The sequence below is a fragment of the Nyctibius grandis genome, chromosome 6 (assembly GCF_013368605.1).
Source record: "Nyctibius grandis isolate bNycGra1 chromosome 6, bNycGra1.pri, whole genome shotgun sequence".
In the NCBI taxonomy this organism is placed as follows: domain Eukaryota; kingdom Metazoa; phylum Chordata; class Aves; order Nyctibiiformes; family Nyctibiidae; genus Nyctibius; species Nyctibius grandis.
In genome coordinates, this window is record NC_090663.1 from 41653264 (window position 1) to 41721110 (window position 67847).

The window sequence follows — 67847 nt, forward strand, 5'->3', positions numbered from 1 at the left end:
TTGTGAAATCCAGCCCTGCTTAGTACCACTGGAGATATAAAGCACAAGAATCCATGAAGGTGACACAACACAGGAAACCTTTAAGTGTATAATGGCGATAAGGATTTTTTTATCAAAAAAATTTCCACAGAAGGATAAGCTTGTTAGTATTTGGGGACACAACGTATGGCCTAGCCTTTTAAGACATCCTTGTTTCTCAACTGAGAAACCAAGCACTTTAAACGTGAAGCTGCAAACTTCAGCAGATCTGCTAATAACAGTACATTGAACTTGTGCGAAAGTTTAATACTCTGGCCTTTCTTCGCCTACTGTAGATGATATACGCTGTGCTGGAGGATAACATTTTTTATATTGTCACAATCATCAAAACTACAACTGACAAGAAGAAACTAGAGGGTGGGCTAAATAAAAAGGGTATGCATCATCCTGGCTTTGAAAGGAATATTACTTATGCATGTAATAGAATACCCATATTGAAAGTTAAATGCTAGAAAATAACAGAAAAGTAATATACAGTGTCCTGGCTGTGAGCAAGGATGACAGAATGATAAAGCACTTAGGGACCAACCCATAAGGTTATTTAGGTGTCAAGCTGCCTATATTCATTCATTTCAATGGAAAGTAAGATACTAGATAGGATTTAAACGACTAGAAGCCAGTGTGGATACAGGACTTTTTTATTTTCTTTTTTTTTTTTCTTTTTCTTTTGATCATGCCTTTTTTAATGGAGCCTAAATGTGCAGATGATGTTTTCCACTAATCATGCTTAGCAGTAGAAGCATTATGTTTCAAAATGTAGGCTCAGTACTAAAGATGCAAATGTATACATAGCATAAGCAGCTTATAATGGTCAAAAGAGGGAAGGATAGGGACAGAAAAAAGACAGAACTATAGCAGCCAATAAACCTGTGTAATAATTTTCAAAGCAAAACTATCTTTATAAGCTGTTTTAGATAAAAAGGTCTTGTTTGCACAGCAAATTCTGTAGGCATTTGTGTGACGTACAAAATCAATATAAACAAATTGATTTGTATCCTGTTCCAAAATATAGAAGGAAGGAAGAGCACAACTGCATAGCTAAAGATGTCTTTCCTATCCTATCTGTGATACACAAAAAGTGTAGGTAAGGTAAGGTAGGTTTATCCTTTTGACAGAGAGCAACATCTGTTTTAGAAACACTTCTGTTATCTTATTAAATTTCTTGGTATAAAAATCTTCTCGTGACTTAAAAAATCAGAAATGCCAATGCTATTGCTGGCATTTGAAAAGCCCTTTTGTAAAGTACATGCATGCTGCAACCCTGAAACAGTTAAAAAAAAGGAAGCCTTAGAATGTTCTATTAAACATATCCTGACACAAACAGAGATGCTGGTGACAGAAAGAAAAGTTAAGCAACCCACCTCAGTCTTGACCTCAAGTCAATGACAATACTGACACTCCAAATCTGTTCTGGCAAAGTGCATTCTGTAGCTGCATGAAGAAGCTATGGGACACAGTGATTTATAATTCTTGCTCTGAACAAATGAAAGCCCAACATTTTTACACTTGAGTAAAATTGGGCCTGGACAATAGGGAACCAAAAACTCATTTGGATACATGTGGTGTTTTAAAACGCATCACCAGGATCTTCAAATCGATCCAGTACCTAATGGCAGGCAGCCCTGAGATCTCAGCACAGAGACATATGATGACCGGCTATTGTGCATGTTTAAAATCTCAGTGGTTGCATTATTGTACAGGTTCTTGTTTTGTTAAAGGAGGGCTGAGTGGGACCTGCAAGCAGGGAATGACAGTAATCCAGACAAGGTGTCACAGAAGCATGAATTAACGTTTCAGTATCTCTATGCCACAATGGTCTCAAACTTGTTATATTTCTAGGTTGATAATAGGAGTTTTGTTCCCCCTGAATGCACATGATCCCCAAAGAAAAGCCTTCAATTAAAGTTTACCTCTACATTTTGCACAGATGAAGACCAAGCAGTATTTATGTGTGGTACAGTGAAGAAATAAACCTTCAGACACAGTGCTAACAGCATTATTAAGCACAGTGGTCTTACCTTTTTTCTTGTTTAAAGCAATTTTGGGGCAGTCAGAACTACACTTCATAAGAAATGGGGATCAGATGCTCCTATTGAGTCTGCAGCAAAATAATGTAAGTCTTCTTTCCAATAGCTGTGCAAGCTTTTGACTTTTATTCTTCTCATCTTCCCCTGGATCTTATTATCCCCTTTTGTCTATGATGCTTAATCAGGGACACAGCAGTTTAAACTGCTATATGACCTAAGAGATGACTTCTTTATCACCTCTGCACTTTTATAACATAAGTAAGTGACAGATAAATTATATAAGAAAGCCTAGACTGTGACCTGAGTTAATAATTTTTGTGGGCTAAGTCCTGGCATTGTAAGTCTTGCACAGTGCTTGTTCAGGCAAAACCCACACAAGAGTAAGAGCTTTACCAGAGTCAAGCCCAAATAAAAGTAGAGTAAGGACCTCAAGATTGGGCCCTTCTTGACCTTCTACTTAGAATTTCTCGCAAGCATATTGGGCCGCATTTTCAAAAGCATTCAGAAGAATGAAAGTCCTTTCTATGTTATTTTATAAAATAACACTACATCTCTGTACCTACATTATTGGGGTATTTTCCAACAATTTCCTGAATAAATCCAATATGCCACATAATAGCACTTCAAGTTTACCAATAAAATAAGCAAAAACTTCAGCTTCACAAATTACTTTGGTTAGAAGAGACAGGGTTAATACTGAAAGACTTCTAATGCATCTTATCATTTTATAAAGGCTATGCTTTGCCAATAAGCTTGGTTGTGCTTACAGTTTCAAAAAACCCCCATATATTCAGAGCTACAGTCAGCAGTCAACAGGCTTCACTGACAAAGCTAAAAATGAACACATAGTTTTTATTTCTCTTCATAAGAATATCCCAGGAAAAAGGGCTGAGGGTGCTCTCTCCCAGGACAGCCTCAGCCCCAGTGTCCAGGCATGAAATCCATCAAATTGAGTCATTGGGAGCAGCTCTCTGGATCACCATTCAGACTAAGGGGAGTCGGTGTATTGGGGTGCGGGACACGCTATGGGATGCAGGGAAGAACATTTTGGAAAGCAGCTTTGCAGGAAAAGACTTAGTTTTAATGGGCAACAAGCTGAACATCAGCCAACAATGCGCCCTTGCAGCAAAGGCAGCTAACAGTACATGGTGGGCTCCAGCATTAGGAGAAGTGCTGCCAGCAGGTCAAGGGAGGTGATCCTTCCCTTTTACTCAGCCCTGGGGAGGCCACCTCTGGAGTAATGTGTCCAGTTCTGGGCTCCTCAGCACAAAAGACACATGGACATACTGGAGAGTGTCCAGCGAAGGGCCACAAATATCATTAAGGGACTGGAGCATCTCTCCTAAGAGGAAAGGCTGAGAGAACTGTGACTCTTCAGCCTGGAGAAGAGAAGGATCAGGGGGGATCTCATCAACGTATATAAATACCTGAAGAGAGGATGTAAAGAGGACAGAGGCAGGCCCTTTTCAGTGGTGCTCAGAGACAGGACGAGAGGCAATGGGCATAAACTGAAACACAGAATGTTCCCTCTGAACAGCAGAAAACACTTTTTCACACAGCGTGACTGTGCACTGGCACAGTTTGAGCACAGAGATGTTGTGGAGTTTCCATCATTGGGGATACTAAAAGCCATCTGGACATGGTCCTCGGCTACAGGCTCTAGGTGGCCCTGCTTGAGCAAGGGAGTTGGACCAGATGACTTCCAGAGGTCCCTCCCAACCTCAACCATTCTGTGACTTTCTGAACTGCAGTGGGGCTTCAGCCTCCAGAGTTTCTGTGTCCAGGTCCTCGCAAATGGAGAGACTGGGATCCAGGAGCAGCTACTGGGCCAATTGAGCACCTGAACCTTGCTACTGGAGGGATCCACACTGCTTATACACATATATATATGTGTTGGGGTTTATTTTCCCCCCTAACAGACCTCTATCCTGCTCAGTTAGAGAGGGGAGCAGGATGAAGCCGTTGGTGCTGTCTGTGTTCATGTGAGTGCTCTGCATATCTGCCTGTGGCCTGAGTCGCCAGTCATGTATACACACAGGTATGTGGTGTATCCAGCTGCTCTGTGTGCTTGTGCATTGTGGGAAGACGTTTTCAGACTCACTACTTGTTGGACTTGGGGGGACTGCAGTAGCTTCACCTACCCTGGGCTGTCAGATCCAGCATGATATATTTTCCTCTAACAGAACCAGTTAAGATAAACTCAGAACTGTTAATTTTGTAGCTTCCCTTTATCTTTTGTATCTTTGACTTAAGTCAGCTTTTTTTTCCATTCTACTTTATCTCTTCTGCAAAGTCATAAAGCTGGCAAGATGTAACAACAGCTCTGCTCAGCTCAATAAATATGGATCCCAATGTATAAAAAACCAAGTGCTAGTTATTATTTGTTATTACCAGTTACATGCTTCATCAAGAACTTCTGTTATCAATGCACAAAAGCCCTGAGAATCCTGGCAGTAGCCTCTGACCAGTTTCATTCCCCAGTATGCATAATGTAAATACTGTTGCTGCTATGTTCTAGGAGTGCTAGTCATTCTTAGGGGCATACGTTATGTTTGTACACATTGTACAGGGCACTAATTCTATCGTCACCAGAAAGCAGCTGTTTTCTTATCAGCAACTTGGAAAGTCAGCTTCATTGAAATCAACAATGCACAGGATAATTTTGCCTACTAGTATTTGTCAACACTTTTCCTCCACTGAAAAGCTCTTTTGTCTGTCTCCTGAATGTCCAGAATTCAGCAATCACCCCCAACCCAAAACAGAAGGCTTTTCTTAAACATCGTAATAATTTAAAAATAAATTTATCTTTCTTTTTTACCTACTGTCTTTAAAAGCCTTTTGGTATATTTGAGTCATATTTTCAAACTTCCCTCTCCTATTAGAAAGATCAAAATTTCTATTTTTGTTTAGCTGAAAGCTGAGATTCTTTCTGGATGACATGATTCACAAAGTGAGCTTTTAAGAGAAACAACAAATACTGCAAGGCTCACAATGCAATAATGATGGATGGTGACACAGCGTAGGCTTTAAATTAGGTAAATATATATATATAGTTGCAGAACCAGGGCCGCAGTCACTACAGTTCGGTTCATCCATGTACAGAAGGAATGTAAAGGAAACTGAAAACAGACAGTAAACTTACTAGCAGGCACAATAACCTTCTAATTGAAAACAAAGGACTACAGGGAAAAAAATACATTTAAGTTAAGGAAGGACTAGTGGGAGATGTGAGGGTCGGTGGCCGTCTTGGGAATAGCGACCACGAAATGTTAGAGTTTTCGATAGTGGGGGAAGTAAGGAGGGGCAAGAGTAGAACTTCTGCCTTAGATTTCCGGCAGACAGACTTTAGCCTGTTTAAGAGGCTGGTGGACCGAGTCCCTTGGGAGTCGGTCCTGAAGGGCAAAGGAGTCCAGGAAGGCTGGACATGCTTCAAAAGGGAATTGCTAAATATTCAGGAACAGGCTGTCCAGGTGTGTAGGAAGACAAGCCGTCGGGGAAAAAGACTAGCCTGGTTAAACAGGGAACTTAGGCTAGAACTTAAGAAAAAAAAGAGAGCCTACTTGCTCTGGAAGAAGGGTCGGGTAACTTGGGAGGTCTATAGGGATGTTGCCAGGTCATGTAGGGAGAAGATTAGAAGGGCCAAAGCTCAATTAGAGCTTGATTTGGCTGCTACAATCAAAGATAACAAAAAAAGCTTTTACAAATACATCAACAGCAAAAGGAGGGTCAAGGAGACCCTCCACCACTTGCTGAATGAGGAGGGTAGTGTAGTGTCAGGGGATGAGGAAAAGGCAGAGGTGCTCAATGCCTTCTTTGCCTCGGTCTTTAATGTCAAGACCGGTTGTCCTCAGGAGACTCGGCCCCCAGAGCCTGAAGTTAGGGACGGGGGGCTGTGTGAACCTCCCATGATCCAGGAGGAGACGGTTAGTGACCTGCTGTGCCAGTTGGACAACCACAAGTCTATGGGCCCGGATGGGATTCACCCCAGAGTAATGAAGGAACTGGCAAATGCACTTGCCAAACCACTCTCTATTATCTACCATCAGTTCTGGTTAACTGGAGAAGTTCCAGCTGACTGGAAATTAGCAAATGTAACGCCCATCTACAAGAAGGGTCAGAAGGACGATCCAGGGAACTATAGGCCTGTCAGCCTGACCTCGGTGCCAGGCAAGGTGATGGAACAGATCATCCTGAGTGCCATTACACGGCACATGCAGAACAATCAGGGCATCGGGGCCAGCCAACATGGATTCATGAAAGGCAGGTCCTGCTCGACCAACCTGGTCTCCTTCTATGACCAAGTGACCTGCTTAGTAGATGAGGGCAGGGCTGTGGATGTAGTCTATCTAGACTTCAGTAAGGCATTCGACACTGTCTCCCACAGCATCCTCCTAGACAAACTAGCTGCCTGGGGCTTGGATGGGTGGACTCTTCGATGGGTTAAAAACTGTCTGGATGGCCGAGCCCAGAGAGTGGTGGTGAATGGGGCAAAGTCCAACTGGCGGCCGGTCACTAGCAGTGTTCCCCAGGGCTCAGTTCTGGGGCTGGTGCTGTTCAATATCTTTATAGCTGATTTAGATGTAGGGATTGAGTGCACCCTCAGCAAATTTGCAGATGACACCAAGCTGGGTGGGAGTGTCGATCTGCTGGAGGGTAGGAAGGCCCTACAGAGGGATCTGGACAGGTTAGATAGATGGGCCGAGAGCAACGGCGTGAGGTTCAACAAGAACAAGTGCCGGGTCTTTCACTTTGGCCACAACAACCCCATGCAGCGCTACAGGCTGGGGGAAGAGTGGTTAGAAAGCGGCCCGGCGGAAAGAGACCTGGGGGTGCTGATCGACAGCCGGCTAAACATGAGCCAGTAGTGTGCCCAGGTGGCCAAGAAGGCCAATGGCATCCTGGCCTCTATTAGGAATAGTGTAGCCAGCCGGTCTAGGGAAGTGATCGTCCCTCTGTACTCGGCACTGGTGAGGCCGCACCTTGAGTACTGTGTCCAGTTCTGGGCCCCGCACTTCAAGAAAGATGTTGAGGTGTTGAAGTGAGTCCAGAGGAGGGCGACCAAGCTGGTGAAGGGTCTGGAGGGTCTGACCTACGAGGAACGGCTGAGGGAGCTGGGGTTGTTTAGCCTGGAGAAGAGGAGGCTCAGAGGTGACCTTATTGCAGTCTACAACTACCTGAAGGGAGGTTGTAGTGGAGTGGGAGTTGGCCTCTTCTCCCAGGCATCTAGCGATAGGACAAGAGGACATAGCCTCAAGCTGTGCCAGGGGAGGTTCAGGTTGGACATTAGGAAGAATTTCTTCTCAGAAAGGGTTATTAGACATTGGAATGGGCTGCCCAGGGAGGTGGTGGAGTCACCATCTCTGGATGTGTTTAAGAAAAGACTGGACATAGCACTTAGTGCCATGGTCTAGTTGACATGGTGGTGTCAGGGCAACGGTTGGACTCGATGGTCCCAGAGGTCTCTTCCAACCTGGTTGATTCTGTGATTCTGTGATTCTGTGATTCTGTGAAGTTAAATCAGGAGCAGATTTAGGAAATACATGTTCTTCCTGTAAAAAAAAATTTTGAATTTATGTTCGTCCTGAAACAAAAGGTTTGCATTTCTGTTGGCCAATATAAACCTAATAAAATGCTACTCTCCAAATATCCACTTAAAAACTTTGTAAATTCAATCTAGAAAAGACTAATCCATGTATGTATCTAAAAGCTATATGAAGAAACGCCTTGCTAAAAAAAGAAACTTGGATAAACCATATCGGGAAATCCTTTCCTGATCTTCAGTGCAATGTACCAATATTTATATCCAGGTCAATTGCTCAGAGATAAAGGGTTAATAATCAGTTCCTGTGTAATCAAATGACGTCTAATTACTCATTTTGTGGACAAAGTAGGGATTATTTCAGAACAAATACATTTTAAGGATTCAGACTTAACTCAAGTAAATAATGCAGGTTTCTACTTGGCTTTCCAAAGGAAGTTACTGGTTACGTGACTGAATTTTTATGTGAAAGTAAGCAAAAATGCTACAGGAAACAGTTGCATGATATTCTGGTTTTGGCCATCTGTATGAGTTATTTTACTGGGCAACACATAGAAGCCATTAGCTAATCTACACAGATGTTAATACCAGAATAATTTCAGACTATATAACATTCTGGATGGAAATGCCGTTGTAGTAACTGCTGTGCTGTAAGCTGACATTTTGAAACAACAGGTTCTTCCTTATATCACTGGTCTTGAATGAAGCTGGAGAAGACAGTGCGGGATATGAACAAGACCTCGTAAGTCAAAAACATATTTCACAGATGTTGCAATTAGTGGCAGCTTTAAAGCTTGTTGGCTGGTGGGAATCTCAGCAGAAAAACTTCTAGAAGGCTTGTGTGCAACTGCGCATGTATCTGTGTTTGCATACAAGTAACTCAATGGAGACCTCACTCAGGGCTACTGGGCAGGCTCAGGAGTGTCCTAAAACTGTGCATTCACACTTTATCATATATAAAGAGATAAACATGGAAATTTGCCACGTATTTTAACAAGCTGTTACATGTTAGGAACTTCACTGGTCATCTCCATACTTTCAGTCTGTAGCAACTCAGACAACAAAAAAATGATGTTCAGAGTTGTAACAAAAAGTGTTGTAACAAAAAGAGTTGTCGAAGTTTTGCAGAGTTTTTAAGGGTGACTGGCCATTTTTTTCTGTTTTCCAGTACTTAATAAGTAAATATTCTTGTTTTATTAGTTTTACCCTGATAACGAATAACCTATATTGTTCTTAAACATCTGTTGCATTATGTTGCCACTGCATGTCCCTGTTGAAACAGAACGACGAAGAAAGGTTTTAGCAAGATTTACAATGTTCTGGTGGGGTTGGGCCCCAGTATCCCCAAGGTGAGAGCCACCTCTGTTTGCAAAAGACTTCTGACATTTTTGGGATTTGTTCGCTTTTAATACGGAGAGCAAAAAGAAATAGAAAATATAGGACAAATTCTCCTGAATTGCAGCATACATTTTAATAACAGCCAATAGCTATTTCTTAGCTGGTCACCTAAAAAACCAAAACATAAGCATTGGAAACTCTGAGATATGTAACAGATCTAGTCCAAAAATAATTAAATGTCCCTAATAATTATTGTCCACTTGACAATTACAGCAGGGGTACAATGTATAAAAGGAATGGAGGGATAATTGAGACAATTTGACAGAAAGTGCTCAGGATGAGAGTGCTGGGTCAGACAGACTAAACCATCACTGTTATAAAGCACCACGCAGCAAAACCTTCTAAATATAAACATTGCGCATTGCCCTAGAGTAAAACAGTATGGACAGCTTGAAAGACAACAAATTAACCAGACAACTGGGCAGACAGGTAGCCTCGCATGAGGTCATGCAAACATTGAATCTGCCTGACATGAGCTATTTCATTAATTCACAAGGCAAATGAGAAAAAGAGTATCTCGGCTCCATATAATATAGTATCTGTATTTTAACACTTCACATTTTATGTCTACAACAGGAAGACGTAATATTGAAGTGATCAAATCATACAGGCAGACTATCCATTGCATGCACAGTGAATCTTAAAAGGGAAATTGCAACTGATCCTGCTGGTCGTCTCCACCTCCGCAGTGTCTTCTTCCAGCCCTGAAGTGCAGACCTCATGCTGCTGCAGGTCTCCAGGAGAGAGCTGCCAGCTCTCACCAACTCCACTGGGCTGGTGTACTTACTATGCCTAGGCCACATCTCTGAGCCTCCTCTGGGCACTTTCCAAAGTATCAGTGTTGTGAGAAAAGAGAGAAAAAACAAGGAACTCACAGATGGAGCTATCCACATTCTTCTTCTCTGTGAACCAGTCTTGACATCAGTGCTTTGAGCTCTGATACAAGCAGAGTACACACACTTCAGAAACACAATTCTAATAAAATATTTATAATTCCTAGCTGCAATCAGGCTTCTCTCACTGACTGAAATTAACTCTTCCCACCTGAGGTGACTGTGCTCGTTTTGGCACCGCACTCCATCCCTAACACTTCAGGCACAAGTTCCAGAGGTGATGGGGTCTGTTGGTTCTCCTGAGCTACCTCTAAATACCTCATGTGACTCTTGCGAGCTTTGCAATCTGCCACAACCTCAAGTATTTTCTTCTTAAGGTGTAGATACAGTATGAATTCTTATGAGCATAAAATAATAAAAAAGAAGGACTATGAATTAATCAACATTTCTTTATTGCAAGCCAGTGTAAAACATTTATCTAGTGCAGTAATTTCTGATCAGTACAGCTCTGCTGTAAATTTGCTACAAATTACATACTACATTGCCACCTAGTGAATAAATTCTGAAATTCAACTAAAATAAAATTGAATGTACAGCAGTATTTTTATGATACAGGTATCACAGAATCACAGAATCACAGAATGTTAGGGATATCCTTAAAAATTTACATCTCTGGCTCCCTTGCGATAGTTACGTAGTACGTAAGCAGATGTTCACTGACCATCTTAATCCTTGTGCATGTATATGTTACCCTGCCTAATCAAAATGCACATCTGCATAATTATGAGCGTATTTGCAATATATCCACTTTGATGGACGTAAGTTTTACACTGTAAAAGATATGTATGCTGGAACAATGTCAAGGAAGAAACATTATGTGGTGCTGTCTGTCATGACTGTCATCAAACCACCTCTGTCTAGGTGACATTAAATCTGATTTATTCAGAATGATGAGGCAGTCCAAATTCTGCTTAAATGAAAACATAGCAGTCATCAGACTGTGCTGGTTCACTTGGACTCTGCCACCAACAAGCTGGCCTACCAGAAGATTTGCCATGGTTTTTAAGATAGAGTGCAGGGATAAAAGATCTTTGGTGGAACTACTGGACTGACAAATTGTGAGTGATATCTTGACAACCACCGTATGAGCTTTTATGTCATGCTCAAGGCAGTTTAAGGACTGACATGGGACACAGCAATGCCAGACAATAGTAGACAAGATGAAAATGTGCTGATCAGAGATTATGAAGGCATAAAGCAGAGCTGTACTTTTGAACATACTCAGTCACCCTGACTGTCAACAGAGTTGTTTCAGATGACATCCTCCTCACCACCACTCTCCACCAACCAGGCAATGCCATAACCTGAGAAGTTTAAGGACCAGTTTGTCATTATCTTTTCCTGCAGGAAACATTTGGTTCCTAAGAAAAAGATGACAAAATGAATTATATGACAGGGATTGCCTGTTTGGAAAATTCTGGACCAGTACATCAAGAGACTGTTGGTGTATTTTGTGAGTGTGTCTATATAGAAGGATACATCCATACAAAAATACAATTCCTAATAAACATGAAACAAGTGTAAATTATTCATAGTATATATGTCAGCCCAGATTTTTTTTCTAATATTGTTGAGTTTGTAATTAGGATTTCTCATTTCTGGAGTAGTAACAAGCAAAGTATGCTTCACTGTCAGCTGGAAATGGAAGAAGTTCCTTGCAATGATGTCCTTCATTTTAAGTGGATACACACAGGCATAAGGGTGCAATTAAATGGTAAACTATAATTTATAATTTTTGGCTTCAAACTCTGCTTGCTTGCATGCATATATATATTTACAATCTTTATTGCCCTCTAGAACAGTAGTGGACAACAGAGCCAAATGCAGCTGATCCAGCTATGTACCTAATTACTAAGTCATTTGCTGATCAAGTGTCATTCTCAGTGGTATACTTCCTCAGTTGAGTTCATTCTTGTTAGTATAAAATAATCAGAATGCACTCAAATGCATACAGTGCATGGAACCAGATGCTACTTATGTTTCACAAGTTAAACAATGAAAAATGCTGCTTGGAAGTCCACACACATAGCTTACAATGTCGCATGGAGAGGAAGTTCCATGTCCCACCTAGTTTTCAAGGTAATTATGTCTTTTAGATATATTTTTCAGCTTCTGGGTATTATGTTTATTGCATGGATTGATTCATAATCTGTTTTTCTCCTCAACTGAAACCTGTTTTATGAGTGAGACATTGAAATAACATGCCTTTTCATCTGCTAGTTCTTATAGACTGCAGACAGAATCATAATTTCATACTGTCTGTAGACTAGCAGGAGTCTGTATTTGCTACTTCAAAGCCAAATATGTGCAAAGTTAATGAATGTAAATTCTTTAAACACAAGCAGAGGCATTGCTTATAACTAATGCTTGTATAGTTCTAGGAGTAAATACTAGTCAAAGATGACACTTTTGTTGGAATACCTTTTAATGAACAAAAAATAAACTGCAGGAAAAAAACCTGTCAACTTTCAAAATTACAGACTTACTAATTTCACATTATCTGATCTATTTAATATCTGATTAATATTCTAGGTTTTATTTCAAAGTGCTGAACAGACACAGTCTCTACGTATTTTTAAATACTTAAGTAGAAATAGGAGACCATACGACAGACCATACGACAGACCATACGACAACATCGCAGTACACACATCACTAGGGGGAAATTATAGAAAAAATGGAATGATAAAAATAGTAACAGCTTAACTTGGAATATATACATTACAAGAAAGAAAATTGAAACTGTTGAGGTGATAAATATCATAAATTGAATTGATACCAGCCATTGTTCAAAGGAGGTGAATCCTTTGCCAGAGTAAGCACCTGAAAGAACAGCCCATTGCTATCGTACATTGATGAAGCCATTTTTAACAAAGCATTGGATGGTATTTTTGGTATTAGAAAACAATGCAGTCCCTGATTCTGTACACCTTTTTTTTTTTCCAAAGTAAAAACAATTCATACATCAGATAGGAAATTATACGCTATTAGAATGCATGTTTGATGGAGCAAACTCTGATAAGAATAATGAATAAAACATAATACACAATTTTAGAAATCACTTTAGAGAAAAGTGATGGCACTGTTTCAACCATAGCTCAGATGACAGCAACCATTTTTGTTCCCAGAATGGTTTTACTAATTAAAGTAGCTCCCAGGTGGTACATTGCTTAGCCATGATCATATTTTCAATTGAAGGATTACTGAAATTAACAAATGTTAGAAATGATTTCTAAACAAATAATAAGATGTATTTTCTCTCAAAGTCTGTAAGTAGTTTCATCTTAAATACTATTTGCTGGGATAGGCCTTTTGGACAAAATTTCATTAAATAATGTATCTCTTATGGATTAAGTCAAAACTTCAAATTCACTGTTCAAGGGAAATTCTTACAATTTGAGAAAGAAATTAACAAAATAAATGATATGGAAAAATCAGCCATATTTTGTTCAATTTGTTATAACATAGGGCAAGAGCAACTCCTGAGGATTCCCTGCTCCTCCTCCCTGTTGCCATATTCTCAGTAACATGTGGTTTGATGAAAATACATTAAATGGGTACGTTTTCAAAAACATTTTAGTTGTCATGTAGGTTTTTTTCTGAAGAAACTATGTTTCATCAGTTAATTATGCCCTTTTATCATTATTATTATTATTTCAACAGCAATGCATGCAACTCTTTAACGGTGTACAAAAGTTTGTTAGACACATTTTTAGCACTGAGATCATATTGTTTAATATCGACATAGGAAAGAAAGATATGCACAATAGAAAAGAAAAAATATTTCAAAGCAATATTTCAAGCAGCAATACACCATCTATTTGTCTTAAAATGGATTTCGCTAAAACAAGCTAATGGAGTAATTCCTGTAGAATAAGAGACACCCCTATATTTGTATTGCTCTTGATTCTGAACTTGAATCTCTAGCTGAAATACAGTCAGCTAGAGTCAGGTACCGTATGGTTATCCATACTATAGCTCAACAGAAATCCCCCAAGCTACACAGCTGTCCTTCATATATATGAATGCAAAGAACACATGGTAGAATATATACTCATGCCGGCTCATGTTGAGTTTCTTGTCAACCATCACCCCCAAGTCCTTCTCCTCAGGGCTGCTCTCAATCCATTCTTCGCCCAGCCTGTATTTGTGCTTGGGATTGCCCCGACCCATGTGCAGGACCTTGCACTTGGCCTTGTTGAACTTCATGCGGTTCGCACAGGCCCAGCTCTCAAGCCTGTCAAGGTCCCTCTGGATGGCATCCCTTCCCTCCAGCGTGTCGACCACACCACACAGCTTGGTGTCGTCGGCAAACTTACTAAGGGCGCACTCAATCCCACTGTCCATGTCGCCGACAAAGATGTTAAACAGGCCTGGTACCAATACCGACCCCTGAGGAACGCCACTCGTCACTGGTGTCCACTTGGACATCGAGCCATTGACCGTAACTCTTTGAGTGCAACCATCCAGCCAATTCTTTATCCACCGAATGGTCCATCTGTCAAGTCCATGTCTCTCCAATTTAGAGGCAATGATGTCATGTGGGACAGTGTCGAATGCTTTGCACAAGTCCAGGTAGATGACATCAGTTGTTCTTCCCCTATCCACCAGTGCTGTAACCCCATTGTAGAAGGCCACCAAATTTGTCAGGCATGATTTGCCCTTAGTGAAGCCATGTTGGCTGTCACCAACCACCTCCTTGATTTCCATGTGCTTCAGTATAGTTTCCAGGAATATCTGCTCCATGATCTTGCCAGGCACAGAGGTGAGACTGACTGGCCTGTAGTTCCCCGGGTCTTCCTTTTTTTCCTTCTTGAAGATGGGGGTTATTTTTCCCCTTTTCCAGTCAGTAGGAACTTCAACAGACTGCCACAGCTTCTCAAAAAAGATGGATAGCGGCTTAGCAACTTCATCCGCCCGTTCCCTCAGGACCTGTGGATGCACCTCATCAGGTCCCATGGACTTGTGTACCTTCAGGTTCCTTAGATGGTCTCAAACCTGATCTCCTACAGTGGACGGTTCTTCATCCTTCCAGTCCCTGCCTCTGCCTTCTGCGACTTGGGTGGTGAGGCTAGAGCACTTGGCGGTGAAGACTGAGGCAAAAAAAAGTTGTTGAGTACCTCAGCTTTCTCCATATCTTGTGTAACCAGGTCTCCCGTTTCCTTCCGGAGAGGGCCCACATTTTCCCTAGTCTTCCTTTTATCACTGACATACCTATAGAAGCTTTTCTTGTCATCCTTGACATCCCTGGCCAGATTTAATTCTATCAGGGCTTTAGCTTTCCTAACCTGGTCCCTGGCTGCTTGGGCAATTTCCCTGTATTCCTCCCAGGCTACTTGCTCTTCCTTCTACCCTCTGTAGGCTTCCTTCTTGTGCCTGAGTTTATCCAGGAGCTCCTTGTTCATCCATGCAGGCCTCCTGGCATTTTTGCCTCCCTTCCTCTTTGTCGGGATGCATCACTCCTGAGCTTGGAGGAGGTGGTCCTTGAATATTAACCAGCTTTCTTTGGCCCCTCTTCCCTCCAGGCCTTTATCCCAAGGGACTCTCCCAAGCACATCCCTGAAGAGTTCAAAGTCTGCTCTCCTGAAATCCAGGGTGGTGAGCTGGCTGCATGCCCTCCTTGCTGCCCTATGGATCTTGAACTCCACCATTTCACTGTCGCTGCAGCCAAGGGTGCCTTTGAGCTTCACGTCCCACACCAGCCCCTCCTTGTTGGTGAGAACAAGGTCCAGCATGGCACCTCTCCTCGTCGGCTCCTCTATAACTTGGAGAAGGAAGTTGTCATCCATGCATTCCAGGAACCTCCTGGATTGCTTGTGCCCAGCTGTGTTGTCCTTCCAACAGATATTGGGGTGGTTCAAGTCCCCCATGAGGACCAGGGCCTGTGAACGTGAGGCTACATCTATCTGTCTGTAGAGGGCCTCATCCGCTCGGTCTTCCTGGTCAGGTGGCCTGTAGCAGACACCCACTATAATGTCTCCCGTCCCTGCTCACCCTTTAATCCTGACTCATAAGCTCTCTGTTGGCTCCTCCTCCATCCCCAGGCAGAGCTCCATGCACTCAAACTGGTCATTGACATAGAGCGTAACACCCTCTCCTCGTCTCCCCTTCCTGTCCTTCCTAAAAAGCCTGTATCTCTCCATTCCAATGCTCCAGTCATCAGAGTCATCCCACCATGTCTCTTTGATGCCAATAAGGTCGTAGCCTTGCAGGTACGCACACATCTCTAGCTCCTCTTGTTTGTTCCCCATGCTCTGTGCGTATGCATAGAGGCATTTCAGTTGAGCCCCTGACAAAGACGCCTTACTGCCTGAAATTCCTTTCCGCTGCTCTTCCTGCGCTTCATCATGGAGTAGGAACTAGTTCTTTACCACTTTTCAGCCCTTTTCTTAAAATCTGTCTTCAAAGCTTTTCAACCATCTCTACACTGAACACCATGGGGCTGTGACACCTCAGCAATCTTTACAAGGATGAACGTGAGTACAAGACACAGAAGCCAGTATAAAACAAGACTAACTATACATGGAGAAACACAGAATGGCATTCGGATGTCCTAACAATGACTACAAACAAAACAACTTGGTCAGAGCACTATGCACAGACATCACAACATTTGCTTTTCAAAGTTGGGGCTTACACACTGTAAATTACCTCCCAAAGCAATTTGTTGCTTTGGGGTGTTATAACCATGAGAACATCACAATGCTGCTTGTGTCGATATGTCCTCTAGTCTTAGATAATCATAACTCAGTGAGGATCCTGTTTAAAAGTCTTGGTAGGCGTACCCAAACCACATGAAATAGATGCAGACACTGTAAGTAGCCATATTTCTAAAATAATATTTGTGTAATACAAGTTTCTGGTTACCTTCCTTTCAACATTGAAAACTTTAAGTATGCTCATTTAACAATGTCAAGATAACTTTCAGACTTGGTGGAAGCAAACAGTAACTTGCTGTATTTGTCCAACAACTTTATTATTGCCATGGATCACATTTATGAAGACATCACAGTTACAAGGAATTGTAATAAAAAAAGCAGTTCCAACAATGTAAAGTGGTCCATTACATGTTCCAAATGACAACTTTATTACTGCAGTGGACCAGTATAGCAATTACAAATAGGAAATATATTACACATAACTTGTTTTGAGACAGAATGCTACAATAGGCCAAAATAGTACTGTAAGAACATATTATTCTGTGACACATAATGATTATTTTGAGGTTACGAAGTAAGAAAGTAAGCTACCGTAACCTAGCAATCTGATAAAAAAAAGTAGTAAAAAAAGCAAATTTAGCAATGGAAACGTGACTATGATTGTATAGTTATTGATAGCTGCTTGGTTATTATAACTAGCATCCGTATTTTTTCTCATTATCTATATTAATGTTCGTTAATGTATTGTCAAGGATCAAGGAGTGCTAAGCTAGGACACACTGGTGCTGTATGCTGTCCAAACTTAAAATGAAATGACAACCCATATCTAAAAGACCTTAAAGTACAAGTAAAGGAGAACACATAACACATGGAAAAAGATTGTTGGGGAAGACATGAAAACATGAGAAAAGTATGGGAAGAAAAGGCCTTGATAATGTTACACATTTTGACAGACCTCACACTGATGCTGAGTTTTATGGAGGATTCAGGTGGGGATAACTATGTAGTTTTGAAAACTTTTATAGGTAACTCTTCTCAAGCATGAGAGAGAGCATAAGGGTCTTTCCTGGAAGATTTAAGAGGTAGATGATGGCCACATTTACCATGAATAAATCTTTTCATCTTTTCCAGTGGTGTTCAGTGAATGAGAGAACGTATGTATCGTAAGAAGCCATGAAAGGGATCAAAAGAGAAAAAAAAGAATTTTAAAAACTGAGAGTACAGTGCTTCCACAAATCTCCTCAAAACAGAAAACCACAACACAGGGCCATTTAAAAATGTATTTTACTGACAAGCATGATGGATTCAAAACCCTAGGTGTCAAAAAAATTCACACTTAAGTAAGTTTCCAAACAAAACGCTAACAAACAGTTGATTGTTTTTACTAAGAAAATTATTCTGAGATTTGTTTTTTGTGTGTTTGTGTATGTTGATATTAGAAAGTGTAAGTAAAATCAAAATTAAAATAAACAAATTCCAGATATAACTACAATACTTAATTAGATTTCAAAGCACACTTAAGGAAAATTTGAGACAGCAAAAAGGAGCTAGGCATGCATTTTTGAACAGATGGTGCTAGATAAGGTCATATAGATATAATTGAGGTCAGAATTTGGCCACTGTAGGAACAGACACTCTCAGTGAAAGAGGTGAATTTCCTCCTGTGGTTTTCATTAATTACTCAGTGCCATTCAGCCACAGTGTTGTCTGTTGTAGATCCTCTCAGTAATCCCTTGTCCATAGAAGTCTTTCTCTAGAATATTCTTTCAATATTATGCATTTGAAGAAAAACTCTGTTTGTGGAAATATTGATTTGCTTTTTAGCTGCAGGCAAAAGTCTATCGGTATCACCATTTATCTTAGCTACGGTCTCTAAGATAACAGTAAGTATTGGGAGACAGATTAAGATGCTTTTTCACTGCTGAGGTAGGAGGAATTAATATAAAACAACAGCTAAGTTTTATGAAAATACAAACAAGTTTTAAATTCAAAGACCAATTTTAAAATATTTTACATCAGAGACAGACAGCAAGTCAAGAGCCCTGATGGATGTAGCAGAACTGACTTGCAGAGCTGTCTTGGACAGATACTGCTCAAATTCTCCTCAGCTTTCAGCATGTAAAACCAGAGTTTTATCGACCTTGCTGTTGATTTCACACACTGTATGTTCGCTTCGTGAGTTTTTTCTCATTTAGCATAAAAATATATGATATTAAATAACATTGTATACAGTAAAGCATGGATTAATTATTGCATTTATTTCTAGCAGGAAGTCATTCACATTTGAATGCCATTTAGAAAGCATACCACGGAAATCAAACCGAGTTTCTACATCTGCCTCAAAGCATAATGTTTTGCTGTTTCAAGTCGTACAAAATATCCTCTCCACAGCTGTGCAGGCTCAGCCTGCAGATGCAACGATCACAGTCAGTACATTTATTTGAATGACACTCATATCGAAGTGTTTTTCTTTCATAATGGTCCATTTTATCTGGCTAAAAGAAAACAATATTTGAAAAATATCGTTAATGTATCAGTTTTAGGAATATGTTTGATTATATTTTCCTTTTCACTTATGACTAAATTACTTTTCTGAAAATATTTTCCTCTGTTTTCCTTCAGCTAACATTAATTCAGATATGTATTTTGGCCCTTTTCACTTCCTAACAGCTTTACACAGAAATACGTGACAGAAATAGGAACAGTAATATCAGAAACAAGTCAGCTAACAGTATTTACCTGAGTAAAGGTTTCTCTAGACTACTTGTAGTTTTGCTTTTGGGAACTGGCTGAAACAAGGCCATGCTATTACTAAAATCAAACCCAATACTGTATTTTATTATTTTGTGACTTCTGTAATAAAGGATAATACGTTTCTTTTGTGACAACCATTTAATTCCAAAGTCTGTGGATCGTTTTATTATAATAAAAATAATATTGCTTCAGGCTTTTTAAACCAGCTTGGGTACACTTACAATTTATGCATGTCTACAAGCTCGAGCTTGTCACCCATGAGGTCCAAGTATCTCCTCATACTACAAATATAAGACCAGAAACATTGTTGGTAAAGTGTAATTGAGTTTGGCCCAGCATATATTGGAAAGAAATAATAAGAATGAGCTGAAAAGGTGAAAAAAAAAAAAGAGTATATTTTACATCCACTTCCTCTGGTAGAAGTAGAAGCCACTTTTTCTCACATTGTTCAGAAATAATAGCTGGTTGATGATCAGCGACTGCTTGAACGTAGTCAGCCCTGAACTCAAATCGGTGCATTACGCTGACAGCAGGCAAGCCTATGGACCTGCAAACAGTCAGACTACTATGGCAATGTGTGAAATGGCTTTAAACTATGGCTAATGGTTTATAATGAAAAGCTTGAATGGCAGGGGCAGAATTAAGAAATTACTTGTTACATGTTTTATGATTTCTATAAAGCAAGGCTTTCTTACAAATGCTTCCAGAAGCTATTCACTATACTAGATCCCAAAATGCCCCTTCGCAGAAACATCTCTGTGCCATTAAGACACTTTTGACAAAAACACACGTGTTAACAAGGCGGCACATAAAGATGCTGCATGTGAATCTCATGAGCATACAGAGAGACTGCTTTTGAGCACACTTTACCTGATGTTCCCCTACCCCACAGCCCTGCCACCGCAGGGCCAGCCCAGCTCAGGGTCCCTCCTAGCACCCCACCGCGCAGCCCCATCCCCACCGCCGCAGCTCATCCCTGACACTCCAGCACCCGTAATTTAATCGACTTGTGACTTCCACACTGGGAGGCTGGTTTTAACACACATCCAGACATACAATAAATATAAATTTTATTTTAATCTGCACTGGGCCTTGGCCTTTGCTGGGAGGCATTTAGGCTTTTCCTCGCCACAAAAACGTCCCTCAGTAGGCCCACAGCAGGCCCCGGGCTCTGCACACGGGGCAGCTGCCAGGCCGCTGCCGCCCGCCACCGCCGCCCCCCCACTCTATAGGCTCAAGGACAGCTCTCGGCTCGGCTGCGCTCCCCTCCCTGCAGCTCTATAACCGCCAGCGGCCGTATCGCTCCGCCGCGGCCGTGCCGTGTGCGCATGCGCCATCGCAGGCGCCTGGTTCGTGGCAGCGCGGTAGGGGCCGGGCCGGGCCGGGCCGGGCCGGGTGGCGATGGTGGCTGTGGCGGCCGTGGCGGCGGGACGCGGCGGGGGCCGGCGGCGGGGGCTGGTCGCGCCTTTCTTGGTCGTCGTGCTGCAGCTGGCGGGCGCCGCCTCAGCCGCTGCCCTGCCTGTAGTCATCAACACCTGGGCGTTTAGGAGGGCCGCAGAGACAGGTGCCCCGGCGGGGGACCGGTCCGGGTGGGGTAGGGCCGTGCCGTGCCGTGCCGTGCCGTGCCGTGCCGTGCCGTGCCGATCGCTTCCTCGTCCTCCTGCTGTGCCCTTCTGCCGAGGGGCTGGCGGGAGGCTCTGGCTGCTGGTGTTGGCATAAAACCAAAATAAGTTCCTTAGGCATGGCCGTGTGGCAAGAAGAAGCGGGCTGTGGCCCTGCTTCCCATAAACGGCCCTGGCTGTAGCGGGCCCGGGCTCCCTCCTGCCCGCTCTGCCCCCGCCATGGGTCAGAGCGAGCCACGGTACCGGCACGGAGACTCCGAGCGGTGCCTCTCTGCGGGTGTGCGAGGGGCCGGCGTCGGATCTCGGGGGAGCTTGGCCCCGGGCCGGGCGTCGGGGTGCCGGGTTACCTTCGTATGGGAAGGGGCCCAGCCCCTGAGCTGGGGTTTGCGTTGGTGGTGCTCTGTCGCTGAGCCCTGGTGTCGCCTGAGACGGCAAGCAAATGGTTTAACTTTCAAGGTTGGGAAAAATGCGTTTAAACAAAATAAAGGGGCTGGTTATGAGCCGTGGAAAAGCTAGGTTGAAAGAATGTGGAAAGAATGTTTTTAACATATATAAACATATATATGTTTTTAACATATATTTTAACATATATAAAGCCTTGTATAAGTCAGAAGTGAGATACAGTCATGAGAACTGCAAGGCCCTTGCTTTGCAGCTTTTGAAAGCTTGTGTTCAGGCTGCTCACAGCAATAAAGGTAATAGGAATTGGAGCAATACTCCTCACACTGAAGTTTATAATAAAGACAAGCATATGTGGAGTTGGATGCTAGGTATGAAGTCTTACTTTTTCCTTGGTGCAGGCAGTTTCAGGCAGTTGCATACAGCATTGGTGAAGATGAGGCTTCTTTAGATGGTTGAAACAGTGTAATAGTTTACTTCTGCCAAAAAGACCTGGGCTACATGCTTCTGCTGGCTCTGGCAGGTGATGGAGCACAGAGCCAACACAAGGAGAAGGAAGCAGGATTGCAGCTGTCAATGGCAGCAAGCTCAGGCTTCTTGGAAAATCTTGCCTGAGGTCCAACCTTGTGAAATGTCGTGTGTGCAGAGCCTTCAGGCACAGTTTATTCGTCATGTCATTTGGCACATCTGTAATGTCTTACAAAACTCCACTGTCAGCTAGATCCTAAAGAATAGAAGACTATAAGAGTTGAACAGGAGAATGTGGAGACTGTAGTTTCTTGTATATCATTTCCACTTTCTTTTTGGTCTTATGTAGTTACTGATGTAAGTTTAGATCACTGGGTGGTTTAGATCTTTTTATTCTGCAGCTGGACACTTAGTATTCTCATATGAAGCTTTTGAGGGTGGCTTGTTATAACTTTTTTTTTTTTTGAGATAAAAGTTTTGCTTCCCCCTTTCCCTCCCCCCAAAAGGCTTTAAATAAACAGTGATAAAGTAATGGCTGGTTTTGGGCAGAGGAGGTTATTTAATATGTAGAAGTTGTGATGGTTGTTAGTAAATAACAGCTTCCTAGTCAGAAAAAAAGCTTGATTTCTCATTCAGAAACACTAATTAGATATGCAAGAAAAACAGTATTTGGAAAAGTAATGCTTTACATTCTGTTGGATATATTTTGACTTAATTTCACCTATAAGTTATAGTTTACTTTTGGTATCCACTTATATAGTGCATCTTCATCATGCCCATCTTTAAACATTCTTTAAAGTAGCAGTGGAGACTGTTTTCACTGGTGACATTTAATTGTCTGTGTTGATTACAGCTTGGAGAGTATTACAGTCGGGAGGTTCTGAGCTGGATGCGGTTGAGAGAGGCTGTGGTCAGTGTGAGATTGACCAATGTGATGGGAGTGTGGGATATGGAGGAAGCCCAGATGAAAGTGGAGAAACAACACTGGATGCAATGATCATGGATGGGTAAGAAAACTACATGGAGAAAAAAAAGGTTGATCCCTGTAATTTTTAGCCAATTTAATGTAACAGTTGCTACAGAGATCTTGTTGGTTTAGGGCTGACTGTGGGACAACTTATATGTTAGCTTGTGGAACTAGGAAAAATACTTATCTAATTGGTGGAAGAGTAGCTAAGCATGTTTGATATTGAATCTTTACATGTAGCACAGTAATCCAGCTCTAGATACAGCATTTGCAAAGCACATGGCTTGTAGTATTGTAAGTTTTCCCTTTACATTCATTCCGTAAATATTTCACTTCTGGAGCAATTGTCTTCTATACTTTATTTACCATTTAAAGCTGTCCTGATTAAAAAGTAATTGCAAGTGTGTGGTTCATGTTATGAGTTTATGTAACAAAATAGTTACTCTGGTGAAAATATTACTGTGGATGGATTTATTGTTACTTGAGGAACATCCCCATGCCTGTGAAAGGAATACATGTATGAAGTTTTTCCCTACTAGTGTGGTGCCATTTGTTTATGGCAGAGAACAATTAAAGCAATATGTTGAAGGAGCAAGCTTTCTAATTCAGATGAGAACAGATTTTTGTCTAATAAAAAATGTACAATTATTCTTGTATTTTTAATAAGTTTTAAATATTTCTTGTTTCCAGCAACACTATGGAAGTTGGGGCAGTTGCGGATCTCAGACATGTGAAAAATGCAATTGGTGTAGCGCGAAAGGTCATTGAATACACTAAGCATACATTATTAGTGGGAGAGTCAGGTAATTATTCCTTTAACTGTTTCCAAGTCAAACCCTCTTCTTAAAACACTTCCTGATAAAATTATCATATATTAATCTTTGTAATACAGGTGGAAGGATTCCCTGACAGTCAAATGAATCTAGTCAAATAGTTCAGAAGTGTTTATTCTCTTATTACGTGTGTGTGAAATAGGTTTTAGTCCATTATTTGGACATGAAAAGAAAAATACAATTTTATGGTCCTTCCACCAATTTTAACTGCAAATATTAACTTGTAATCCCAAGGCTCTGCTAATATCACTGATATCAAAGGTTTCAAAGATTATTTGATAGGAGACACTACAGAAGCTGTTAGATGTAAACATTTCATTTAAAACCATGGAGTTACTTTTTTCTGAGGAATGACAGAATTAATAGACACTACAGTTACATTTTACTATTTTAGTATATATTGAGCACATTTACTGTATTTCATAGTTTAAACATATTAGTGACAAATGTAAAAAATTACATTGGGGCTGTACTCCTAGGCACAACAAGAGAGCGACAGCAAACTGGAGGAGTAGTTGAGCTTTTAAAATATAAGCTGCTGCTGTTAGAATAATACTGGTTTCAAAAGAGATGTGCATTCCAGGGAGGTATATGAGTAGTGAGTGGAAGGTTACTTGGCTCACAGTTAAGGACTTTTAAAATGTATATGCCTGCTCAGAAAGAAGTGTGGAGATAAGTGTGGAAATTGACATCTGAGCATTAAGGGTGAGTCAAGTGCTTTGAAATTGATAAGAAAAGATAAAAGATTCTTGAAGTATACAGAGTGTGTACAGAATGATAGAGAAATAAGTGCAATAGCAGTTTTTTGATGGACTAAAATAGGGCAATAGAGGGAGGTGAGGACAGTGTGTGACAGAAGGTCTGAAAAGAGAGAGATTTGCAGATTCTATTTAATTTGAGCAGTTGGCTGTGATTAGGTTACAAGTGCCTTTGGTAAGAGATTTGACAGGTGATGCTAAAAAAGAAATTGGCCAGATGTTAAACAGAGGAGCAAGAAATGCTCATAATACTCCTTTCCCTATCACTGGTAGCTATCAAAACATTTTTAACTTTTGGTTGGTAGAATGAGCAGAAGAGATAAGGGAGATGAAGAAATGGAAGAATTAAAGTGCTGATTTAAAATGTATTTTCCAGCCTAAGAAGATAGCTCTTTGCGTAATGGAGTCCTGTGGACAAGGCTGTTACGCTGAGTCCTTGCTGTCATTGAGAAATTCCTCAGAAGAAACTGTCTAGCAGTAGGGGCAAAAGAAAGACAGGAAAGCTGAAGATATATCTGAGTAAAAATTGGAGATGGTGATAAATGTTAGTGAATGAATCAAAGCAGTGGAAAAATTGAGAAAGAGTAACACTTCTTGTGAAGGAATGTATTTTCTGTGGAAATAGTAACTTGGATAAAGGAAACTAGTTATCTTTGCCAGGTGAAGATTGATAAAGAGAAAATAGAGCTAAAGCTTCAGAATACATTTGGCCCTTCAAATCAGCATGTGAAGGAAATGACAGTTTATTTTCTAAATAAAAAAATATTTACATTTTCACCAGAAAAGCTAGCTAGAATAGTAAAATCTGTTCATAAAAATGTATATATATAGTCTCTGCAGACTTTTTTTATTCAAGATGCAAAATTGCTGAGGTTATTCCTTATTTTTTTCCAAATAACTGAACTGCACTTTTATTTGAATATATTTAGTGATATGATCCAGAAAAGTCTGCCTGTCTCCTAAATTTTCATTTCTATGAGTGGTTGACACTAGAGAGGAGGAGGCAAGCTGTGGCACGCATTAATTTTGTTTAGTTGATCATTTTTAAATGTGTGAGCTGTACATTGTTCCTGGCAGTAAAGTTTTAATGAAAGTAACACGATATTTTTGTTTTCAGCATTAAAAACACTGACGGAATCTGTTAGAGTGCCGTGACACCTGAATAGTCTTCACAGTTCTGTTTACTTTGACTCAAGAAATTGAAGTTTAGGTATTTTAAAATCTTTGGTACATAGAGAACTTAAGGAAGAGGATGTATTACAGAATCACAGAATGGCTGAGGTTGGCAGGGACTTGAGGTCTTCTGGTTCAACACCTGTGCTCAAGTAGGGCCACCTAGAGCTGCTTGTCCAGGACCATGTCCCAGTGGCTTTTGAATATCTCTAAGGAAGAAGACTCCACAACCTCTGGGCAACTTGGTCACCCTCAGAGTATAGAAGTGTTCCCTGCTGTTCAGAGGGAACCTCTTGTGTTTCAGTTTGTGCCCATTGCCTCTTTTCCTGTCACTAGGCACCACCAAAAAGGGCCTGGCTCGATTGTCTTTACACCCTCCCTTCAGATATTTTTACACACTGATGATATACCCACTGAGCTTCCTTTTCTCCAGGCTGAACAGTCCCAGCTCTCTCAGCCTTTCGTCATAGGAGAAATGTTTAAGTCCCTTAATGGTCTTTGTGGCCCTTTGCTAGACTGTCTGCAGTATGTCCATGTGTCTCTTGTATAGGGGAGCCCAGAACTGGACACAGTACTCCAGGTATGGCCTCCCCAGTGCTGAGGAGAGGGGAAGGATCAGCTCCCTCCACCTGCTAGCAGCACTTCTCCTAATGCTGGAGCCCAACCTGCACCATTATCTGCCTTTGCTGCAAGGGCATATTGCTGGCTGACATTCAGCTTGCTGCCCCTCAGAACCAGGTCTTCTCCTGCCAAACTGCTTTACCACTGGGTGGCCCCAGCATGTACTGGTGCATGGGTTTGTTTCTCCCCAGGTGCAGAACTTCACACTTCTCTTTGTTGAACTGCATGAGGTTCCTAGCAGCCTGTTTCTCTAGCTTGTCAAGGTCACTCTGAATGCCAGCATAACGCCCTGGTGCTTCAGCCACTCCTCCCAGTTTTATGTCATCTGCAGAATTTGCTGAGGGTACACTCTGCCCAATCATCCAGGTCATTAATGAAGATGTTGGACAGTATTGGACCCTGTATTGACCCCAGGGGTACACCACTAGTTACTGGTTCCAACTAGACTTCATACCACTGATCACCACCCTCTGAGCTAAGCCCTTCAGGCAGTTTCCAGTCCACATCACTGCTCATCCAGCCAATCATTCATCAGCTTCTCTATGAGGATCTTATGGGAGACAATGTCAAAAGTCTTATGTAAGTCAAAGTAGACAATATCCATTGCTCTTCCCTCATCTACCAAGCCAGTTGTTTTGCCATAGATGGTTATCAGGCAGGTCAAGCATGACTTCCTTTTGTGAAGCCATGCTGACTACTCCCAATCACCTTCTTGTCATTCATGTGCTTGGAAATGGTTTCCAGCATTAGTTGTTCCATCATCTTCTCAGTGATCGAGGTGAGGCTGACTGGCCTGTAGTTCCCTAGGTCCTACTTCTTGCCCTTTTTGAAGACAGGAGTGGCAGTTGTTTTTCGCTGGTGTTCAGGCATTTCTCCCAGTCACCATTATAGTTTGAAGATAAATGAGAGTGATCTTGCAATGACATCAGTGAGGTCTCTCAGCACTCGTGGTTACATCCCATCACAGCCCATGGATTTGTGTATGTCCAAGTTGCTGAAGTGTTCCCTAACCCGATCCTCTTCAACCAAGGGTAAGTCTTTCTTGCTCTAGACTTTCCCCCTGATCTCCAGGGCCTTGGATTTCTGAAAGCTGGTTTTACTAGTAAAGAATGAGGTGAATAGGGTATTCAATACATCAGCCTTTTCCATGCCCTGTGTCACCAGGGCTCCTGCCCCAGCCCACAGCGTGCTCATGTTTTCCTTAGTCTTCCTTTTGCTATTTAGGTATTTATAGAAGCCCTTCTTGTTGCCTTTGACATCCCTTGCCAGAGTCAACTTCAGGTGGGCTTTGGCTTTCCTAACCTCATATCTGCATGCTCAGACAGTGTCTCTATATTCCTCTCAGTTCACCTGTCCCTGCTTCCACCTTTTGTATACTCCTATTTTATCTTTGAGTTTGCCAGGAGCTCCTTGTTCATTCATGCAAGCCTCCTGGCATTTTTGCCTGGCTTCCTGCTCATTGGGATAGACTGCTGTTGAGCAAGTGCTGTTGGAGGTGATCCTTGAATATTAGCCAACTTTCTCAGACCCCTCTTCCCTCCAGGGCTCATGGGACTTTTTCAAGCAGATCCCTGCAGAGGCCAAATTCTGTTCTCTTGAAGCCCAGGCTTGTCATCTTGCTTTTTGCCCTGCTCCCCCCTGTCAGGATCCTGAATCCCACCATATCATGGTCCGTGCAGTGAAGGCTGCCTTCAACCTTCACATCACCAACAAGCCCGCCCTTGTTTGTAGGTATGAGGTCCAGCAGAGCAGCTCTCCGTGTTGGCACTTCTGTCACTTGTGTCAGGAAGTTATCGATGCTCTCCAGAAACCTAGATTGCTTATGCTCTGCTGTGTTGTCCCTTCAGCATGTGTTGTTTAAAATAGCCATGCCTCTGATTATTGATAAAATTAAAAGAATTGCTAGTCTTTTAACTTCCAAGAATGTCTGTACCTGTGCTTTTATCTCTTTTGGAAATTATTTCCTTTTCAGTATTTTCAGTGTGGGGAAAAAAAAAAAAACACACAAGCAGAACTAGTAAATTAAAAATGTCTGATAGTGTGAGTCAGCAGGTTCTAGATCTGGAAATGAGAAGTTGAGTCAGAGGCTGTGAACAATGAAATAATTATCTAGTAAACAAAATAATTAAAATTGGATAACCTTTAAAGTCTGAAGTCAGATTGTTGCACCATTTTCATCCAGTAAATGAAAATTTAATAAATTGCATTATTATGCCCCCCAAAAAAGACATGCAAAAGGAGGCTTTGAGAATAATTCACATTGGGGAAGTGAAGAAATCATTGTATCATATTGCATGAGGAAGCTGATCCTGTGAGTTACATGTGAACAATTTTTAGCTAATCGCAAGCTGTGATGAAAGCTTGAGCCATACGCAGTGAAGAGGATGACCGTGTGGTGGTGATAAAAAAATCTATCTTGAACAAAAAGCTCATGGAAGTCAAACCTGATGCCTTCTTTTACTCTTGCTGTTGTAGATGTAAGCCAGAATATAACCAAAGCTGGTGTGTTTTTACAGCTAAGGTTTATAATGACAGTGGTGTACATAAAAATGAGTTGGTGTAGCTTTTGTTGAGCAGATACAGATCACCGTGCTGATCAGTTCTTGCAGTGTTAAAAGAGCTGCTTTCTCCATTCATTGCCTGATTTCTTTAGGAAAGGTCATAGAAAACTAGCAATAAAAGCCATGTATACCAATGTAGAACTGAGTCTGGTGAGGGACACTGAGTACAGAATGATTACAAGTGAGGGAAAAAAGAATAATTTTGAATAAAGAATCATCTGCCAAGAACTTTGCAGGTTTGTCTCCAATAGATAGAAAAGTTTCATAATCACAGTGTTCCTGTGACCTTTTCCCTTTTTGTCCTAGCAATACTTAGAACAAGAATCCAAGTAAAAAGTTCAGAGAGTGAAAATGACCAGCTCTGCTTCCTGGAATAGAAACAAGGCTTCAAAAGTCATGAAAGAATGACTGACAGACATGTACAAGTACAATTTTACCATAAAAAAACCAACAAACCCACAATAAAAAAAAAAAAAAACAAAATCCCCTGCCTGTTTGTTCTAGAAATGGGAAAATAAATATCTGTTTAATTGAAGCTGTCAGTTTTCTTTTGCTCTGAGTGTAAAGAGATTTTAAGTGTGTCAGTTTTAAGAAAGAAAAGCTGTCCAGAAATAATTGAAGGCTTTTCTTAATTCTTAGACTGGAGAAACTTGTTCAGCTATGTATTATAGTGACATATTATTATCAAGGATTGGTAATATAAATTGTTCAAGCATCTGAATCTAGCAACAGTATCTGTTACTAGGTAATATCAAAGATATCTACAACTAAAACATGAAAGAACAGTTGATCTTTTTTCTTTTCCCTTTCCCTAACTATAAAAGCCATTCTTAGTAGTGCAGCATTCTTTCATTGCTTGTGTTGGTATTTCTTTTGCTCCCTTGACACATACTGTATTAATTTTCAAAACAAGGAAGCAGTCACTTTTAAAGCTGCATGGAAGAAGTGTAATATAATGTAAGCTGGTGAATTGATTTCTGGAAGTATCAGAGTTTTAGTGGCAAATGTTGTGCCCCTATGTTACTTATGTTTTGTAAAAGAGTAGCTTTTTAAGGAAAACATACTACTATTTGTATCATTCATTTAAAAATTTGTATAACCCCAAGCCACTCTTGCTCCAGGTTATTTGTGTCCAGTTGATGAACAGAGTTGAATTTGTTTCTCTTTCGATGGTAAAACTTGTATGTGTTAACATAGTTATAGTGAATTGAGGAAATTTGATATTGCCAGTGAAGGAAGAGTTTGTTACTGCAGTCGTACGTCACTATAATGGCTGCTACTGCTCCCTGAAGATATATTTCTCATCTCCATAGAGAATGTAGAATTTCTGGATAACATGACATGAATACATTACCATAAAATGTAGAAGAATGTGAATAAGTTAATGTTTTTTGTTTTGTTGTTGCTTTTCAAGCATCCCTGTTTGCTGTAAGAATGGGGTTTCCATATGAAGATTTAACTACCCAAAAATCTCTTTCCGTGTATTCAGAGTGGCTTAATCAAAGCTGTCAGCCAAACTACTGGAAGGTATAGTGCAGTGGTGGTGGTGAAGGGGGGCTTTAGAAAGTCAGTAATGCAGCATTGCCTCTTCCTTTCAGCTTATATTGAAGTGCTTTACATGTGAAGAAAAAGTTTTGCTTATTAAACAGAAAAAACTTGGAATTACCAAGCATTTGGTAGACTTGGGAAGAGTATACGTTTATCTCTTTTTTTTTTCTTAGGTTCTGCTAGTTTTGACCTTGCTGCAGTAGCATTTTGATGTGGGAATTATTTTTTTTAGCTCTAAATTTGGTCAGGACTTCTCAAATTAAACAAAGCAGTGAGTGGATTTTTTTGATGCACGTATAAATTTCTGAAAGAAAATCATATGGTAGCAGTTGGTCCTCAAAAGATGCTTTATGCAGACCTGTGAATGCATGAGATTAGTGCAGCTGTCAGTTAAACTTGCCTGTTGTGGTGAGGTTGGTTTATTTGGGTTTTTTTTTGTTTTGGGGTTGGTGTTGCAGATTTTTACACGTTTGTACACTGTCTTCATTGTTTCTTGGATATGAAATGCTGCATTGCTGAACCATTTTAATTCTGTACATGTTTTGTTTTTCAGTTGGGAAAATATCTTGACTATGATACTGACTTGACAATATCTTGACTTGACATTAGAACCATTAGAACAAGCTCAGTTCATCTAGTTGTTTTTTTAGCTTGAAAATTTTCTTCATTTTGCCAAAGAATGAGCATTTTTTTTTACCAGTTAACTGAGCAAAGAAGAATCTTTAGTTTGAACAACGTAACTTTCTAGTAGGAAAAACTTTTTACCATATAAGACCAGAAGTCAATCTTTATTCTTTAAGCAAAACAACTTGCAGGATTTCAATACAGGTGTATAATTTAAGTATTGGGCATCTGATACCTGTGTAGTAGATTATAGCTATTGACTGTAGTATTTTTAAATTTATCTGTAATGAGGTATAATACATTATTCATGCAAATCACAAATTAATTACAGAATGTGGTACCAGACTCTTCAAAATCCTGTGGACCATACAAACGGCCTGAAAAAGTAACTTGTAAAGAAGAACAGACCATCTCACAAAGAAGTGTTCATAATCATGATACTATTGGTAACAACTTTTGGTAACTCTGATATTGATCTTTTTTTTTCTCATTGCCCTACAGATTAAATCATACTGAGTTTAAAGAAAGTATTTCATATAGGTATTATTTCCTCTTTATAGTGGTTTCAAGATTCTGTTACTTATGAGTTAGGATGTAGTGCCTGAAAGCAGGTTTTGGCTTTGTTGTGGTTTTTTTTTTGTTTGTTTGTTTGTTTGTTTGTTTTTTCTTTCCCAGTGCACTGACTGCACAGCCACTTGCTTAATTTTTTGCCCTTAGCTATTTGTTCATCTGCTTTTCCCTCAGATACCTTGGCAAAATTGCTTGGGCAGCTATGGATTCTTAGAAAACTGATCAAGTTTAAAAATAATTATTTTTATCTTGATTATGGTTACTTCGGTCAAGTATCCCCTGTAGCTGTCAGACCAACTTAAAGGGCTTTGCGGTGGTGGAAGAAATGAGTAAACATTCCCATTGCCAACGAAAAGCAATGTTTGTTGAACAGTCCTTAAACTTATAAAATAAAGCTTGCTTTCATTTTTGACTAAATAAATTTTTACAGAAACTACTATGCTTAAAACAGGTTAGCAGTAGTAGTCCCAAAAACTTCTAAGAGTTTACTGATTGAGAGCTGTTAATTGCTAAGACTAGAAACTGATTAATATGTAGATCAAAGGACTGGAGCAGTTACAGATTCATGTCTTTTAAAGCTTTATACTTTGTAGTCTTGAGACTTGCACTTTTTGGTTTAGACTCAATTTTTCTCAGTTTAGCAATTCAGAACTTCAAGCCTGACAGTATTTGCAATACCAAAAATTAAGAACTTGTTTCAAGAGTGAATCTTTCTTATTTGCTTCCAGTCCACCCTACTAATAACCAATTAATGTTCTACAGAAGTCAGGCAACCTACCAAATTCTTAAGTTGATAGGTAACTTGCTTTACTGGGATATAGAGTCTTCAGTATGTGCTAGAAAACTCAGAAACTGTGGAGTGTCAGGATGAGTGGGGAGTCTGCTCAATACAATTCAGGAACTGGTATATCATGAGGTAGTCCTAAGTCCTTTTTGTAGTAAAAGGTGGCACTAGTATTTGTACTTCAAGTTCTCCCACCCCATTGTTTTATATATGAAAAGTCTCCTTGACATTTTGAGAAGAGTCTTCATTCAGAAAGCATTTAGGAAGTTGGTAGGAACTGATGCCCTTCCAGTCTTTTTGCCGAGGCTAACGGTGGCCATAGAGTCAGTGCCTCTATGTTTTTAGCTTCTGCTGGTCAGGAAACTTTTCTATGAGAAGGAGGTACTGCTTAGTGAGGTCGGAGAACCAGAATTCAGCTCTCTGAATTCTACTTCTTAGCTCTCACTTTGTGCTGGACTTTGATGCCAGCAGCAACTCCTGCCCTCTCTTAGAGAGGCAAAGTGTTGCTCTATGGAGAAGCAGCTGATCCCAAGTCCTGTTCCAAGTGGCAATGTAAGCTTCTCTAATATGAGGCAGTGGCTTTCTTACCAGCACAAAATTAGCAAGGAGTAGGCTCATCCACACATTTGATTGCCTGTCATGTAATTCTTGTTACTTTGGTAGGCAATATTTCACCTTCTGCCAAATTTAAGCTCATCCTTCTGAATTTTTTTTAATCTTCCTCAAGCACCATTTATAATTTCCAAACTTCGTTGTTCTGCTGGTACTGGTGCAGGATGTGGTGACACTAGGTGCTTGTTCTCTACTGGTTAGCGTAGGTGTATATCAGGAGACAGTGGCTGCTTGTGCAGCAGTTATGTACAGCTCTGAACAGTGTGGCACTCACTATTTTACATTCCTTTTTGAGCTCTTGTGATACATCCAAAAAGTTTCCAAATGTGTTCTAGAAATAACTTGTTTTCTTTAAGAGTACGACTTTTCTGTATTTCAGGATATCAGTAATTTGAATAGTGTGGGTATTGTGATTCTGTTTGACAACCATAGTGCCAATTTAATAAATTTGTTGGGAGTGTTTCTGAATGTTTCGTTCCTGTTGAAAATTTTAGGTATGGTTGTAATCGGTGGGAGCGGAACCGTTGCTTCTGGGACATCTAGTAACGGTGCGGTCCACAAAATTCCAGGGTTAGTATCTCTGGTTTTACCAAAAAGCTTTTTTCCCACCTCATTTCCTTTGTTAAGCTTATCTAAAGGTTATAAGTTTTAGACTGCTATGATCACAAAATGGCCTTGCTTGTTTCTGGGCACTGCCATAAATCCTAATACTGAGAAACTGATTCATTTGTAAGGTGATTTGTGTTTGTTTGAGGGAATGCTTGTTTTTCAGCTTGCTTAATTCACCATCCAGAGACACAAATAACTGGCACAGTTGTGAGGCAACTTGTAAGGCAAGGCACCAGAGACAAATAAGCATTTCGGAGACGTGCACAGTCTCCAAAGAAGTGTACATAATACAGGCCTGGGGCTCTGCTTCTTTGTCTTTGAGATCTTTTTCTACCCAGTAAGGAATCTTGTCTGTCAACCAAGTCAGACAATTTCTGGATTTAGCAAGAAGTTATTGAACATACTGATGTCCCCAGCTCCTTACTGTTGCCCACTGGCTAAACCTTACTGCCCTAACTATAGTCAGTATAAGAACAAAGAGTTGTGCATTGAAGGTGAATAAAGCCTCAAGTCAGTCAGGTTATCACTGATCACTTTTATTGTTAGCTTTAAGACAAGACTTCTGACTGCAGTGGAGTGACCTCTTTACCTGTTCTGTTCCCCTGTGGGTTTAACGCTCACCCAGCTGGAGGCAGTAAGGTTGACAAAGTTAAAAGTGTGCCCAAGTTGTAAGAACTTGCCAATATCGGGCCAAGAGCTATAACATTAATGCAATCCCACTGGAATTAATAAATTACAGTTTTCTATAGTTTCCTTTTTTTTTATTTTTTGCCATTGTTCACTACAGCCGTGTAGGAGATTCTCCGATAGCTGGAGCAGGATCCTATGCGGATAGTACAGTCGGAGGAGCTGCAGCTACTGGGGATGGCGACATCATGATGCGCTTCTTACCCAGGTTTGTCCTTAGGGCAGACTTTGCTAGCTTTCTCTAGCAGAATGTGAACTCGGCAAATGAAGTAATTGATTAAAAAGACAGTCTGACTTACCAGCTGCTGAAGTGGGAGTAAAGGAGGGAATGGAAGGGGAAAGAACAGTAGCAGAATCGAGTCATCTTTGTGATCTGTCTTGAAAGAAGTGACTTCTTAAATATCTTGATGACAGATCCCTTAATACTGCCAAGCTGTGAGCCAACAGGCAGCAGGTTATGAGTATATTCCCAACCTGCACGCTTTTTAACAGAGCTGATGAGCTTTCTCCTCCAAAGTGTTCTGTTGTATGGGAAATAAGTGTCAAAAATTGTAGAAAGGATGAGGGGTGAGTCTCGGATCACTCAGGGGGGTGGGAGGTGTGACTTTAACAATCCTATGTAATTGCGTCTAATTTGAAAATGGAAGAGGTGGTTTAGTGCTGTCATCGTGGTTGCATAACCTGCGTAAAACATGGCTGTTTTCATCACTGAGTCTTGACAGTTGTTCTTGTGGGTTGGTCTCAGCAGGAGTGAGTTATGGAGGTCTGTGCTGAACATAAGGGGCACTGATGCTTGAAGGAATATACAGCAGTGGCCTTCGTATTACTCGAGCGCTTTTTCTGAAACTCTGGCAGTTATGAATGCCTACTAGCTCTTGCGTATTTACAAATGTCCTCAATGAGTTTCAAGCCATTCCATCCAAGCCAGTCTTGAAATAAAAGGCAATTGACAACTTCATGAATTATCCTGAGGCATCAGATACTAACAGTGGTAGTGAGTTGAGCTCCACTTTGAGGTTAATCAATAAAAGCTTACATTACAGTTTAGCAGCCTGAAGGATTTGGCTGTAATGCTTAAAACATTTTGTATTGGCATCAACAGGTTTTAGAAAACAACTCATATTAGATGGTTAATCACAGGTCCCTTGTAGATACAGATCTTTCTGAATTTCATGTTATTTAGATATTCCCACATGAAAACAAAGAATAGAATTGACTTGCCAAAAGTGAAGTGTCAAATAAAGGGCAAAATTGCTAATCTTTTCTGTCCGCCGCCTTTGAGATAGTAACATCTGAGTTTTTGATTAGTGAAGAGACCCCTGTGAAATATAGCTTTATATTCAGATAGTTATCTTTAGATAACTTGAACCTATTTGATTGTTAGAGTAAATCAAAGATAATAGGTAGTCTCAAAATGCAAGGGAAGTTCTCTTCTGTGCGACTTTGATAACATCTGTAGTTAATGCTATCTGTAGATGAGTCTTGCTGTAACAAGAGTTGGTCTTGGTATATTAATCTTTCATCAAAACAATCTAGTGTTGTTTGCTTGTAAGTTTTATTATGTGTTATCTTTTAATCATCAGGTTCTGAAAGAAAATGACAACAAAAGTAATTTTTTGCTTCTGAGGACATTTTGGAAATGCAACTGATTCATCTCAAGCAATGCCCATATAGTCATTTGTCTAATGATACTGTTGATACAAAGGAAGTTCATTTTGGTTACTCTTTCATTTAGAGTAACAATTTCTTTAAATTGGCTTGCAAAAAATTTGAAAGTGGCTCAAAGTCTTGATCAAAACATTGTACCTTCATATTCATGAAATGAAGAAAATGTCAGTTTTGAGGTTTTCAGAAACCTAAGTTTTTTCTGAAAGATTTTTTTAATGCATACTGAAATCAATAATTTATCAGTAATGTCAGTTTTCTTCAAAAAATTATCTTGACATTGGCCTTTTTGAAAACCAGTAATAACTTGTACTGTCAAACTTAATCATGCAATGAAAAATAAAAGCCACTATCTCTGTAAGTGCTTCTTTGCAGTTCTTTAACTTATCTGTTGCTTAGCCTCTTCTACTGCAGATGATCAGAGAGTTATCCCAGGCTTGGTCCTGCCTTAGAATGATAGTTGGCATAGATGACAGCTTGCAGTCTGTTTTAGTCCTGTTTCTAATCACTTTTCATGTAGAACTTGAGTAATATTTGCCAATATGAAGTTTGGCTAAAGATTATTTATCATGTGTTTCCATTATTCAAAGAAATCAAGATCTCTCAATGGTATTTTAGAATATATAACCTGAGTATGGCTAACTGGGTGTGGGCTTGTTTTTTTTCAGTTATCAAGCTGTGGAGTATATGAGGATGGGAACAGACCCAACAGTAGCCTGTCAGAAGGTTATTTCCAGAATCCAGAAGTATGCTCCAAAGTTCTTTGGTGCTGTTATATGTGCCAATACAACTGGAAGTTATGGTATGTATTTTGCTTAACAGACAAAGCTTGTTGACCCTAGCTAGGTCACAGAAGTACAAAACCAAAGGTAGATTTTAAAGCAGAAGTCTTTAATTATTCTTTGAACACTGCAGCAATACTGGCCATTCATAATATCAAATACTGGTTAGCAGGGCAACTGTGTACTAGTGTGGACTTGAGATGTTTTAATTTTTTCTCTGCATTATGATGTCTTACTTTCACAAAATTTATGCAAGTCTTAGTAAAAATCAAAAATATTTACAACCTTCATGTGTTTTCCTGGACTGTGTATGATTAATTTGAAGGTTTTAAAAACGAATGCTTATGCCTCCCCTAGATATGGCATAAGGCAGGGAGAATGTGAATGTTAAGCATAGCTTCAAAGTAATCTAAGATCAGTCATTGTGCCAGGCATCTCATTAGTGAACTCTTAGATCAGTAGGAAACAAAATTTGATAATCGTGGCTTATTTAGTTACACTGCTTATTGCTGTTCTTTGATCTCATATTTCCCATAGTTCTGTGTTTAAGAGATTAGTGTTAGAGGAACTCATGAAGTTAATCAGGATTGAAAGACAGAGATTTTCCTAACCTACGTTAACTGTTTCGAATTATATTATAAGGGCATTATTTGTACTACAGCAGTCAGTAGCGCTGTATTTTTACTTAAATATTAAATACTTTCAAGATGTCTTGGGTTAAACAGATTGTAAAAGAATAATTACACCATTGTAGTAGAATTAGTAACTGGGTCTTTAGATGATAAAGTACAATGACAAAGACACTAATCCTAAATGTAGCAAATTATACTATTTTTTTTTCTTTCTTTCCTAGGTGCTGCATGTAATAGAATTCCAGGATTCACTCAGTTTCACTTCATGGTTTCTAGCCCTCTGCTAAGTCAGCCAACTGAGCAAGTAGTAGATTGCTTTTAACTTCTTTTGTCCTATTAACATACAGACTTAGAGGAGGAAACTGCTAAGGTTCCCCAGATACTACTTTTTAAAATAGTTGTTTATTTTCACTGTTGCATAATCATGTGAACAAGTACAAAGGTATGTTGATGGTGCAGCTACTACTTCACTGTTTTTAATATCTTCTACTTCATTATGGCATTGTGTAGTGCAGCTAAGCTTAATCTGTAGTTTCTTAATGTGATTATCTTGGTAACTTATTTCTAAATGATTGTAGACTGGTACTGTAATCTAGAGTGAGGTTTAAAAAACTGACTGTCACCATTTAAGGCTGGGTGGGCGGTTAAACGGATTGTAGATGCTCTCTGTTAACCTCCTCCTTCCCCAGGGGGAAGGAAAAGAGGAAAGGGAGAGAGACGGGTTGGAAAGTTAAAATAGTTTTAATAAACAATAACAAGGAAAGGAAAGAGTATAATAAATAATGAACTATGTACAAAACCGCTACTGAGCTCCCCCTGCGCTGATGACGACCACGTCACCGCTGATGCTGCAGGGCCAGGTGCCAGGCAGTCCCGAAGCACACGCAGCAGCAGGCGGGAACCCGGTTCAGGAACGACGGCAGGAGCGCAGGCAGAGTCCTCCCAGGATGTTGGCCATAGAGGAAGAGAGCACGACCCTCGTGGTCCCTCAGCTTTATACTGAGGATGATGTGGGTGGGATGGAATACCTCGTGGGTCAGTTCGGGTCACCTGTCCTGTCCGCCCCTCCCCACAGGTGTGGCACTCTACAGCCCCTTCCTCTGTGGGACAAGAGACCCAGCAGGGACTCTAGTTCCCATGGCAAGAGACCTTGTAGTCCACTTCAGGAAGTAAAGTCACTTAGAGGAAACTTAACTGAAAAGTCCTAGTCCAAACCAGGACACAAACTCTGTGCAGTTTAAGGGAAGTGAACCTAGTTGCAAAATTATAGTTAGTGCTGACACTTTCACAGTTAGCATAGGCAATTCATCCATTTAAAAATCTACATCTAAGTGGCTGAAATTAATGTGCTTCACTACTGAGGTCTCTGAAGTCATGAATGTAGTAGGCATTACCTTACATCCCAACTCAATTTTTAGACTTTCGCAAACCTGACAATCAAACTGTGGTTCTAAATACTGCAAAAAGTTATCTGTTGTATATTTACTTCCCAGTAATGCCAAGTTTCACCTGCTTTTTGGGGAAAGTAGAGCTTTGGTCACTGGAAGAAAAACTTTCAAAGAGAGCTCATAAAGTGGACACAGGTGATCATAAACATGCAAAGAGACCAAGTGTCTAATGGCTCTTCTAGTCTGTTTTCATAAGAACTAAGTAGCCAAAAGTGATGAATAGTAAACATTGAACAGAGCCTTCACTTTGTCATTTAAAAACAGATTTGGCAGAAATTTGGAATAAAGGGAAAGGAGCGGCTCTGTCTCTACAGGAGATTTATTTTGAGAATATTTAATGGTCTTTCTAAGATTTAGTCCAAGTTTTCTTTTCTTTTGAAAAGAAAATTGCATGTAAGTGCTGACAAGCAAGGAAGGGGTTTTGAATACTAGTGGAGATTTCAAAGCTTTAATTAAGAGAGAAGGAGCATCTCCTTGTGGACCTTTCTAACTTGTTTCACAACAGCTGAGTATACGTTTGAATAGAGGGGACATCCATGCATCCCTGGTAGTACAAGCCTTCATGGAGTATTGCATTAACTTTAACTGGATGAGAAGACAGGTGGAAATCTTCCTGTCACCTTTTTTTTGTAGTGGAAGTTAAGTTATGAATCTTAATCACAGTGATTTCCTTGTCACTAATATGCTGCGTGCTTGCTGTTTCCTGTAGCACATGTACCCCTGCAAAGGAGTGGTTGCATACATAGAGCATGACACTTACCTACAGCGGATGAAGCTGGGTTTGTTACTTTCTGTGTCTAGAGATACCAGGATTCATTTGTAATAGAACTTCAGCATCTTGAGGATTGTTCCATAGCTATTTGAAGATCTCTTTGATTGTTTTCTTAATTTGGTGGCTTGCTGATCATTTGATTGAATCTTTGCTAAACTTGAGCTAGGAAAAGTTAAAAGGGGGGAGCAAGTAGAATGAGCATGTCTTGTCATAAACATTTTAATTATTCTTTGTTTACTTGAATAAAATCATTGGGTAATAAAAGCACACCTTAATGTATCATTTATAAGTAAGGTTGTTTAGATGCTTGAGTACTGTGTGTTACAATGATTGTTGCCTTATGTTCTGAGTTGGTATCTTTGAAAGTTGGAAAAAAACATTCAAACTAGAATAGCCATATTGATGGCCTCCTGTTGAACTTCATCAACAAAGTAATTTATTTGGTGATTCACTTCTGTCACTGGAACTTTAGAGCATATCGTAGCACAGAGTTCACTGTAGGCAACAACAAGCTTTAGTCAAAGAAGCTCTTAACTGAATATACCTGCAGTGGTTTGAGGTAAGCTTTCTACCTGTCCTTCCTACAGCCCTTCTGCCATGGCTACTGTATCTTCAGATAACTCAGGCAGTCAAGTGCAAATAGATTAATAAAATCCCAATGATTGTTACTTTGGAGATAGCATTGTGGATTGTGAACGTAGAAGTTTCAGTACTGGCAGCTGAGTGGTAATGTCTCAAACTGCTGCAGCTGAATCCACCAGGATTCTTTTTTGAGAGAGGTTGGGAACATCCATGGTTTGCATTCTAGTGTGCTTAAGCCACTCTGTGGTAGCTAGTGTACGCCTCTAGAGGCTATGAATGCCCATGCTGAAAGATCATGAGCACTCTAAAACAGTGTACCTGAAATCACTAAGTTACAATTCTGACTTCATAGAATCATAGAATGGTTTGGGTTGGAAAGGACCTTAAAGATCATCTAGTGCCAACCCCTCTGCCACAGGCAGGGATACCTTCCCACTAGACCAGGTTGCTCAAAGCCTCATCCAATCTGGCCTTAAACACTGCCAGGGAGGGGGCAGTGCAGGGACTTACTGCATAGTCAGCTCATCTGCACATGAACTTGTCTCCATGAGACACATGTACTAATACATGTGGTTTAATAATGTAGGTTGCTTTGTTGTGCTGAATTAGTTATCATAAATGAAAAGGTTAGTTTGTGTAAACTATTTTAATATATTGTTAATTTGACAGTATATTAAATTATAATATTTATACATATGCCGTTCTGATGTTATGGACAGAATTCTGAATTTAAAAAATAATTTGCTTAGTATTTTGTATTAAAAATATTTCTTTAAAGGTTGTTAGTAGTAGTGCTGTTCTCTTATGCTTAGCAGACATACGAGGTTTTTTTAAGAAGGCTTTTTACAAGTACAAACCCTTGCCCAAAAGTAAGCAAAAACTATGACAGTTTCTGCTGTGGCTGTAAAAAAAAAAAATCTTACTGTTTCTGACTTCAAGGAATTTTGTGTTTTTAAGTTTTTACTCTTGAACTTTTACTTCAAAACGCAGAAAAAACCTACACAGAATATGAGTATTTGCAAGTTAGTGGTAGGGTTGAACGCATCCTGTCTGTAAATTGTGGTTTTTTTTTTAAGTCCAACTGTTTTCAGTTCAGTAGCTTCTAGCTAGCCTGCTTTTTTCTATTTCTAAAACTTCTTACCAAATTATCGCTTCATCCAATGTAGACAGAATCTTAGCTTAATGGTATGACTAATAAAGCCAAAATATGCCATATTTTTGCATGCACTGAATTGTTCTTTAATAAAGCAATCTGTGTGAACCCTGACTATGCTTTGTATGCACTTATTGAAGAAAACTTCCCTGTCATTTCACTGTTTGTAGGTTACCAGTGAAATATGTCTTTTCATCTGTAACTGCCTCAATGGGGAAATTCAGATTATCAGAGAATTCAAGGCTGGTCTTTCAGATGGAATCTGCAAGTAATACTATATAAACCGGAGTGAATCTATTTTCACAGGGTAAAAACAACAGCAGTGCTGATTGCTTTTTAAGTTAGAAATTCTTTTAGCATTTGTTGTTTGGGTTCAGTTATTGAATGACTGTTGTAACTCATTAACAACTCTGTTCATTCTTGTTTTGAAACAGAGAATACCTGTAGCATATCAGTTCTATTTTCTGTAGTCTGTGTGTGTGAGGAAACATCAGTGATACAGTTAAATTTACTTCAGCTCTAATATACAAGTAGTATGTTGTACATTAAGCACTGAACTACACATGTTCTCACTGGGGGGTCTGTTCGTTGCTCTACATAAGTTCAATTAAATTTACAGCAAAAGAACATCACTGAAATGTCCATGGAGCAGATGTGGCAGAATCTTGGGATGTTATGACTAGCTTTGTTATTATTGTTTGAACTGCTGTGTGATGCAGCAAACATTTTTAGATGTTTGTGCATTTAACAATATTTGCTGTGTTTTCATTCTCTTTTTTTCCCCCCTGACAGCTGGAATCAATGTAGGTAAATACACCTGCTGGTACAATGATCTCTTGGTCCAATTGGCTGATATGCTTACAGTGGCAGGTGGTAGTCTGTGAAATAAAAGCAATAGCAACTTCAAAGTGTGCTGGTTGTTCAGGGAATTCCTGTTCTTGGTGATTTTTTTTTTTCTAGTAGGATAGGGAAAAATCTTTGAAATAAAAGATTTTGATTATACTTCTCCCAGGTAGAGTTTTACAGAAACAATTGTGAAGTAAAAGTCAGGGGGTTTTATTGGTTAGAAATGGTGATTTCAGAGCTCTGCCTGGAAAAAACTTTCATGTGTTAGATGAATGGGAAGTGTCTTGTTTTCACCCTTCGCATACTTTCCAGGCGGACTCCAAAGTACATTTCAGCTCTAATTCTGTTTGTTGCAAAAGTATTATTTTGATTGCTGGTGCTGTGTAAAATGTAAAAAGCAGTGAGCTCTGCCACTTGAATGTAGTTGTGAAGTTGGGTTGCATTTTATATTTCTACTTTCTTAGCATTTGTCATTTATAGATTCTAAGGAATAAGAAATCCAGTTTAGCAAGAAATCCAGTGGCCTTGGTGTATTTGAATATTCTTATGTACAGATGGGAAGAACCTGAAGTTGTTACTTTTCCAAGACAGGAATACAGAGATTGTTATAGAACATAACCCTCCCAACAGGAGAAAGGCTTTTTGTGAAAGAGTCTCCACTTTAGTCTGATCTTCCGACTGCATGTGCAGACTGTATTTAGTCTTTGTAAAATGTCAGGGTAACTGAACAGGAAGAATGCCCTCTGATACTCTGACTTTGACACTTTAATTTTTTGTTTTCGTTGTTACAAGATCAAAATGTTTAAGATGCTTCTCTGTTGAAGGTTTAGTAACTTGAATTCACAAATATATATGGTCTCAGTTACAGATGAGCTTTTTGTCAAACTGACAGATTTTTGTACATTTTTTCTTACTGATTAATTTCGTGTAAAAGAAATGAAATTACATATTTCCATACAGAAATTTACATTTTACAGGAGTATTTCATATTATATTAAGCAACCATAATATTAAATTGGCTTGTAATTGCAAAACTGAAATGGGAAATGTAAACTAAGTTTCTTTCACATAGAATTTTAGGATCTGGATGTTTTATTCTTTGAAAGTCTGAAGAATGTTTGCCTTTATGTTATTTTCCACAGGCTATGTTACCACATTCATTTTACTCATAGCTTTCATTTAAATTGCTGTATAGGTTCTCTGTTGTTGCACAGGACCTTGATAAATTAGATCCTCTTCACCTCTGTGGGATGAACAAGGTTTTTAGGCAAGTTGTTTTCACTTGTCACCCAAATTCTTATACACCCCTTCCCACCCCTCACTTCTGCCCCATGCAAAAGTAATTTCATCTGAGGCTTAAAGTAGATTTTAGGATGACTTTTGCTAAGGGCTAGTATCACATACTGTTGAAACCATTTCACAAAAATTTCACAAAATCACCTCCAAACTAAATAGATACATTGCGTATACTTGCTACAAACTATAGCAATTTTTAAAGTACTCTCTGGCCTGTCTAAAGCCTTCTTCCATGTATACGCATGCTCCTTTTCCTGCCTCCCACCTCTGAAATCAGAAGAATACTGGTGGGTTTTTTTCCTGTTCTTCTGCCATTAATGATACTTTATACTTTCTTCAAATGTGTAGTTTGTTGTTTTATAAATGTTTTCTCCATATTAATTTGCTTTCTTGTTGCTATCAGCAGACCTGTGTCATTATAACAGCTTTCTTGACACATTCTGACTATACCCATCCAGGTTCCACTGTTGGTTAATTTTCTTTCTGAAGTTTACTTCATGTGTGATGTAGACTGTCTTGGATTATTATTTTGCCAAGTAGTAGTTGGCGGGGAGGATCCAAGTGCTGGATGTTAAGACTTCTTAATGGTGCCATAATTCTTCAAGCAGTTAATCATTTTTCTTGATGTTTGAAAAGCCTACTGTCTACTTTTTTTTGTGAGGGAGAGGGGGGAATTAAGGTGGAGGTTTTTTGTGTTTGTAAATACAAAAATAATAGATAATACTGTATTGTCCTGAATTAAGTAATAGCGAGTTAGTGATTTAAATGCTGGCTACAGAAGTTGCATTTTTGAGGGTTGAGAGAGGAGATACTCAAACCAAGAAGCAGTATCACAGTAGATTCCAGTATCGCAGTACTGCAGAATTAAGATTATACTTAGCTAGGTCATGAATGCTTATGGTTCATAAGTAGATGCTTGATATGGTATATGTTGTTATTTAATAAATACAATGTGACAGGCTATTTGAAAAAAAAATGGTTGTGCCGCTAGCTTAATGCTACTCCTGGATATTCATTGTTATGAGAAAAATTCCAAGGCAAATTATCATAGATCAACTGTGAGGATGAAGATTGAGTTGGTAGGCTAATACGTGGAAAACTGTAAAGGAACTGAAACTTCCAATAAATTAATATTTTTATCTGCAGCACTTTTCCTGAGCATTGAGGAGCAACACAGTATGGACAGTTTCCTACTTTTGTTCCGTAATCAATTCTTTATCTATGTAAATTTTTTTCTGAAGGATTTATAGTACTAGATGAAGTAAGGCATTATAGATTAAAAGGGTGATTGTAAAAAGTAGTATAAACAGGTCTAATTCATATGCAGTCAAGTGTGTTTTGCTAATTTGGTTGTTACTGAAGACTAATTTGTCTGTTATAAAGTAGAAAATAAATTACATTGGAGTAGCTGCAGTGTTAACGAACTGTAACTATTCAAATTCAATCTTTATCCATTCGTATGAATCTGTCAGCATGAAAAGTCGTGTGATCTCACTTCTCAGCAAGAGTTATGACAGTTTTTGTTACTGCTTAGTGAAAGTGCTAGCCCCACAAAATGGGTCTTTAGGGGGTAACATTACTTTGCTGCATGGGCTTAAGGATGGATGTTAACAGCCTTTAACTGATTTCTGCAGTGCTACTTCTCCTCCCTGCCCACTGTATCTCTTTGCTGGAGGTTACTGTGCCTGTCCCAGGACTGGCAGACCAGAGTGTATGCATTCACCCAAACCAGCTTCATGCCAAACCCAGCAGTTTAATCTCTCTGACCTCCATCTGTACTTTGCACTCAGAATAGCAGATGCCTGCACCCCATTCGACTGGCTCTGCTGTGGGGTTCATAACTTCTGATCAAAAAGCAGTACCGAACAGCTCCAGGGCAATTTGACTGCAGCTGTTTGCTGGGGGGGTATGCATCAAATCCCTCAGGTATGTATATAATGCCATCCTCATTCCTGTGAATTGAACTCCTAGGCTCATAGTTATAGCAGTGGTAATAAAATCCACAAAAAGCAACTATACCGAACAAAGAACAATTAGCTAATAGTGAAGTGCTGAAGACAAGGTTATGTTTTAAGCTTTGTCCCTCTCTGGAGTATGGTTTCAGCTGGATAAAGATTTTGCTGCCCTGAAAGGGGTGGTACTACTCACATCCCCCAGTATGCATTCTCTCTTCAGTTACGCAATTGGTTCTGGTGATTATGCAGCTTGCTGGTCTGGCTGAAAACGAATCTTTTTTTCCTTTTTTCAGAGCATGAGTAAGCAAGCTGTTCTGTTTTACCATACAGCCGACCAGCTGCTAATACCAACACAAGGTAGACTGCAGGAATATGCAATAGGGCACTGAGTAGTACAGAAATCCAGCTGGTGACAGCACATACTTAGATTAGTAAAAGCAGACACTTCAAAATTTTCCTGCAGACTGAAGTAAGGTGCCTGTTTCTCTGCAGGTTTCATGATTCAACCCTCAAGCTAGTTGCCCATCCTACTATTTCTCCCCAGTAAAATTTAGCAAGACACATAAGAAATCAGGATTTGAATCCAGGACTCCACTACAGGCAGCATTCTCATCAACAGGCTATTGTCACGTTCCCCGTATTCTGTCTTCTATCGTGGAAATATTTATTTACCGTAGGGTTCCCATCTTCAGGATGGGAAAGCACAGGGTCTCCATACAGCCTTTTTCTGATGGCTTTCTCTTGGTTGAAATGTGAATTTGAAAAGTTGAAAGTTGCCGTGAGGTGTGCTTTGTGTTAACACCACTGTCTTTTGGACAGACTGCTATATTGGACTCTTGGGGGTTTCTGTCACAGAGATGTCTGGTTACTGAATCACAAAGAGGTTTAGGCAAGAGACAAGTGCCAGTGGAGCTAAGATAACATCTCCAATCACATTCAAGAATAGAGTTATAACGCTGTAACTTAATTTGAAAAATCGTCTCTTTCAGAGTTGTCCTGGTTTGGCCCAAACCAGGCCAATTAGTCTTAGAGAAACCAAGGTCACTGCTAAATTCCTCACTGCTTATGAGTGAAGAGCTGAAGGGGGGTCGCACCTGCAGGGAGGAGCAGACAGGGCAGGTGACCCAAGATTGACCAATGAGGTATTCCATCCATACATGTCATTCTCACTTTCCTATTTATCACTAACCCACTGCCTCCTGGAGGTGGGGCCCAGGAGGGAGGGGCCCTCCTGTCTTCCACTGATTGGTACCAGCTTTGCCAATTCTCCGGTTAAAAGCCTGCAGGTGTGATGGCAGGGGGAGCTACTGCATTTTTGCCTTTGCCCATGCTGGGGGAGCAATTCTGCCTGAGGAGGATTTTCAAGCTCTCGATCTTGGTTTTGTATATATTTGTATATATTTGATTATTTCTATTATTATTATTATTATACTTTTTTTTCATTATTATAGTTTATTAAAACTGTTTTAACTTTCTAACCCCTAAGTCTCTCTCCCTTTTCCCTTTCCCTTTGGGGTGGGGTGGGGGGGGAGTGTTAACAGAGCGTCTGCCACAGGTTTAATAGCTGGCCCAGCTTTAAACTGTGACAGATTTATTGGCGCCCAACGTGGGGCTTGAGAGAAGCTCCAACAGGTTGCTCTGATAAGTTGAATCCTGGCTCTGGTGGGAGAAGACCCGGAGAGCTCAGCTGAGAGAGTAACAGATTTCTTCCTTTGAGATTTACGAGGGGTTGGAAATTAAAACAGATAGTGAAAATGGTGATGTCATTTTTGAATGCTGTGTTATCTCATCTTTTTATAGAGTTTCTTTCACAGTTGAGTATTGCAATGATGCCTTACCTGCCGTGGGCACTGTGTTACTGCTTGCTTCTTATGAATGTTTACATGCAGTTTAGCAGTGGGCGCTGGTCGAAATGTATTGTTTTGGTATGGGGTTTGATACTGATTTATGCTGTGATAAACTGGGCAGTTAATATTCCGATCTCTTATCTCTATGACACAATGATGGGCAGCTTTAATCGCGAATCAGTAGCAGCGACTTCATCTGCACGCTCCAGGTGTCCTTTAGCTGATTCTGTTAATGATTACACCCCAACCGAAAAAGAGATACTGGCAGCATATGAAGGAGTTAGAGCTGCTTCAGAGGTAATCGGTACTGAAGCACAACTTCTCCTGGCACCTCGATTACCAGTACTAGGCTGGATGTTCAAGGGTAAGGTTCCCACTACCCATCATGCAACTGATGCTACATGGAGTAAATGGATTGCATTAATTACCCAGAGGGCTCGAATAGGAAACCCTAATTGCCCAGGAATCTTAGAAGTGATCATAGACTGGCCAGAAGGCAAAGACTTCGGAATGCCACCAGAAAAGGAGGTGACACGTGCTGAAGAAGCCCCACCATATAATGAACTACCAGAGGATGAGAAGCAGTATGCCCTGTTCACCGATGGATCCTGCCGTCTTGTAGGAAAGCATCGGAAGTGGAAAGCTGCTGTATGGAGTCCCATACGACGAGTCACAGAAGCCACAGAAGGACAAGGTGAATCAAGTCAATTCGCAGAGGTAAAAGCCATCCAGCTGGCTTTAGACATTGCTGAACGAGAAAAGTGGCCAAGGCTGTATCTTTATACTGACTCATGGATGGTAGCAAATGCCTTGTGGGGGTGGTTAAAGCAGTGGAAGCGAAGCAACTGGCGGCACAAAGGTAAACCTATTTGGGCTGCTGAATTGTGGCAAGATATTGCTGCTCAGCTAGAGAAACTAGTCGTGAAGGTACGTCATGTAGATGCTCACGTACCTAAAAGTCGGGCAACTGAGGAACATCGAAACAACCAACAAGCGGATCAAGCTGCTAAAGTGTTCCAAATAGATTTGGACTGGGAACATAAAGGTGAACTATTTTTAGCTCGGTGGGCTCATGACACTTCAGGTCATCAAGGGAGAGATGCAACATACAGATGGGCTCGTGACCGAGGGGTGGACTTAACCATGGACTCTATTGCACAGGTTATCCATGATTGTGAAACATGCGCCGCAATTAAGCAAGCCAAACGGTTAAAACCTTTGTGGTATGGGGGACGGTGGTTGAAATATAAATATGGGGAGGCCTGGCAAATTGACTATATCACACTCCCTCAAACCCGCCAGGGTAAACGCTATGTGCTTACCATGGTGGAGGCGACCACCGGATGGTTGGAAACATACTCTGTGCCCCATGCCACTGCCCGGAACACTATTCTGGGCCTTGAAATCCATGTTCCGGAAGGTCGTAAAGAATGCTCCACCGACATATACCCATACATTGTCAATATTAGTATGGGGAGAAGATGATATGGCACGTTCTACTGTGGGCGAAATGGCTAACTGTATGCGACAGTATGAAGATAGTATTTCTTCCCCACTGCAGGCACGCATCTCGGCTGTGGAAAAACTGACTAAGGAAAACAAGGACTCATTTAAACAACTGTCAGACAAACTGTCCATGATCGAGAATAAACTTGACTCTCTACCTACACAGGCGCGCGTTGCAGCCGTTAGGAGAAAACGCTCTCCTACAGGACCAGCTCAAAGGAAATGGAACACGTCACGAGGTATCCTGTGGTTTGCCCTGCGTGGTTATGGGGAGGACATGAGCAGATGGCATGGACAACCTACCAGTACCCTACAGGCACGAGTACGTGAGTTGCAAGCTAAAAGAAATACCAGAGAGAATTTTTCTAGAAGGATGGCTGCTCCAGTTACCAGTGAGCAGGACCCCAGTCAGGGTAGATGGGCCTCAAATCCCTTTTTCCCAAGTGTGAATAGGAGAAATGAAGGTCCAGTCCCTGTGAGCAGCATGAATCCATTTCTTAATTAGGGGAGCCCTGCCTCCAGCCAGGTGGAGGAGATGGACAACCGAGTTTATTGGACTGTGTGGATTTGATGGCCTGACATATCAAAACCACAAAGGTATCGAGCCCTGATAGACACTGGTGCACAGTGCACCCTATTGCCATCGGATCATAAAGGGGCAGAACCTATCAGTATTTCAGGAGTAACAGGAGGATCTCAAGTGTTATCTGTATTGGAGGCCGAAGTGAGCCTAACTAAAAATGAATGGAAAAAGCACCCCATTGTGACTGGCCCAGATGCTCCGTGCATCCTTGGCATAGACTACCTCAAGAGAGGGTATTTTAAGGACCCAAAAGGGTATAGATGGGCCTTTGGTATAGCAGCTGTAGAGACTGAGGACATTAAACAGCTGTCTACCTTGCCTGGCCTCTCAGAAGATCCTTCTATTGTGGGGTTGCTGAAGGTTGAAGAAGAACAGGTGCCAATTGCTACTACCACGGTGCACCGACGACAATATCGCACCAATTGAGACTCCCTGATCCCCATTCATAAACTGATTAGACAATTAGAAAATCAAGGAGTGATTGGCAAGACTCGCTCACCCTTTAATAGTCCTATATGGCCAGTGCAAGAGTCTGATGGAGAATGGAGATTAACTGTGGACTATCGTGGCCTAAATGAAGTTACGCCACCGCTGAGTGCTGCTGTGCCAGACATGCTAGAACTTCAATACGAACTGGAGTCAAAGGCAGCCAAGTGGTACGCCACCATAGACATTGCTAATGCATTTTTCTCTATTCCTTTGGCACCAAAGTGCAGGCCACAGTTTGCTTTTACCTGGAGAGGTATCCAGTACACCTGGAATCGACTGCCCCAGGGGTGGAAACACAGTCCTACTATTTGCCATGGACTGATCCAGACTGCACTAGAAAAGGGTGGAGCTCCAGAACATTTGCAATATATTGATGACATCATTGTGTGGGGTGATACAGCAGCAGAAGTTTTTGACAAAGGGGAGAAAATAATCCAAATTCTTCTGAAAGCTGGTTTTGCCATAAAAAGAGGCAAGGTCAAGAGACCTGCCCGGGAGATCCAGTTTTTAGGGATTAAATGGCAAGATGGGCGTCGCCAGATCCCGATAGAGGTGATCAGCAAAATAACAGCTATGTCCCCACCAACTAACAAAAAGGAAACACAAGCCTTCTTAGGCGTTGTGGGTTTCTGGAGAATGCATATTCCAGATTACAGCCAGATTGTACACCCTCTTTATCAAGTGGCGTCCAGTAACCTCCTCGAGTCTGACATCTTTAACCTGCAACCCGTGGGCCCGAACCATGACAAAAGAGAGACTGCTAGCCAGAGAGACTGCTGAGAGACTGCTAGCCAGATGGAAACCCACAATCCTGAACCAAATGAACTTAATGAACTTTTTGTATAGAGATGAATCATAAACTAGTGATATGTGTATATATATTTGAAAATGAAAAGGTAGTGGTGATCTGAGTATGACGTGAATGGTATGGAGTAAGGGGTGGAATGTCCTGGTTTGGCCCAAACCAGGCCAATTAGTCTTAGAGAAACCAAGGTCACTGCTAAATTCCTCACTGCTTATGAGTGAAGAGCCGAAGGGAGCTCGCACCTGCAGGGAGGAGCAGACAGGGCAGGTGACCCAAGATTGACCAACAAGGTATTCCATCCCATACATGTCATTCTCACTTTCCTATTTATCACTAACCCACTGCTTCCTGGAGGTGGGGCCCAGGAGGGAGGGGCCCTCCTGTCTTCCACTGATTGGTACCAGCTTTGCCAATTCTCCAGTTAAAAGCCTGCAGGTGTGATGGCAGGGGGAGCTACTGCATTTTCGCCTTTGCCCATGCTTGGGGAGCAACTCTGCCTGAGGAGGATTTCCAAGCTCTCGGTCTTGGTTTTGTATATATTTGTATATATTTGATTATTTCTATTATTATTATTATACTTTTTTTTCATTATTATAGTTTATTAAAACTGTTTTAACTTTCTAACCCATAAGTCTCTCTCCCTTTTCCCTTTCCCTTTGGGTGGGGGACGGGGGGGAGGGTTAACAGAGAGCGTCTGCCACAGGTTTAATAGCCGGCCCAGCTTTAAACTGTGACAAGAGTTGAGAATAGAAGTTTGATCTTGCATAAAGTTGTACTTGTGTAACAATAATGTAGTGCCTCACTATGACAAATGTAACTGCTAATGCCAGATAAATATTCTAACTGTCGTTTATAATTGCTATTTGTGTACCTTTGGTCAGTCTTAAGCTATTCACAGCATGCCTGTTAGTGTCCTACTTAACCATTATGTTCTACTTTGTAGCTCTGATTTTTCCAGACTTAGAATTTGGGAAGAATTTCAAATGCATACTAGAAGTTAAGGCAATCTGGTCATATAATAGACCATCTCATTTAAGTGCCTCTAAAGCATTTCTCACAGTGAATAACAAAATCACTGAATAATACAGAACTGCTGAAGCCTTTAGTTGTCTCAGTGTGCAAAGATTAGAGTGCTCCATCCTTAGAAAGAGAAAAGTTGCCCTTTCTTGGGAAAATCCAAAAGGGACTTACATACAGGAGCTGAATGTTTTAAGCTTTATGGGGACCTCAGTACTTTGTCTCAGGTGCTGCTTTCTAACTTTCTAGGTATCCCCCATCTCCTGTATGTGTTTCTGTTAGTGGTGATGAATAAAACCAGTAACTCCTAATGCTAGGAAGCTAATAGGCCCTCAAGCTCTGGTCATTCTCTTACTCTTCTAACCCCAGGGCCTGATCCAACAAGGATGTTGACACACTGCTGCTCAGCAGATAGCTAGAGTGAGTTTGTGCATCTGTGGCTTGTTGCACTTGCTTGTTCTGATGACTGTGCTATTATATGTGAAACATGAAAATCCATGTTCAAATAGTAACCTGCTTGATTATCCTAGAGCACTGAGGCCGAAGCATCTTTTCCTCCTTATTCTCCTATAATAAGTAGCCATTTATACAAGGTGAAACAGTTTCAGTAGGAAACGTGAGATGGCGAGGAAGATACCACATGAAGATCTGCTTCTCTAGAAAGGAAGAAGATTCCATGAGGATACACATCCTGACATATGTCTGTTCCTCTACCAGTATTGGTTAGGTAGTACAGGGTACCAAGCATCTGGTAAGCATTTCTTGAATACCAGCAGAGCTCAGAAAACGGGCGAAGTTCCTGAGCAGTTCACTAACAAGACATTAAGGGCTACTTTCTGGTGAGTAAAGAATAAATGTAGATTTCTGACATCAAGAATCTTCTATCAGTGAGGTTCCTTAAGTTCCCATCTATTAAATTTCCATAGTAGTAAATGTCTGTTCCCAGGGATGTTATAAAGGCACATGACTTAATGACTAACAGCATGCCTATCATGCTGAAGCACCACAGTTACAAGCTAGGCGTTCTCTTGGACCTATGAAATGCAATTGAGTAGATTTTATTCTCAAACCAAATACATGAGATTGCCACACCCTTTCCCTTCATGCAATCACAGTTTCAGGCCTGCCATCCCCTATGTGTGGAGGACAATACAAATCCCTTCCTTTTACACTATTGACAAATTTAAATGTTTTTAATGAAGTTCCGGCAATGTTAGCGGTCTACCCATAGGAGAACAATTTAACAGATACAATTGTAATCTGAGTAATCAATTAGCAAACAGTAAATCTTTCTTATATCCAAGAATGTTTACTTTAGCCTTACCTAAAGGGGTTACCAGGACCTGTGTTCAGATGTGATGCTTCAGAGTAAGCTACCTGGTAAAGCAGTGTTACAGCCTGAAAAGTGGATGTGCTGCGCACTGTTCTAGGTGAGAGATTGTAATTGCCATGTATGTTAATCGTATGGCCAAGCACACAAGATGTACATGCTTCGTGGTATTTTATAATTAAGAGCTACATTCATTCATTCTTATTGCGGGGAATAAGTGGGAATTGTTTTGTTTTCTTCTGCAATCTGAGTAATTATTTTCCTGAATCTTGACTACCTTAAACTCAAACATTATTTGGGGAGTTTTCCAAGAAAAAAAGTATAGTTTTACCTCTTATCAGTTCAAAAAGAAACTAATATTCAAAAAAAAAACAAAAACAAAAACAAAAATTGCTTGAATTGTTCAAGTGTCAGAGAAGAGAGTTAGGTGCAGCTGGCAGGCCCATGAAGAAATTCTAGAATAAATTATTATAATATACTTATCATCATGGCAAAAATCACGTGTGAATGGACATAAAGGACGTTTGCAGGTCATTTCTGTTGACCTTACTGGCTGCTTTCAATGCAAAAGTTTTTTACTATTTACAACATCTAGGAAACAATCTTTTCAGTGGATATGAACAGTATTCTCTAACTTAGCTGCTTTCAATAAAGCAAGATAAAAATTTTAAATGCACTTGATTTTAAATACAGTGGGAGTTGGGTGTACCTTTCATTTTCAAAGTTGATGCAGTTGAGCTCTTTTAGCACTGAACAGCTAGAATGAATGGTTCTTGACTGGTCCCATCACGAGCAGACTTGTAGCCTGCTGCCAGTTGGTGGCTGAGCCTGCAGTACTGCCATAGGAGTAGAAGCTGAGCGCTGCAGATTTTGTTTGCTGCCCAGTGTCATTCTTGTTCCTAGGAAACAATCCCAACCTCAGTTACAAGTTTCTCATCAGTAATTTCTTCAATCAAGAAGCCTAAGCAATCTGTAAATATAGACTGAATATAATCACCTAAGCTATCATTAAAAGATTCATCTCAATCAGCAGAGCCTGCTAGCTGATTGTCACCTGAAACCTTGCAATTAACACAATGACTAGTATTTTTTACAAAATAGCTGAGTGTGGCTTGATTAATAGTGCTATCTCAAGAATGGCCTTTTCCAGTATTTATTACCTTCATAGCTGTCAGTCCTGCATACTGTGTTATTTTGAAGAGACTTTACAACAGATACAGCTAAATGGATATATGTAAGATAGGCTTTATCTGGCTTCTGGAGATTTAAGTAACAAAGTTCAAGAGCTTGAATTTTTTCATGAGCTTCATATATTGATATAACAATAAATTAAAAATAAAGTTAATTCATCTTGTGCAATGAATCAGAGGCTTCAAACTGAATTTGAAATTAATGTATACTAGGTAACACCCAAACCTAGATAGTGTAGAGCAGTGAAGGAAAAAAAAAAAAAGTCGTTTCAATCACAGTTGATTATTGTTATCGGGCTGAGTTCAGTACTGCAGTACCTAATTTATTACATTCAAACTAGCATCACATAGTGAGCTGGGATTTGCTAAATAAAGTTTTAGGTTAGTAACCAAACCACTTTTTTTTTTTTTTTTGCCTCCTTCTGTGCACTAGTTTCAGGGTTTTATTTCCCTCTGCCTGAATTTCACCTTCTGTTTTGCCCCATAACTACTTTCCTCTTGTCTATTTTAACCCATAACTACATAATTCCTGTTCTAGTTTATCAAAGCAAGTTATAATTAGCAAAACAGAAATAGCTGAAAGTTCTGTAGTTACTGTAGTATCTGTGTACCTGAATAGTTTTATGGCAAGAGTATAGAATTTCTTTTATGCTTATGGTTCATTCAGCATTGCTGTGTACAAATGATCCAAGTCAGGCTATAGAGTGATACTTAGAACAGTTACACCTTGCTTTGATCACCTGATCTTTGTCAGTATTGGTCTCTGTGGGAATCCAAGAACCTTTAGTAGCCAGCATCAGGACTACATGTTTAATACTTTTCCACTGAAAAAGGAAAACCTTTTTCCAATGTGATTATGTACTTTTTTTGACTTCTAATTCCTTTTCAGTTGTTGTATACCTCTGACAAAGACAGAAAAGTTTCGAAGGTAACTTTCTGAAAACTTTTGTCCTTATTTTGAACTTCCTGTATTTTGTTGCTGCTACTCTGAACATCTGATACTGGATTAACCTACTTATAGTAATCCTGAGTAATTTATGGAAAAAAAATCAGTCACTTTTTTTTAATTAGAGAATTCAATTTTATTAAAAAACAATGTTGAGAAGTTGTGCTACTATAATAGTAAATATCTCTGTTCTGGTCCACTTGGAGTGAGTTCATGTTTTTAAGAAAAGCATTTGCTGAAAGGCTGCTTTTATATAAAGGCAGTTATTTTGTATTTGTAAAGCCTTGTCCTATTAGACTAGTTTAGACTGATTAAAAATAAGCACATTCTATTTTTCTAGTGAAGATTAAGTGTAACAGGAGACATAGCACATGTTCCTAGGTGAAGATGTGTGGTATTACAATACTAGGTAGTGACTGAACTTTGGAAAGTGTCGGGTTCCGGATTTAAGGTCCGCCTCCAAAGCAAATCTAGAAATAAAATGCAGACAGCGCCCCCCCCCCCCCCCCATCCGCCCCCCCCCCCCGAGAGAGAGGGAGAGAGAGAGACCCGCCTAATTAGTCAAAAAGGAGCAAATCTAGAAATAAAGTGCAGACAATCCCTCTTCCAAGAGAGAGATACGCCTAATTAGTAATTCCAGTGCAGCCCACGTGTGGCGTGCCTGGTTCAATGCAGACAGCCCGCGCGCAGGGCCCGCAAAAATTATAAATAATTCCAGTGCAGCCCACGTGCGGCGTGCCTGGTTCAATGCGAACACCCGGTATGCTTAACCTGCCTGTAGGTAAAGCACCCCCAAAAAATCCTGACCCGAAATATTAAAGATTCGTGATCCTTGAGTTCAGACAAAGCACAACCGAGGCACGGTATCAACAAACTTGGCTCTGACTTTATTAGGTCCAACACTGAGGCAACTCAATATTCAAGGAAAAGAGAGAGAGAGAGAGGTAAAAGGAAGAAAGAAACAGAGAAAACAGTTGAAAGAGAAAGAAAAAGAAAATATTCACCACCCTGAGATCCAGCGATGTCCTCCTTGGAAGATGGCGGTGAGGGTCCCACGTGTTGAAGTGATACAGCCTCTTTTATAGAGTTTTTCGGCAGAGTCATGTGTCTGGGAGCCGTCAGTCAACAGTTCGCACCAATCACAGGTCCAAAGGCGGGACATGTCCGGTTCCTGCGCCGTAGGATTGGCCCCTTGTCAGGCTGTCACCGGAGACACGCATCCGGAGGCGGGTGGAGGGCGGGCGCCTAGCTTATTGCGCCATCTTACGTTGCCAGGCTCAGGCATTCCAGGCAGCCGCCATAAGATGTCGCCCGAGCACGTGGTTTACGATTTCTGAGACAATGCTAAAAAGGAAGGGCCAGATTCCCACACCACCCCGTGGCTCAGAAATCATCAACATATAGTCAGTAGTTCGATTCCAGGGGGTGTAGAAAAGTTCGATTCCAGGGGGTGTAGAAAAGTTCGATTCCAGGGGGTGTAGAAAAGTTAGGACAGAAAAAGATAACAGGTTAAAAGAAGGAAAAGGGAAGAGACAAGGAAATGTAGAAAGGTAAGGATAGAAAAAGATAATAGGTTTTGAAGAAAGACAAGGGAAGAGTAAAGCATACAAGGAAATAAAGATAAGTCCAATGACTTGTGATTGGTATCATTCTAATAAACAGAATGAGTCACCTCTTCTTCTTTACAGAAGTCTAACAACAACAATATCATCAATAATGATAAATAGCTTTTGATAAAGTTATAGTGCAACTATAACATGTAAACAAAATGAGAAAAAGTTATACAGTGTAAACACATTTCCATTATCATCAATTTTCAGGAAACAATTACAGTCATTTAACTTTGGCACAAACTCCTTCTTCTGTTAGCAGGTAATCGAGAACCAGCCAATCTTGATTGGCTCTCGAGCACCGCTGATTGGTTCATTGGTGTTTCAGGTTGCGGGTCCATAATACTCAATAATTCGTTGGGGATCATATAATTTGATTCCCAGTTCTTAGCTGCCAATTTTTAGAAGTATGAAGCATATCATCCCAATATACCATACCCCAGCCCAATTTTTTGGTAGTATTTTGAATGCATGGTGCCCACAAAACCAATAATGACCTTTCAGGATTCGCATCCCATTTGCAAAGGACTTGGCCATGATCTGGCAGGGCGGTAGTCCTTTGACTCAGATGGTTCCCAGGCTAAAGGGGTTCCCTGTCACACCACAGTTAATGCAATTAATTTAATTCCATCCCCATTTGCATTACCATGCTCCTGCTCATTGTTTCCAAACACAATTTGTACCTAATATTTCCCCAAAGTGAGTGTAATCAGTGGGGGACCAGAAAAATCTTCTCCCACCAGGGACTGATTGTAGCACCCTCCCTTTTGGTTGTAACTAATACAATAGTGACCAGGAGCAGGGTGTTGCATAGGCCAAGATGAGGGTGATTCTTTTCACAATCCACTCATGAGCAAGAGAAATGGAGATCCACAATCAACTTTCAGACCAAATGGTCCGCCACACACCCAGCAATTAATAAGCTTAAAAGCTTGAGTAACCAATTTTCCCAACAACAAGAACTCATTTTCCCCATGTTAAACCTGAGAACACGGAAGCAAGGTTCTCGCCGGGTAGGCTTTGAACAGTATAGACAAGACAACATACAACTGCCCAAAACAATTTGTCAATGGTGATAAAGGCATATTGCAAAGATTATTAAGGCTATACAATTTAAAACTATACATTCAATCAAAACTTCCATTAAATGTTGCTTTCTTCTTCTGCTTCTCTGAACTTCTATCTTCCGACCTGCAAAGGAACAGAAAAAGAAACTTCTCAGTCCTCTTAGTGAAAGGACCGGGTGAGGTTTTGGTTAACCATTGTCTGGTGGAATAAGCTGGGGTCTTGGGAGTGAGCAAAACCATTCTTTTAAGGCTTGGGTTATGCTTTCCCCAGCGACAGGCCAGCCCCGAGCCTGAGCCTTACAGTAAAGATCCTTGGCTCCCATATGTCCTCGTCTGATATGCAGCCACTCCAATAATCTCTCCCAATTTTCTATTACTGGTTCATTTTGTAAGGGAGCTGGACGAGACAATTCACCTGCTCCACCATTCCATCGACCAGCCAGACCATCACTGCCCTGATGAGAGGCCACCCAGGCTATGGCAAAATTCCCTCGTTTGGCAATTCTTAAAATGTCCTGCCATTTTTCCTTTTGCCATACCGGTATCTGGTTGACTTCCCACCCATTTTTCTCCCAGAAAGGAAGCCACTCGGTGCACTCCTTGGAGACAGTGAGACAGTCAGTGTAGATGTAGACAGGAGAAGAAGATTGAGCCTCATGTTGGAAAACACTCCAAACAGCAATTAATTCACCCACTTGTGCACTACCTTCACCTTCTGTTATGATTTTCTCATCAGTCTGGGCTTGTAAGGCAGCGGCCCGATACTTCCACACTTTTCCCTCACGTTTGGCTGAGGCATCAGTAAACCAGGCATTCAGTAATTGTTTGGAAAAAGGAGGCGCTACTTGTATGACAGGAGGTGGGAGGTTATTCTCATGATCTGGAGAGAATTCCTCCTGTATGGCTAATTTTTTAGGTGTGCCTTCTGATACGTTAAAGATGCTACAATAATGTTCAATTTGTGCATGCCATTTCTGTACAGAAGCTCGTTGTGCCACCCCGTCAGGGGGAGGGGTCCCTGCTATTTCCTTAAAGGGGCCTCTGAGAATGATTTGTTGCTGACGAATGGTGTGCTCAGCCACTAGTAGTGCTAAGCTTACCACAAATAATTCTATAATCCACAACACTCTCCTTCGAGATGTACTATCTCTCTTTAAATTTATCAGGTTTGGGCGAGAGGGCCTCGCTAGAGGACACTTTGCCTCCATACGCCTCACATTTTTAGGTCCTGATTTCACTGGACCATATTTCCACCCATAGTTAATCAATTCTTGAGCTACTTCCCCCCACGTCCACACTTTTTGTCCTGGGATATAGCGATCCGGGGTTACAGCTCTGGTTAAAGCAGCTGTCACCCGTGCACTCTGAGGGGTATTTCTGATAGTACCTTGCAATTGAATTCCTAAGGGTTTCAATGAATCAGGCAAACCTCTAACCAGGGGAGTCATCCTCTCAGGATCTACCGGTATCATCATTGGGGATTCCTGCCTAAGCTTCAATTCCCGATCATACATCATTTGCAAACAAGCCGCCTTGTGCACATTCTCCACAAGCTGATCCACCGAGCCTGTAAGCGCAAGAGGATCTCCCCTCTCCAAGGGATTCAAACCTCCAGCCCAATAAGCTGCTCGCTGAGTGAGAGACCAAGGGGCTCTATTATCACCAGTAGTCAAAAACACTCCAGGTCCCCAATATCCCTCAGCTTCTCTTTCACTCAACAGAATCTGATCACCACCAGTTAACGACACTCTCCACACATACTCGTTCTCAGACTCCTTTGAACTGCGTGAAAAATCCCTTTTCAACTTAGCCAATTCAGTCGCTGTGTACGGCACCTCCTTAGTAACCATTTTAGGATTATGGTCCTCACTATCCTCATAAGCATATTCGACCTTAACCAGCGGTCGAAGGGGTTGCGTAGGACCCTGCGGTAAATCACATCGTGTCTTCGCTTCCTCTGGTTCCCTCTTGCGGTACAAACCATCCCCTTTGTGATCATCACCAGGGGACGGGGCTGCATCAGCTGCCTGTGCACGACTCCGTCGCCCTCTGCAGTCACAAGTACGTAAGTTCTCCACAAAAGCCTCCTGCAAACACCTTACATTCTCCCGCTCATTCTCTACTTCATCCTGCAAAGTTTTAACCCTTTCCTCCAATTCACAGTTTCTTTCCTCTAAAGTTGCCAACCGATCTTGCAACAACCGCACCAAAAGCTCTTTTGCCTGCGGCGTCTGTGCCGAGTCCTCCAACTTCTGCTCTTGCGTTACATCAGATGCACTCAGAATTGCACCCATTCTCTCTAAGTTATTGATACCTTCCGAAAACTCAAGTATCCTGCCGACTACGCCAATTTATAAATGTCGGGTTCCGGATTTAAGGTCCGCCTCCAAAGCAAATCTAGAAATAAAATGCAGACAGCGCCCCCCCCCCCCCCCGTCCGCCCCCCCCGAGAGAGAGGGAGAGAGAGAGACCCGCCTAATTAGTCAAAAAGGAGCAAATCTAGAAATAAAGTGCAGACAATCCCTCTTCCAAGAGAGAGATCCGCCTAATTAGTAATTCCAGTGCAGCCCACGTGCGGCGTGCCTGGTTCAATGCGAACACCCGGTATGCTTAACCTGCCTGTAGGTAAAGCACCCCCAAAAAATCCTGACCCGAAATATTAAAGATTCGTGATCCTTGAGTTCAGACAAAGCACAACCGAGGCACGGTATCAACAAACTTGGCTCTGACTTTATTAGGTCCAACACTGAGGCAACTCAATATTCAAGGAAAAGAGAGAGAGAGAGGTAAAAGGAAGAAAGAAACAGAGAAAACAGTTGAAAGAGAAAGAAAAAGAAAATATTCACCACCCTGAGATCCAGCGGCGTCCCGCGGGAAATACCCCCTTCCTACTTGGAAGATGGCGGTGAGGGTCCCACGTGTTGAAGTGATCCAGCCTCTTTTACAGAGTTTTTCGGCAGAGTCATGTGACTGGGAGCCGTCAGTCAACAGTTCGCACCAATCACAGGTCCAAAGGCGGGACATGTCCGGTTCCTGCGCCGTAGGATTGGCCCCTTGCCAGGCTGTCACCGGAGACACGCATCCGGAGGCGGGTGGAGGGCGGGCGCCTAGCTTATTGCGCCATCTTACGTTGCCAGGCTCAGGCATTCCAGGCAGCCGCCATAAGATGTCGCCCGAGCACGTGGTTTACGATTTCTGAGACAATGCTAAAAAGGAAGGGCCAGATTCCCACAGAAAGGAGCTGTGAAGTGGCAAATACAGCGCAAATAATGAGCTATCAGAGAAAGCAAAGGATAAAATATATATTCTATGTACACGGTAAGGTAAAGAAAAACAATAATGGTAAGTGTGTTACTTCTCTGACTTCTTCTTTGTACAAATGGATATAAGCTTGCTTGTGCGTTCTAGTATTGAATGCATTTTTTACTTTTATACTGTTCATCTGCAAAGCCCAGTATTTGCTTAAATATTGGGCTTAAATTTATTTCTCAGTTAAAGCAAATTACACTGTTACCTTCAAGACCACTTTGTGTGGAAATACCATCCTTAAGAAGTACAACCCATCATCTTTGCCTTCAGAGTGGAACTTTCGCTAAATGTCTTTTTCACTTCCATAGACTCTGCAGTACTGCTACAGTAATAAGTTTAAATTTTATATTGTAAACTTGCTCTTCAAATATAGTCTAGATATAAAATAGAAATCTAAATTTCAGTTTCCATTTATATTTTGAACTTGAGTGTTTTTCTAAAGACATTTCAAAACTTTCATTTATATGTTTAAGATCATCCTGAAGTTCTAGAACATTACTAAATGTGCTTGAATTTTAATTTGTTTCTTTTTGATTAAAATATCGTTTTTTTTCTGGGATAGATTTATTTATACCCTGAGAAATGTAGTCTGAATTATTTTTATGAGAGATTATACATTGGTTTTTCTTTAGTTGTTCTTAATGGACATTGCCTTAGGTTTGAAATAATATTAGTCTACGCCAATATTCTGCTTTTTAACAGTCAACTAGCTGGAGTGAAAGTGCCTTGCAAATGCTACCTAACTGGGTTGGGGGGTATCAAAGCTGGTTATCCCTGTGTGGTGCTGCATTGTGTTTTCTGGATAAAGCTTAAAATACATTTCCCAGTTTTCCCTATTCCAAGTGTTTTTTTCCTTTTCCATACTACAGTGTCCTGGCCACCCTCTAACAAATTACGAGGGTTTTTTTGCATGTCAAATCATTACTGTCACTGTCATTATGATCAAGTAGAAGTTATGTTTGAAGGAAATAGCCACAAAGAATTTCTAGATTAAGTGCATCTGGAGGAACATGAGTGGACATTAATACACTGAAACTGATTACAGGAGCATAATAAATCCACAAGGTTTCTGCAAAAGAGTAAACTAGATGATTACTGTAATCCTTTCTAGATTTAAAGTTGTGTGAATAGATCCCTCTGAGCAATATGATTCTGGCAAAAGTGCAATATATAGAAATACATTTTTCATTTATAGGAAATGATAAACTTCTACCCCATCTGTCTTCCTTGATCCTATGATCAAAATGTGAGGGCAACTCCTATTCAAGTTGCTGCCTAGTGCAGGATTTATATGCAGATTTCTTCAAAAATCTGCATTTGCTCTGCATAAACTACAAACTAGTGGAATACAGATGAGTTCTTACCTAAAGATATGATGCTGAAGCTGATGTGGTAAGGCCCACTTCCAGTACTGTGTTTTTGGAGCTGGCTAGAATCAGCCTGGAGCACAGACCTGTCAGCAAAATTTATGCATAGGCCAGTTTTTAATCTAGTGAAATGTGCAGTTGGATTTACTCATAATCTGAGATTAAAGCCTCTTTAATCTGAGCACAGAGCATTTGGATTGCAGTTAATTTGTTTAGCTGATCTAAAATACAGATGGAGATAATACAGGTTGGTGTGAAAGACCATATAGACATATGATATCTGAAGGAAGGACTTAGGTTTCAGCTCCATCTGTAGCTGAACCAGTCAAATAGGCCTTCTCCTGCCAAAACAGAGGCACTCTTGCTTCACTTTTCCCTTCAGTGTTCCTAACTACACAGTTTCATCCCATCTTTAAGATGGGCTCTGCTGTTCGTCAGTGCTTCCTGAGAGGTCTGTCTTTACTCTGCCAACTGTCTGTTAAGGTCTTACCTGCAACGTTAGGATTAAAAGAAGCCTAGTGTTAGGATCTTTTCACAGCATGATCATACCACATGACTAATAGCTAGAAGACAGTCATGTTGTTTGAAGTTGATTATATAATAAAAACCATAAAGCATACAAACTCTGCAGGGACCTGCACTTTGAATAGGAATAACTAAAGCACCGATTATGTTTAGACAACACTGTGTACACTCTGAATTCTACTCACTCCTAAGTGTGCTTGTTGCATTTTTAATAAGCTTTTATCTGGAAAATAGTTTTATCATTGGGCTCTCTCCTTAGATTGGATTTATTTTGTTGTAAAGTATAGCATATTTCAACACTTTTCTAAATGGATTTTGAATGTATGTTTTGAATATTCAAGTAAAAATTGGACATAATTAACAAGCTTTCGGGCATTAGAGGAATAAAAAGACAGACTTGCAGCATATTAAGTTGCACTAGATGCTGAACTCTGGCTGTCATCTGCAAATGTCAATACAAGTGTAGCTGAAAGCAAGTTAAAGTGTACAGTGCAGAAAGATGTTGAAAAGAGTTTTAAGTCTTCTAGAGATTTTGTTCTGAGAGAAAGAGGGCCTGCAGTTGCTGTGAAGGCTATGAAAGACTTTGCAATACTGTTTGATTCCATGTGAAAGATATTTAGCTGTTAATGATGAACATTCATACACATATTAAGGATGGCATCTTCCACTTCTTTGAAAGTCCTCTTCCCCCATCAAGCTAAAACACTCTTATTTATGTTTTCCATTCTAGAAAAACAGTGAGAATGAGCACCATTTTACACAGGAAGGTGGATGCAGAAATAGTTCAGTTGTCTATGTATAATTGTAAAGGTCTGTAGTCATAGCTGTGACATAATCGTGTCTCAAAATTTGAGTGCATATTTTCGGTGTAAATTTATTTCTCCCTCAGTGACTTACTAATATAAGACCATTGCTTCAGCCCTCAATCTATTTGCTGAACTCGTACTGGCATCAAATGGTAGTTGTGCATGTATAGATTAAGAGAAACGCATGTCTGTCTTTAACAAATAGCTGGTTATAGACGTACTTTAAATAAGGGTATAACGGCATGAAACGGCATAAAATCTGTTGATTCTAGCTGGAATGTCACAAATTGGAAAATAAATGTTACTTTCAAAGTGAAAGGTATACTCTGCCTAAACTTACTTGAACTGCAATAGTAACTGAAGTGCTACCATAAAGCAGAAACTGAGTATGGCATTAGCATTTTCTAGGTTTAAAATTTTTACCTCACAACTTGTGTGACCTTGATTTAATACTCTAAAAACTGTTTTACATAGCATCTCAGCTCAGAAAGCTTTATGAGGGTCACTTTGTGGTATATAAAACCAGAAAGTTTTTTCTGCGTAAGGTTAAAGACAGGTTTCTGTTATGAGTCACGTTACCACTTTGTAATGTTAATGCCTAAAAAAGCTCTCTAAAAATTGTAAGAGTACTTAGAAGTCAGCTTCACTGGAAGACTCCTTTTTACTACAGAACCACCCTCACCACCTCATTCAGAATGCATCTAGTCAAAAGAGCTTATGGCAGCCTGTCATTCCCAACAGCCTCCTACAGAAACTGGCAATACATCCCATTTCTCTTAGCGGTGTATGGGTACAGGTTAATGTAACATCTCTACATCAGAACCCTAAGGCCTTTAAAAAGGGCTGTATTTTTTTTTAAAAGCTATTTACATCGGCTTTCGTGAGGAGTATAAATGATAGAAAATGTTTGGGATAGACAGTTCCCTCTTTTAACTCAGGCTTTGTTATTCTCTTTAGCCTTTGCAGTTGATTGTATGCAATGCAAGCCATTAAAATGTATAAGCCAGATACCAATCTGAAATGTGTTCCATCACTTGCACTGTAATAGACAAATCGATGTGAAAAAATAAACACATTTGTAAACTATTAGGACAAAAGCTGAAAATTAGAACTTTTATCTTGACCAAACACAAGAGATGCTTTCAAAAACTGCCTACTGTTTTCACAGAATCACAGAATCAACCAGGTTGGAAGAGACCTCTGGGATCATCAAGTCCAACCATTGCCCTGACACCACCATGTCAACTAGACCATGGCACGAAGTGCCATGTCCAGTCTTTTCTTAAACACATCCAGAGATGGTGACTCCACCACCTCCCTGGGCAGCCCATTCCAATGTCTAATAACCCTTTCTGAGAAGAAATTCTTCCTAATGTCCAACCTGAACCTCCCCTAGCGAAGCTTGAGGCTATGTCCTCTTGTCCTGTCGCTAGTTGCCCAGGAGAAGAGGCCGACTCCCACTTCACTACAACCTCCCTCAGTTGCAGATTCTTTTTGAAAGGTTGGGCGGGGGGGGGAAATCTATTCCAAGATAAGTTTTCTTGCCACATTTTTTTTATCAAAACCTTTTATAACCAGCTATCAGCCACAGCTTGTTAGACAAGTTACATAGTGTTGTCCTCTCCAAGAGGAAGAGGGGCGGGGGGGAAAGAAAAGTAAAAACAAATTAAAAAGCAGTGTTTTATGCAGAGGCAGCTGGTGAATTAGAATTCACTGTCTCTTGCTTAAGCTCTTACTTCACTGAACTGCAAACATGCCAGATTCCTCCACATGCTAGTTCACTGTGGTGAGCTCAGGGTATCCTTGCCCGTTGTTATTTCCATTTCTGCCTTTTCTCACCTTGTGATATTATACAGCCAGGATATATCAAGCAAATTTAGGCTGATATATCACCCCTTCAAAACAGATGCCCAAGGGAACACACTCTACAAACTTTTGAAGTTTATAGCTTAAATGGGTGGTATTTATAGGGAAGACATGAGATTAGAATTAAATAATTCATAATGTTGGTATTTAATGTATAGCATAATAGCCTTAGCAATGTAAAAAAGTAGTTAAGTTCCCCTTGATATTAGTGTACCTCACTTTCATGAAGTTTAGGGAAGAAGTAGTAGTTCCAAAATTGTTTAATTTGAGTGTTAGGCAGTCATCTGATTTTGAAATTTAAAGTTTTATTTATGAAATAAGCATTTCTTCATAAACATTTATTCTATAATCAGAACTTTCATGTTGCACCCCTTTAATAGCCCTGCCTTGCCCTGTGGCTCCTGCGTTATTTCCTGTTTTAACTTCTTAAACTTATTTTTATACATTCCAGAATTCCTCTGAAACATTTTACATTTTATCTGCTAGATGACATCTCTTGCCTGAATTTATACAACCATTCTGAAACATCTTTAGAGAGACTTAGATGCTTACAATTCTTAACCTGTTTTATTGCAACTTCATACACAATCAGAGATTTCATAAAATCTCTAATTTGCTATCTCACTGGTAAATAGTGAAGTACAGCTGTTCAAGCTACTTATCTACAGCCAGCTTTGATTACTTCAACTGGCTAGCCTACGAAAGGCTATGTTTGAGGTGACAAATACAAGTTACTGCATGCTAACATTTGTAGTTAGGCTGTAAGTAGCAGAAATGACGTAATACAGAAAGTCACTTTTCAAAAATAAAACACAACTTTTATTCAAGATGAAACTTCTACTATTGTAGTAATAAGATTTTTAATGTAGGTTATTTCTCATGCTTTTAAATTACTCACACTTTGGGAGAAATGACTTATTAAATAGATGAACAAATGATCAAGACAGAATATTTTGTTTTAAACACATTTCCTTACTTAGTCCTTAGTTTAAGCAGGACATACTACTCATTTCAATAAAGAACTCAGATTTTGCATCTTCAGAGAGTAATTGCAATTTATACATCACTGCTCCACTGTCCAGGTTCTTTCCATATTGTTTATGCACTTTTTTTAAAAAGTTACAACACATTCTAGAAATGTAAGAACAGAAAAAGGAAAGTGAGTGCAGTAGTTAATAAATGCAGTTAATCCTTTAAAACATGTATGTGTGATATGTAAACAGATACTCACTTCTTGTCTGGCTGTTAAAAAAAAAAAAAAGCCATAACAGCCCAACTCTTATCTTTGAAGTGTCAAAGTTTGAAAAAGTCATTTAACTTCCAGCTTCAGTGAGATCTTAAACATTTGTTGAAGGCAAGTGATCAAACATGGTTGTATTTCTTTTTGATTTTTCCTGATTAGCTGAACTACTGAAGATTTATCCCTGTGCAAGGCATCCAAAAGCACGTACAATTTAAAAATAAGCAGACACTTTATCACAGTAATCAATTGTACAAATACAAGTGAGGAACGGGTTAGATAGCAATTTTAAAGATTTAGATGTATAAGTACAAGCTAGCTGTGATGTATCATTGTAACAAGCATCATATGAAAAGATGGCAATGGAAAGTCAGTCTTCATCCCATGAAGTAGCTTGTTTAGTTCTCAGGTGGAGTTCTGTACTCCACTTTAAACAACAGGCTTCATAAAAGATATATATTATTTTGAAAGAGTCCATTGAGCAACATAAGGATTATAGTTTCTACAATCTCATTAGAAAAGATTTCCTTCACGTAAGGAAAGTTTTAAAAGATTTGAAAGGTATCAAAGGCTACTGAAAAGAAGAAGAAAAAAACCTTTGAATTTGTGTTGGTTAGGACAAAATTTAATCAGTTTCACTTGCACCATGGCATGGAAGATTTAAATTGCACTCAAGTTCCAGAACTTTCTCAGGAAAATTAAGTAGTCCTTCCCCCTCAAAAAAAACAAAACAACCAACCCCCCAAAAATAATAAAAAAAAAACCCAAAACACACACAGAAAAAGGCAAAAAAGCAGTTAGCTCTCAGAAATGACACAATTAATTCTGAAGTATTTACATTTAGAGGTTTTAAAGCTGTTTCATCTCACACATTTTTGCTGGGAATCAACACTACTCCCCCTTACTTTCTTTAAAAAGTGATTGTCATTCAATAAGCTATTCAATATTCAAAGCTATGGCCATCCCTTCATTAGTTTCATCTTTCTTGTTATCTACAGTACATGCTCCAAAGATTTGAAGAATTCTGTTTCTGCTTTATTTCACATTTGATAGCTTAGCATATTGTAT

At 40.3% G+C, this 67847-nt stretch overlaps 1 protein-coding gene across 3 annotated transcripts; it reads left to right on the forward strand.

The window, feature by feature from the left end:
* Positions 1–20704: 20704 nt before the first annotated feature.
* Positions 20705–47384, forward strand: AGA (aspartylglucosaminidase). 3 transcript variants are annotated; one of them, XR_011048467.1, is made up of 10 exons: positions 20705–20873; positions 22652–22805; positions 23456–23568; positions 30126–30238; positions 31215–31329; positions 33344–33419; positions 34246–34353; positions 36479–36612; positions 37446–37666; positions 47288–47384. XR_011048467.1 is itself a non-coding variant. In XM_068404119.1 (9 exons), the coding sequence occupies exons 1-9, from the start codon at positions 20711–20713 to the stop codon at positions 37544–37546; spliced, it is 1077 nt and encodes a 358-aa protein (XP_068260220.1). In that variant the 5' UTR covers positions 20705–20710; the 3' UTR covers positions 37547–41293. The 3 variants fall into 3 exon arrangements, 1 of the variants encoding a protein (XP_068260220.1); XR_011048468.1 differs by lacking the exon at positions 47288–47384 and adding an exon at positions 39382–41293; XM_068404119.1 differs by lacking the exon at positions 47288–47384 and having other exon boundaries at positions 37446–41293.
* The last annotated feature ends 20463 nt before the right edge of the window (positions 47385–67847 follow it).

Bases quoted from the DNA above. Each gene is read 5' to 3' on its own strand.
- AGA (XM_068404119.1), top strand. From the start codon at position 20,711: ATGGTGGCTGTGGCGGCCGTGGCGGCGGGACGCGGCGGGGGCCGGCGG. The intron at 20,874-22,651 runs GTGCCCCGGCGG...TGTTGATTACAG, and splicing joins TAGGAGGGCCGCAGAGACAG to CTTGGAGAGTATTACAGTCG. The intron at 30,239-31,214 runs GTATAGTGCAGT...AATTAATTACAG, and splicing joins GTCAGCCAAACTACTGGAAG to AATGTGGTACCAGACTCTTC.